The following is a 72,089-nucleotide window of genomic DNA, read 5'->3' as shown; positions in this document are numbered from 1 at the left end:
TGCTTTAAAGGAACCCTAAGTGTTACAAACCATGTGTAAGTGCATTTTTAACCTCATGAAGTACCATGTGAATACAGGAGTTTACATAATCATATTAACGCAAACAAATCACTAGTCAACCCATATAAAGTGGCGTATCAGTACATAGGCTATGATATGTGAAACACACAAATAACTCACTACTTCGTTAGTGAGCATAACAAGGTCATATGATTGATACGCCTATGTATGTAACATGTGGGTAATATAAATGTACGTAAATAGTATAAGCAGTGTTAGCATGGCATGAAACAGGTAATTTATATTGAAAAATTGTTAAAAATTGTCATTTTTGTGCTTAAAATGTGTCATGTAGTGTTTCCCTACCCTCTACCCCAAACTTAAAACTTTAGTGTCCTCACTAAAGTGTGGAAAGAAAGAACTTGGAATGCAAGGGAGAGAAAATAGTGCATTGTTCAATAAAAGCAACCAGTGTACCTGCATATGTGAGAACATAAAATCCAGAAGAACAAGCATACAATAGTACATTGAAACACAAAAGACATGTGGCTACCAAAAACACCATGTATTTTCATTGATCATGAAGGCAGTACAACGTATAGAACATCAGACCTTAGGTACAGTTGTTCCAAAAACATGGTGTGTCTACAGAAGGAAAATAAAAGCAAAGAAAATAAAAATAACAAAAGTGTGCAGAGGCACAATACAGTAGTTGGCTGAGCAAAAAGGATCCTAGGTGGTTTGCCTAAACCTAATCGAAATCAGAGGAGGATGAGATTTTATTTGCTCGAGTAGCACAGTAGTCTTGTGCCAGGTCTTCCATAAGACGGCGCAGGTAAAGAGTAGGAAGGGAAGGTGGAATGCGTGGTCTAAGGATTCGGAATGACACTGGCTAGTTAGCTATGTTTGGAGGTCTCGTGGGAGGATCATATGCCTAAGTTGGGTCAAATGTATGAAATTTCAGTGGGTGGGGAAACCATACCTCTGGAAGCCTTAGGCTAGCCTCCAGAGGTTGCTCAGGTGTAGGTTACACAATAGAGTGTGCCAGAGGTAACTGTTCAGCCGCAAAGGTCATCCTTGGTGCCCTTATATCTTCCAACACTCCCCATGGGTTCTTTCGACCCCTCGAAGAAGATCCCCCACTTGACAGGACCCAAAGTCACCTGTAAGGAGTCCTTATCACATCTGCAATGTCTTTTGGAGTTGGTTATCCCAGCAAAGAAGATCTCCTTCTTAATAGGACCCGAAGTCGCTGCCATTTGGCAATGGGTTGGGACAAGTCTTGTCTCGATACAAGTCGATGAGACATCTTTGAGGAAGCTCAGGGGGTATCTGGACTAAATCAGGTGACCATAGGGTCTCTAGAGGCTCAAGAATGATGGAGGAGGGTCAGGCAATGAGGTCTAAGGTAGGTGCGACGGGAATTGATCAAGAAGTGGAAAGGGCGGGAGTTGAAGAGTCAAGGGTGAAACAGGGATTTAAACGACTTTTGATCTTCCCGACAAAGTTGCACCAGTGCTCTAGCTAGTCGCACATAGTCGCACCCCATAGATTGAACAGAAATATCAACTCCCAACTAGGTCACACAAAGCTCAGAGCTAATCGTATACATGATCAATCGTCTCGACATTTTACAAGTCCAAATAAATTTTGAGACTCGACCGGGTCGCAGCCAATAAGTGATGGTCGCATACAATGGTTGAATGTCTCAATACTTTTGAATCTCATAAGACTTGCAAGGCTCGACCAGGTCACATCTAAGTGTGCTGGTCATGCCTTAATTGCACCCCCAACTACCTAAAACCCTAACCTAATGACTCGAAACCCAATTTACATTACTATGTACAACCTAAGGACTCGAAAAGAAAGAAAAATATTAGGGTTGCCTCTTGGAAGCGCTAAGTTTACCATCTTCAACAAGATGCAATGAATGCTCAAGGTGGGTATTCTAGATCACAAAGAAAAACCTTTTCAAAAAGTCCCTCGGCAATTCCCTCAACATATGGCTTCAGGCACTGACCATTGACCTTAAAAAGTGTGTTGGTCATGGGGGCCTTAATTTTCATTGCACCATGAGGAAACACATGGTTCACAATGTATGGGCCATGCCAATGGGAGCGCAGCTTGCCCAAAAATAATTTCAACCTCGAATTAAAGAGCCATACTTTTTGATGAGGTTCAAAAGATTTCACAACTATATGCTTGTCATGAAAGGATTTCATCCTATCTTCATAGACCTTGGCATTCTCATAAGTGGCATTGCGGATCTCCTCTAACTCATTAAGTTGGAGGCGATAGTGCGCACTTACAGCAGCCATATCGAAATTGAACGTCTTGATAGCCCAATATGCTATGTGCTCTAACTCAATTGGAACATGGCAGGCCTTACCATAAACTAATCGATATGGAGACATACCAATAGGGTTTTTTAGGCTGTCATGTATGCCCCTAGAGCATCATCCAACCGAGATTACCAATCCTTTCTATCTGGTCACATAGTTTTCTCAAGGATGGTTTTAATCTCATAGTTTGAAACCTCGACTTGCCCACTAGTTTAGGGGTGGTATGGTGTGGCGACTTTGTGGGTAATGGAATACTTTCGAAGGAGTGTAGAAAAATAATGAGTAAGGAAATAAGTTGCCCCATTACTGATGATAGCTCGGGGACAACCGAAATGACTAAAAAGACCCTTAAAAAAGTGAATGACTACTCAATGGTCATTAGTCTTAGTAACGGTTGCCTCGACCCACTTCGAAACATAATCCAAAGCCAGCAATATGTACATATTTCCCATGAGAAGGGATGAAAGGGCCTATAAAATCAATCCCCCAACATCAAAGAGCTCAACAACTAAAATTGGGCTCAAGGGCATTATGTCACGTCGAGAGATGTTCCCGGTTTGTTGACACCATGAATATGACTAACAAAACTCGTGAGCATCTCAAAAAAGAGTTGGCCAAAAGAAGCCACTTTGAAGTACTTTAGCTATAGTTTTCTTTCCACTGAAGTGACCACCACATTCTAAGGTATAAGAAAATTCCAAAATGCCGTGATATTCACTTTCAGGGACACAACGCTGAATGATCGAGTCCGGGCCTATTTTAAATAGATCCAAGTCTTCCTATATGTACTAGCACACTTGGGAGAAAAACCTATTTTTATCCCATTGTGTCCAGTCATGAGGGATAACCCCTGTGGCTAAGAAATTAGCAATTGTGGCAAACCATGGGAGCTGGGAAGACATGGCAATTACTTGCTCATCAGGAAAGGAATCCTAAACTGGATAGTGGTCAGTAGACCCCTCAATAAGAATACGAGACAAATGATCAGCTACATAGTTTTTTGTCCCCTTCCTATCCCGGATTTCATAATTGAACTCCTGTAACAGCAAAATCCACCTAATCAGCCTAGGTTTGGTCTCTGTTTTAGTGAGAAGGTATCACAAAGCAGCATGATCAGAGTACACTATGACCTTTGACCCTAGGAGATAAGAGCAAAATTTATTGAGGGCAAAAACTACTACTAAGAGCTCTTTCTCTGTGGTAGTATAATTCAATTGTGCCCCTTGAAGAGTCTTTCTAGCATAGTAGATCACGTGAGGCAACTTGTCTGTCCGTTTTCCCAACACAGCCCTGATAGCATAATCCAATGCATCATACATGATCTCAGAAGGAAGGGACCAATTGGGTGGCTACATTATCGGGGCAGAAGAGAACAACTTCATAAGAGTTTTGAATGTTGTGAGGCAATCACTATCAAACTCAAAAGGTGCATCTTTCACTCACAAGTTAGTCAAAGGCCTAGAAATTTTGCTGAAGTCTTTGATGAATTGCCAATAGACCGGCCTGCCCTAGAAATGACCTTACTTGTTTGATATAAGTAAGGGGAGGAAGTTTGGAAATCAGTTCTACCTTAGCCCTATCTACTTCAATCCCCTTAGAGGAGATCGTTGGCCTTACAAGGCTTAAAATCTTGTTATCTTGTTTTGATGCAAATAAACAAGTGAAATTTAATGTATTTGTGTGAGTAATGATATTTCAGGGCTCATATATGAGAAAGCAAGGTCAAAGTATTCACAAGGATCAAAGGAAACTTAAAAGAGTCAAAGCATGGATTTAAAGACCAAAGCATGGATTTAAAGATGATATATTAAACCTTGAAGAATATGAGGACATGAATGAGTTGTTGAAAGCCAAGGAATATTAAAGTCAAAAGAGCCAAAGAAAGGCAAAGTGAGAAATCTCAAAGAATATGGAAGCTTGAAGAAAATATGGACTCAATCCAAGGACAAAGTATGAAGACTCAAAAACCTAGAATGTTAATGTCTTACAAGTCTCATGTAAGTGCTTTAATGTTTAAAATATCATTTGAAATACTTTGAAGCTCTTAGGTTAACTTATTTGACCTAGATACCTTTTAAAATACTTGGACATACTTGGAAAATATTTTTATAAAGTCAAAAGTTATTTTAAAAAGGTTAGAATCATTTTTGGAATGAAAAGCACCAAAAAGAGTTTTTCCAAATGCTGTCAGTTTGTATACATCCACATTGAGGTGAATTTTTCTCAATCAAAATCGCCTTATTTTAAAATGTGTTCAACATGAAAGTTGTAGTATTTTATCTTAGCTTTCTTTTGAAACCAAAAAAACTTAATTTAGAGTTATAAAGAAAAAGTTATGGTAAAAACACTGAAGTGGGGTCACAACTATCAAACATCTGAACACTGTTCATGGGAGGAACTTCAGCTGTTTGAACAGCACACAGAACCACTTCAGACGTCTAAACTTGACACTTTAGACGTCTAAAGATTTTTTGGGCCAAATAAGAACAGGCAGTAGCTATTCAGACGTCTGAACCCAGCACTTCAGACATCTGAACCCAACACCTTAGACGGCTGAACCCTCTCTTCAGAAATCTAACCCTGTGTCCAGTTCATTTTTTAAAGGGTTTCAGGAACTTCAGATGACTGAACTCAAATCTTCAGACATCTGAACACTGTTCAACGGGCAAATTTTTAAATTCTAATATTTTAAAATATAGCCGTTTTGAGCTTCAAATTTTCTAACAACTTAGGAAACTCTCTAAGGAAACTTTAGCAACATGGAAACAAGTTTGAACGCCTATAAATACATGATTTTGTAAATCAGAATACATCCAAGAATTGAAATTTTGTTTTGAGAAGCTAAAAGCACTCTTGTTCTTACAAGTTTTCTTGCTCACTCATTACAAAACTCTTTTGCTAAGATATTCTGAAGTGCTAATCCTTCCTCCTCTGAATTCCTACTGTTAATCCTCATCTAAGAAGGATATTGGTGAATTCTACATTTGAGCTTCATTCTATTTCATATTGATATTTTACATTCAAGTGTATAGTGCTGAAATTGTACTAGCTTGCTCTTTGATAGAGTGTACTTGTATGCAGATTATATCTTGTTTTCTTGTAGTTCTTTGACGTTCCAAAGATTGTTTGGATTGTTGGCTAAGTAAGGGGATATTGCTTAGAGAGGCAGGCTCTAGCCTAAAGGAGTGACCGAACGAGGGGACATCGTTTGGAGAGGCGGGCTCTAGCCTAGTAAAGGAGTATTTGAGCGTGGGGTATTGCTTGTAAAGGTTTTCTTCCACCCGTCAATGGAACAGGTTTAGTGAATCCTTTGGTGGTTTGCCAAAGGCGAGGACGTAGGTTGGGTATAAGCCGAACCTCATAAAAATCTCCATCTCACTCTCTCTTTCCCTATTCTTTATTTTCAGTTCATATACAACTGCATGGATGTTTTAAATATCTAAATTATACATACTACACATATTTGGAAATCAAGTAAACTTAGAATCCAATTTTTATTTGGGTTGCGGAAACCAAAAGGGAGTACATTTGTTACACCATATCTTGCGGAAACCTTACGGGAGTACGTTACTTGGTTAACATCCCAAAGATAAATTTGACAAGAGTTTATTTGAGTTCTAAATATTTGGAAAGAGTGATTTGATTCATTTATACAGGGTTTTACATCAGCAAGCATAAATTCTTATTCACTACAAGGCTTTGTTCAAATTTGGGTAATATCAACAAACAACCATTTTGAGTTTTTATATTACATAAGTGCTGTGTATTGGCTTGTTTGTTTGCTTTCTAATTATAGTTGATTGGTTTGGTTGAATGATTGGATGTTTGTATGGTTAAGGATTAAATAAAGAAACTAAGTTCTTGAGTGCTTAACAAATTAAACAAATAAGTTACAAATTGGTTAAAAGAAATAAAATAAGTTTAAGAATTCTAGAAAGGAATTAAAAGAAATTTTTAAAAGCCAATTCACCCCTCCCCCCCCCCCCCCCTCATGGAAGCTATTCCTAATTTCAGAGATAATATGGCCTAGTACTCTGCCCTCTAAAACCATGAAATGGCTCTTCTCCCAGCTTAGCACTAAGTTTGTGTCCACGCACCTTTCAAAGACTTTGGACATGTTGTCCAAACATGCATCAAAGGAGGATCCAAACACGGAGAAATCATCCATAAATTCTTCCAAAAAATTTTCAACCATGTTAGAAAAGATGGCTAGCATGCACCTTTTAAAGGCCGCCAGCGCATTACATAGCCCAAAAGGCATCCTCCTATAGGCAAATGTGTTGAATGGATAGGTAAAAGTAGTTTTCTCCTAATCATCCAGGTGGACTGCAACCTAATTATATCAAGAATATCCATCTAAGAAGCAATAGAAATCCTATCTTGCTAGCCTCTCTAAGATTTGATCAATGAATGGTAACAGGAAGTGGTCTTTTCGGGTGAGGTTATTAAGTTTCTTATAGTCAATGCACACCTGCAACCCACTAGTAACACGAGTGGGGATACCCTCACCCTTATCATTTTTGACAATTATAACCCCGGATTTCTTAGGGACCACCTGCGTAGGACTCACAAACTCGCTGTCTAAGATAGGGAATATGATCCCAGCATCTAAAAGTTTGACCACGTCCTTTAGAACCACCTCCTTCATATTGAGGTTAAGTCTCCTTTGCATCTCACGAATGGGCTTAGCATTCAGTTCCAAATGAATCCAATGCATGTAGACAGATGGATCTATTCCCTTGAGGTCTACCACTGACCACCTTGTGGCTCTCAAGTTTTTTCTCAGGACTTCAACGAGCCTAGACTCTTGCAAAATCTCTAGAGTGGATGATATGATAATAGGCAGGCTCTTCTGGGGGCCTGAAGACATACTTAAGTGAGGCCGAAAGAGGCTTCAACTCAAGCGATGGTGGGACCTCAATGGAAGGACGTGCTGGAATGCTGGAGAGAGTATGAAAATTTACAAACCTAGCTCTCCAGGGACTTCTTTTCCGGGATAAAGGCTAAGTCACTAATAGCAAGAGTGTACTTCTCTAGTTCTACTAATCTTGAAGTGGATGGCTGATCACATGGAGGCCTGTTCTCACAAGGGTCACCAAAAAGAGTCAAAGACGCATTTTGCTCAACACCCTCATTAATCATGTCCACATCCTCAAGAGGGATGTCCTCAAGTGGGTGCTAAGGGGTGCGGAATACATTCAGTCGAAGCTGCATAATACCGAAGGATATGTCTATGACACTAGTCCTACACTGGATGCAAGCATTAGTCATAGCTAAAAATGGTCGTCCTAGTAGGACCGAGCCCGATTGCTACGATGGTTTAATGGGTTCTATGTTTAAGAAAAGGAAACAGGGTAAAAGAACCTACCAACCTTTACTACGACACCTTCTATAACACCTTCGGGCCTCTTAACAGATTGATCAGTGAAATGTAAGGTGACCAAAGTGGGCTGCAGTTCTCCTCAACTGAATTTCTTGTAGACCATGTAAGGGAGTAAGTTCACGCTCGACCCCAAATCAAAAAGGGCCCTATCAATAGTGTAATCGCTGATTGCACATGAGATGGTGGCAGCACCGGGGTCCTTAAGTTTTGGGGGGATGGAACATAGAAAAATAGAGTTCACATTCACAATCGAGTTGACTTTTTTGTTTAAGTGCACCTTAGATTTATGCTTTTGAGTGCAAAAATCCTTGAGAAACTTGGTGTAGGTAGGTACTCGCTTGATAGCATCCAAGAGAAGAAGATTGATCTTTGTTTGCCTAAGAGAGTCTATTGAAGACTCCACAATTTCTTCCTTCTTGGGCTTAGGACGTGCCCCCAAGGCTGTTGGGTATGGCATTGGAGGGGCATAACGTGGTCTCGCTCCCCCCCCCCCCTCCACAGAGGGAGCGGAAACTTCAGGATTACTCACTATCTTTGAGGAGGAGGGGGTACAAGTTTCAACAAAGGGTACTGCACCCCTTTCCTCCTTACCCTTTCTTGTGCTCAACTTCTCCTCGACTCGCTTGAGTACCATCCTACCACTCTGAAGTGTGGTCACCACCTGAGCCTGCTGATGATATGATGAAGGACTAGCATCCGGTGCACATTCTACCCTGTATTGATCCTTAGGATTCACCGAGGGCTACTTTGGCAACTTTCTCTCGTTTCTCCAACAAAATGAGGTAACTAGTTGGCCTATAGTAGCCTCTAGCTTGGAAATTGACTGTGAGTGGGAGTAGAGTAATTGCTGGTCTAGTTGATTGTCACCCTCAATGCCCGTAAGGGCTTTCAATACCATCTCCAAAAAAGCTTTATCATATCAGGGTTGAGGCAAAGATGGTTGCTAAAAATTTGATGGTCTAAGGGCATATGCAGGAAGACTTTGCGTAGTTTGGCATGAGTGAGGAGGTGGAGCGATGAGTGAAATCTAAGGTCTTTATGCTTGGAAATCTGGAGCTTGTGGCCTCTAAGAGAAGTTAGGGTGATATTTCCACTCTAGATTGTACGTGTTTGAGTAGGGGTCATTAGACGGCTTATCATACCAATTATAGGTAGAATTAACTTCTTCATACACAAGCTCACGTTGGGAAAGTGCATGGGGGCAATTGTAATAATTATGCAAAGGGTTAGAGTAGATAGCACACACATCTACACACGCCACAGGCTATGGTTGCTACCCTAAAGACAAGAACCGATCAAGTTTTTGCACTATGGTGTGCAGTGGGGGTGTTAGGTCATGGTCTGCAGCTAACCTGTAGACTCCTTTCGGTTTGGAAGTGGAAGGTTCAAGGGGGTCTATGAGTAGCAATAGTATGCTGCTGAGAATTCTTGATGAGGTTCTTGAAAAGAACCTTGGCCTCATTATCGTGTTTGGAGAGGAAAGTACCTCCACACGATGCGTTTACCATTGACCTATCTCTCTCAACCAACCCTTCATAGAAAGTTTGAACTAATTGCCATTTAAAAACCCTAATGATGGGGACATTTACATAATAGGTCCATGAAGAGCTCCCAAGTCTCGAAAAATAGTTCCCCATCCAACTGGGAGAAACTAGTAATTGCCCTTCGCAGCTGGTTAGTCTTCCCAATTAGGAAGTACTTCTTTAAGAACTTGTCCTGCATGGTGGCTCAGGTGGTCATTGAGTTTGGCTATAAGTACGTCAGCCAATATTTGGCCTTATCCTTCAAAGAGAACAGGAAAAGCCTTAGGTGAAGGGCATCATCATCAAAATTACAGACACGAATGGTGGAACAGATCTCGAGAAATTCATCTAGATGCTGATACGGATTTTTAGAAGAATTCCCATAGAAGGTAGGCAGCATTGAGATGATGGAAGTCTTGATCTTGAATTGCACCACCTGGACATCCGAGAACCGAATGCATGACGGCGAGGTGTATGTGTCAGGCACAAAGTAGTCCCTAAGAGGCCGAAGTGGTTGCTCTCCCACCACAGGTAGGCAGGGAGTTTGGGGTTTCGGGATTTGGTTAGTGGGAACTGATGGACGTTCGGCCATAACATTAAGATCGGATGACTCAGCAGACTCAGGATTCAAGGTGTGTTTCCAAAGGGACCCACGAGATCTCTCAATCTTGGGGTCTATAGGCACTAACTTAGGATCTAAAGAGCGCAAACCCAGCATACAACAATAAAGCACACAAGATCAAGACTTCAATATATAAAACAAAAACAAAAATAAAAGAGAAACAAAGAAAAACAAAGCAATAATTCGATAAACTAGAAATTGGCTAATAACCGTAACCTAGTCCCCGGCAACGACGCCAAAATTTGGTAGGCTCACTAAGGCTTGGGTCCTTAACTACCAAAAATAGTACTAGAACCTAACTAATCCCAAGTTCTATAGAAAGTAAGGGAAGTTGGGTATCGATCCACAGGGACTCAAGTGCAGTTGTCAACCATTTCCCATCTAGTTTATTTATAGCCTTGTGTAAAAAAAGAGTGTAAAGATGGGGTTTTTCTAACATCCTAATGAAAGCATGTAAAATCTACATTATCTCTAATCCTACAAAGTAGTGCTCAATTGATAAATCAAACATAGGATGTCGTATGCGTAAACTTTGTTCGATCAGCTATCCGTACTAGGATAAATAGTGAGAGGAACCATTCGAAGGCATAAGGTAACAAGGGTGCACCAATCGTCCAGAGCACGATCGGGAACTTGAGTATACCCTATCTCAGAGACCATGATAAACCTCTTTAGTATCCATAGCCTACTATATATATCTGACTGAATCGGTTGTAGTGTTATCATATCTCTAAGACTTCTTCACAATCAAAGCAGTAAAGGAAAGCAATTAAATCAAAGCATGTAAATATGAAAGTAGTGAAGATGGTTTCGTATTGCAAAAAAATCATCTGTCACCAACGATCATTCATACAATAAAGAACCAGAACAAGAATGTAAATTGAAAGCAGCAAATCTAATCTATATTGGCTCTCAATGGCGTTTTAGGTCTGTCACTAACCCAAAATCGGTGAAAGAGGAACCTAGAGAACATGTTCATAGCAATTATTTATGCCCATTAAGGTTTACTAGGTTTGAATTTTAAAATAGGAAAGTTCTCCCAAAATCTCGCATAGAAGATCATTGTTGTCGACCAAGTCGCACCCATACTTTCCCTTGGTTGAACTTGGTCGAGACTCATGGGAAATTATGGATTTGAATCTTCAGAATCTTGGACTTCGTTGCACCATAAGGTCTTTCTGGTCAAGTTGATGGTCGAGACTTGCAGTATCTCGAACTTTAAGAAATCTCAGGAACTCAACAAAGTCGCCCTTCAAGTTCTCTTAGTCGACCACTTCGTCAATACTTTCGGTATTTCTAGGCTCAGTAATCTTCAATATCTCAACTTGGTCACCCTTTAGGGTCACATGGTCGAACACTTGATCGAACCTTGCAGCAATTCTTCTTCAGTCTGAACCTTGGAGTTTTCAATTGGTGACTTGGTCGCCCCTTGTGTCGCTGGTCGCACCACATGGTCGAACAGAGTCTTCTTCTCTTTTTATGTGTGTCGAGGCTTAAGGAGTTTGGTTGAACAACTAGTTTGAGCTTTAAGTACCCCAAATACTCCCTTGGCTTCTCGTAAAGCCTAACTCCTCATTTTTAACTTGTATTTCCTGAAACATGAACAAACCTTACATAACTCCGAACTATGTTAACAAAGGGCTACATATAAGATAAATGAGGATAAACAAAGGTAATTGAGGACCTAAAATAATGCATTATAGGGACTCATCACACTCCCCAACTTACACTTTGCTAGTCCTCGAGTAAAGCAAAGACTAAAAACTCTAAGAAAACTAAGAAAACTACAAATCCTATCTACCTCCTCTTTCGTGGGAAACACAATTGGATTTATTGGATGCAACAAGGCTTTAAACCCCTAGGTTGATCCTAGTGGACGAGTTCTAATCTCAAGAGGGTTTTTAGGACGACGCCCACAAACACTGAAATCGGTAAACATAAAGTGAGATAACAAGCAACACAGTTATGCCATTTTACATACAAGAATATAACCTAATTACACACAAGCTCTTTCATCCATAACTTTATTATACAAACAACTCCAAAGCAAATCACTCATATGAGTTTCAACATGGTTTAGCCATTCAGAAAAACACACTTATAGAGAATTAGTCCAACATAAGGCATGTGTAAAGTGCATGATCTGTCACACTCAGAATACCCTCAGACACCTACAGAACGGTTGTCTTGACTCAGCTTCACTAGTATACCCTCAAAAATCACTCAAGAAAATGGGTTCACTCTCATATGTGAGGAAGAATGTCATGATCAAACATCCCACTTATATCAAAGAACTAACGCTAAACATGGAGTGAACTAGTCTCATACGAATGAAATCCAGCCTATTAATGAGGTTTCAGATCCTTCACCCTAGCGTCTTCTCACCTACTCGTCACATCCAATCAAGACCACCCTAGATTGACCTATTTATGGACCAAGTGTGAGTACATTAGATACATCAGACAGCTGAAGAGTCTTCAAACATGTAAAATCATATGTGTTGTGTCCCTAGCTTGACCTTTTTATATTTAGAGCAGGTATTCTACATATTTTTCATTTCTTTTTCTCTTCTGCTCATTCTTTTTTGCATTTTTCTTTTCATGGTCAACTAGGACAGTTTTCATAACTTTTTATGTCTTTATACCACCAATGGAAAATTAAGCTCGAAAAGGAGTCCATAAAATAAATCTATCTCTAGAGGTAGCTTAATTTTCACATCTTGAGTAAGCTACAAGACTTAGGTTTCTATCTCCCCACTAAACATCACCTCTAGTCTAGCAAGTGCAAGAATCGAGACTAGCAGGTAAAGAAAAATCTAGAAAATGAAAGGATCGTCGAGTTCCGTAAACACAGAGTTTGACGTCAACAACTCAAGAAATAAATGATAGGTTCAACAATACCTCACAAGGTGTCATAGTCACCACGGTAGCTCTCTCAGTGCTCTCAAGGAACCCTAAGTGTTACAAACCACGTGTAAGTGCGTTTTTAGCCTCATGAAGTAGAATGTGAATACAAGAGTTTACATAATCATATTAACACAAATGAATCACTAGTCAACCCACATAGAGTGGCATTTTAGTACATAGGCTACTTTACGTGAAACTACACACAAATAAATCACTACTTCGTTAATGAGCATAACGAGGTCATATGATTAATACGCCTATGTATGTAACATATGGGTAATATAAATGTTTGTAAATAGTATAAACAGGGTTAGCATGGCTTGAAATAGATAATGTTTACTAAAAAAATTGTTAAAATTGTCATTTTTGTGCTTAAAATGTGCCATGTAGTGTTTTCCTACCCCCTACCCCCAACTTAAAACTTCAGTGCCCTCACTAAAGTGTGGAAAGAAAGAACCTAGAATGCAAGAAAGAGTAAACAGTGCTTAGTTTAATAAAAGCAACCAGTGTACCTACATATGTGAGTGTTGGCCTTACAAGGCTTAAAATCTTGTTTTGATGATAACAAATTAGAGGAACTTAACATATTTGATTAAGTAATAATGTGACAAGACTCAAGAATGAGAATACAAGGTCAAGTGCTCACAAAAATCATTAAAAGCTAATACTCCAAAGAAAGACAATCAAATGAAGCTTTAAAAGGCATGGATTCAAAGATTATCTAATAAATCTTGAAGATCATGAGAGCATGAATGTTAAAGATAAATTGCTAAAAGCTTAAAGTATATTGAAGCTTGAAGACAAAATTGAAGACAAGCATGAAGACTTAAGTGCTTAGAATGTCAAAGTTTTAAGAAGTCATGATGTAAGTACTTCATGTTTAAATATCTTATGGAAATATGTTGAAAGCTCTTCTAGGGTTATCCATTGACTTAGAGACCTTATTTAAAACTCTGGAAAATGTTTTATGAGAAATCAAAGCAAGAGAGCAAAAATATTTTTGAAAACTAAAACTGAAAAAAACATAAAATGATCTGCCTAGACGACTGAGGTTGACTGACAGAAAACTGAAGAGTTACCTCAGAAGATTGAAGTTTTACTTCAGTGTATTGAAGAATTTCTTCAGAAGACTAAAGAATTAGTTCAGTCTGCTGAAAATTTTTCTTGCTGAAATAGAGAAGAGGCAGTACACCCTCAGAAGACTAAACCCTCAATTCAGTCATCTGACCTTGTGTCCAGACTAAATTTTTTTGAGTTTTAAGGTACTTCAGAAGATTGAACCCAACACTTTAGTCTACTGAACATTGTTAATTGCTAATTTTTTTAAAATATTTTAAAATCCAAATAAAGGTTTGTGCCCCAAATTTTCTTAAAACTTGGAAGATACTCAAGTAATCTTAGGCAACATGAAATTACTTTTAGAAGTCTATAAATACATGGTTTTGCAAATTAAATTACACCAAGAATTGAAAAATCGGTTTCAAAGTTGAAAGCACACTTGCTCTTTCAAAGCTCTCTCTTGTTCACTCACTGCAAAATCTAATTAGCTGAGAATACTGAAGTGTTGATCCATCCTACTCTGATTTCTACTGCTGATCCTCATCTAGAGAAGGATATTGGTGAAATCTTACTAGAGCTTCAATCTTATTTCAATTTGATATTTTAATATTGAAGTATCTTGTGTTTGAAATTGTACTAATCTGCTCTATATGAGAGTGTTATTGTACATAAAGATTATCTATTGTCTCTTGTAGTGATTGACAATTCCAAGTTGGATCGTTGGACCAAGCGTGGGGTATCGCTTGGAGAGGTATTGCTCTACCCTATTGAAGGAGTGACCGAGTGAGAGGTATCGCTTAGAGAGGTATTGCTCTAACCTATTGAAGGAGTGATTGAGCGTGGGGTATCGCTTGTAACGGTTTGTTCTGCCCGGAAAGGAACGGTATAGTGGAATCCTTAGGTGGTATTAGCCTAAGGCGAGGATGTAGGCTGGGGATAAGCCGAACCTCGTAAAAAATGTGGTGCCGCTCTCCTTCCTTACTCTATTTAAATTCCAACATATATTAACTACGTGGTTGAATTTAATTTTTGATCATATACACTACGTGGATTGGATATTAAATAAACTAAAGATTAATTTGATTTTGGGATTTGCAGAAATTGAAAGGAAGTACGTTGATTAATCAATACAAATTTCAGAAACTATAAGGGAGTACGTTGATTGGTTAACAACCAAGACTCATGAACTGAAAGTTTATTTAAAGTCCAAGTTGTGGGAAGGAGTGTTGGATTTCATATTGTGCATCATAGTGAGAAATCAAATCCATTGATATAGGGCTTACATATATTTACAGGGCTTGAAACAAACTCATATATTCACAGGGCTATAAAAGCTAAAACTTGTCAAAAAGCTGCTTACCATATCTTAATTAGGTATTTTATGGTTGATTACTTTAATTGAAAATTGGTTGGTTGAATGTTTAAGTTGTGTTTACTTGTGGTGTGTTAATTATTGGTTTGTGGATTGATTAAGTGATTAAAAATCTTTTTTGTGTGTTTGTTAAAGTAACAAGTGGTTAAGAATTCTTGAAAAGAATTAAAAGATAATTTTAAATAACCCAATTCAACCCACCCCCCCCCCTCTGTGGACTACACCTCAACTTTCAATGAGAACATAAAATCCAGAAGGACAAGCATGCAATAGTACATTGAAACACAAAAGAAATGTGGCTACCAAAAACACCATGTATTTTCATTAATCATGAAGGCAGTACAACGTATAGAACATCAGAGCATAGGTACAGCTATTCCAAAAACATGGTGTGTCTACAAAAGGAAAAAAAAAAATAACAAAAGTGTTTAGAGGCACAATACAGCAGTAGGCTGAGCAAAAAAAGATCCTAGGTGGTATGCCCGAACCTAATCGGAATCAGAGGATGAGATTTCATATGCTCGAGCAGCACATTAGTCTTATGCCAAGTCTTCCATAAAATGACGCAAGCGAGGAGTAAGAAGGGAAGGTGGACTACATGGTCTGAGGATTCGGAACGACACTGGATGGTCAGCTATGTCTAGAGGCATCGTGGCGGGATCATATGGCAAAGTTGGATCAAAAGAGTGAAATGTCAATGGCTGGGGAAACCGTACCTCTAGAAGCCCTGGGCTAGCCTCTGGAGGCTACTCAGGTGTAGGTGACACAGTAGAATGTTCTAGAGGTAACTATTCAACCGCAAGGGTCACCCTTGGTGCCCTTATATCTTCCGATGCTCCCCCTGGGTTTTGTCGACCCCTCAAAGAAGATACCCTTCTTTTTTTTGGATTATGCACCGGGTATCCACGTGTCCGTTTTACGGCCCAAGTGACTAATCCGCGCCCCTTAAAGTTGACCCCACAACTCCAAAGGGAGAGTAAATTCAAGAGTTCAGGGGCGAAAATGAGCCCGGGAGGATTTGAACACCTGACCTCATGAGAGGCACTCCCGCAGCCCACACTACCACCTGAACCACACCCTGGGGGTAAGAAGATACCCTTATTGACAAGACCCGAAGTCGCCTGTGAGGAGTCCTTATCACATCCACAGTGCCCCTTGGAGTTGGTTGTCCCTACAAAGAAGATCCCTTTATTGATAGGAACATGGTGTGTCTACAAAAGGAAAAGAAAAGAAAAGAAAATAAAAATAACAAAAGTGTGCAGAGGCACAATACAGCAATAGGCTGAGCAAAAAGGATCCTAGGTGGTATCAGAGGGTGAGATTTCATCTGCTCAAGCAGCACGGTAGTCTTATGCCAAGTCTTCCATAAGACGACCCAGGCAAGGAGTAGGAAAGGAAGGTGGACTACGTGGTCTGATGATTCGGAACAACACTGGATGGTCAGCTATGTACAAAGGCGTCGTGGCGGGATCATATGGCAAAGTTGGGTCAAATGAGTGAAATGTTAGTGGCTGGGGAAACCGTACCTCTGGAAGCCCTAGGCTAGCCTCTGGAGGCTGCTCAAGTGTAGGTGACACCGTAGAATGTGCTAGAGGTAACTGTTCGGCCGCAAGGGTCACCCTTGGTGCCCTTATATCTTCCGATGCTCACCCTGGGTTCTGTCGACCCCTTGAAGACGATAACCTTCTTGACAGGACCCGAAGTCACCTGTGAGGAGTCCTTATCGCATCTGCAGTGTCCCTTGGAGTTGGTTGTCCCCGCAAAGAATATCCCCTTCTTGACAGGACCCGAAGCCGATGCCATTTGGCGGTGGGATTGGGACGACTCTTGTCTTAAGACAGGTCAAGGAGACATCTTCAAGGAAGCTCAAGGAGTTTATGGACTGAATCAGGTGACCATAGGGTCTCTAGAGGCTCAGGAATGATGGAGAGGTGTTAGGCGACGAGGTCGTAGGGAGATGCGATAGGGAGCGATCGAGAAGTGGAAAGGGCGGGAGTTGAAGAGTTGAGGGCTATATAGGGTTTTAAAGGACTTTTATTCTTCCCAACCAAGTCGCAACAATGCTCAAGCTGGTCGCACATGGTTGCACCCCGCAAATTGAACAGAAACATCAACTCCCGAGTAGGTGCGCAAAGCTCAGAGCTGGTCGTGTACATGGTCGATTCTCTCGATATTTTACAAGTCCATATAAATTCAGAGACTCAACCGGGTCGCGACAAGGAAGTGGTGGTCGCGTACTATGGTGGAATGTCTCAATACTTTTGAATCTCAAGACTTGCAAGGCTTGACAGGTCACATCTAAGTGTGCTGGTCGTGCCTTAATTGCACCCCAACTACCAAAAAACCTAACCTAACCCAAAATACAACGAAACTAAAATATTGTTCGTGTAAGCAAAACTATACAGATGCCAAAGGGTAAATGGATGTGAGCATGCCCCCACCTATTATCTGATATCGAATGTTTTTTCAAGGAGGGAAGGCACACGTATTGTGTTTGATTTTTAGGGTACAATGCATTAGAGTTACTTTGTGTTTAACTAAAATTAGTAGATTTTTTCTAAATTTTTTTAAAAAAAATAATAACTAAAGAACCTTCAGATTTGACAAAAGACTTGAAACTTTCTTTATATTTTAAAAATCTGCTTTAATATTTGACAAAGAAGCTTGAGAAAGATGATATAAATGTCCCAAAAATATCAAAAAGCCAAGAAATTCACAAACCTCACATCAGTCTCATCGGTCCATACTTTTTTCATCAGACCATCAGACCTCAGAAGTCTGCCTAGTCTTCATTTTTATTTTTAATATTGCTTTTTTATTTTATCTTTTAGTTTGTATGCATGCGTTCCATTTAATTAAAATTTTAAATTACAAAAACAAGAACAAGATTTTAGAAAATTCCTAAAGAATCCCCCTTTACAATAATAACTATATTTGAACACGACGATGAGTGTGGCACCGTGCAAGAGAAGGGTTGAAAATAATAAAACGTACTCCGGGACACCGGCCTTTGCCTACCTGTGCGCACACAAAATAGTGAAAGCCGTCCAAGCAGAACGGCCATGTAGCTTTAATCAACCACAACCGGGCAAGTGTTGTGATTGCATATTATCCTATATATCCAACAGAATTGGATCATCGAACAGCGCCACACCTTTATCTCCATGGACCATGCCCCCCCTCCATAATTGGCATTGACGACTCTAACCAGCAGGCTCCACGTAAACCGGTAACATCCCCAAATCAAATGAGATGATCTCCATACCATGTCCACCATAACCATAATATCAGAAGCAACTAAAATGCATAACATTCTGCAAATATTATAACTGTTCACACCAAGGAATAGTTATAAAAAAAAAAAAAAAAAAATGTCCAGTGAATTGTCTCGCAGACATTGAAAAAATTGATCCACTTCAGTGCTCGTTATCACATTATCCCACACAAATCAAAGAACTGTGTGAGATGTCAGAACAATCCTTAAAAGACCCAGAGACCCGGCAGAAAAGAAAAGTCCTAAAAGATGTACAAAGTACTAAAATTTTTGTATTCCTTTTTAATGTCCACCCATTTCCATTTTCCCCTCCTGCACCAAGCCATCGCCCAATGTAACGCATGATAGACAATTTTGCAAATGAATCTGCCTCCTGAAAAAAAAACTGGCAAGAATTCACCGTCAAAGCACCAAATCCAAAATGCAGCAAGAGCACCTGCAGAATACCATGTTTTTTTGCAATTAGTGCTACTCATTCTCAGATTATAGGGAAGAAAATAACAAGAACAGATTTGACTGTCCCTGAAACAAGAAAATCTTTTCCATTAAAAGTGAAAATCAAGCAAAATTTGAACTCTTAAAGCTAAAATCATTCCATTGCTTGAATGCCTATGAGATAAAGGTACTCTTAAAGACTCCACATAAGCATTATAATTGCATAAATTTGCATTGTTATTTAAGGCTGCAAGGCGGTAGTTTTGTTTTTCTAGCAAGGGTTAACTACAGAGTATGAAGATTATGTTAATTGCCAAAATGTTTTAAATACTTAATCAAGAGGACACTTTTCAATAAATTTCTACAATTGTAGCAATGAAATTGAGGTAAGACTAGGCATTAGATGATTGAATGGCAGCATGACTTGATCTTTTACTCGTGACCTTTAATCTCAGGGCATCCAGCTCTACCACTTTGCCCTCAGTGGCGCTGCACAAAGTTGAGGTTGCATTTGCCATGGCCCTAAGGGAGGGCCTGTAATCCGCTTATGGGCTTGTCCATCTGTCACCTTTGGCATTGGTTCCCATGAACTAGCCACCCCTCTTAACCTTTTGGCCCAGCCAAAAAGAAAAACTATCCACCCAAACAACACTAACATGTACCAGTCAACCCAGAGAAAATGGTTGCACAAAACGGTCAAAGTCTGAATCCATGCCTGCAGCACTTCCAGGGGGTTGCACGAACTAAGGACGATCAATGCTTTAGAAAAGCCTATATGATGGCATTCTTCCATTTTGAATCACCAATCAAGTTGAAGGTTGCTTGTGTTATAAATAGACTGCATCCTGTCCATTCTCATGGTAGTATTCTCCACTGCCGCCTCTCCTTTTTTTTTTTTTTTCCAGATGTACCTTCACTACAATTGGAAATCATTATTATTATTATTATTATTATTATTATTTTGACAATAAAAGAAGATATATTAAGAGAATGTACAATCAGAGCAAGGATACTAAATCCTCAAAAAGAAAAAAAAAATCTAAGAATAAAAAGGAAAATAATAATAAATAAATAAAATAATAGGCCGAAAATATTGAAGAAAGCCCCCTCTTCAATCCTTCCCATCATAGTTCACCGAACACTTCAAATTTGCTAATTCCTACTGACCCTTCTTCGTCTTAGATTTACCCCCATCAAGCCTAACTTCATTTCCTCCATGATCAGCCAACATGAGCTGGGGCTATCCAGCAAATTCTGAGTTTGAATGTCTTTATCAGTAGACACTTGAACTGGAGTGGGCAGAATTTCATCTTTTACCTTCTGTTCTTCTATAGATACATCATCCTCAAAAATATTAATTCCATCTAAACCTTCTATAGGGGGAGGGGCCAAACATAAGTAGAATCCCCAAGACAATCAAAAGATGAATCAGAAGAAAATCCTTGTTGCTCCCGAATTTGATCCAAAAGTAAATCCTTGTTACATTCAAAATCACTACTACCCATTGTCATCCGATACATTCCTCCATCTCTTACTACCCTTGCTTGTATTAACCCTCTCAAGGATTAGCTCCTCCACTATACTTAAAACACCTTTACAATCTCTCTTAAGAAATTTTTTTTGTTCAGTCACCAAGAGAAATACTGATTATCTTCAAAATACTTCCTCCTTCCAAAACCCAATTGCAGACTCTTATGACAAGCATAAACCTTTTGACTCTTCAAAATTTCCGAATGGACTGCCTTATCATCTGAATTCCTTTTGAACCAACAATAAATTCCCAATTTTCAACTATACAAAAATTAAAATTCTTAGAAGAAGATTCCCCAAACTCAATCCTAAAACTCTGCCCACTACCATTCTTCTCCAAAAAAGGAGATGCATCTCTAGAAAATTAGTGGAGTTTCTAGCAATGTATCTATCTGATTTCTCCTCATCTTTTTAGTTTTCAGAGCACCTGCTTCTCTCCTCTTGATCAACATAGATCACATTTGAAGATGATCGAAGCGTTAAACCTCCTGCAACTTTCTTCTGTTCAGAGAAGATATTCGTAGCCTCACAGGTTTTCAGAAGGCGGCCTTCTTTTTGACTGGAGACCAGACTAAGCATTTGGGCCTGCCTGTTTGATTGGCCTAACTGCGATTTACCCCGCTAAATATTCCCCTCTCAAAACTGGCCCAATATAGAATCAAAATTCTGCTCTTGGGCCTCCTTAACCAACAAGCCCATCAGAAAATTTAGAAGGCCTTTATTACCGTCAAACATCCAGCCAGGCCCAGTCCACCCAACCTTCACCATCTCTTTGTCCATGCAAGAAACCCTAGCCGCCTCTGGTCTAGTCTTCTCTGTTGAAACCTTCTCCCTCAACAATGTCGATTGATCATGCAGAGATTTCGACTTCCCCCCCCCCCCCCACAACAAACACACACCACCTCTTGCATTTGATCGAACTCTATCATTGAGAATTGAACGACTCCATCATTGGGAATCGAGCAAACACCAACCTTAGGAATCAATCAAACTCCATTAGCTTCAGATTTTCCTGATACTATATGAATCCAGAATCATTTCTCATTACTTTTGTTACTATCAACTCCATCACTGCCTGAAAGACAAGAACTCAAAGCATTGAACTCTTCCCCAAACTGAGAGCACCCAACACCTTTGGATTCTTCAAGGACAAAGATAAAATATCTTTTACCTCTCTATCCGTGCCCTAATTCCATGAATTTTCCTGCCCTCATCACCTGAATCACCATCCAATAATCGACAAAACCCACCCAAAAGCTACGAAAATCCCTACTTGAACTTCCAGCAAGAGAAGAGAACCCCTGTGGGGACCATTTTGCTGCAGCTGAAGAAAATCAAATCCATCAATTTGTTTGCCGATTCTTCTCTAGAATGAACGAAGCTCCAACTTTCCCTACTTTATCCAATCTCAGATCGAAGGATTTCTCTTCAACCTGGACTGAATGAATCCCCATCATCAATACCTAAAAACACCAATGTCACAATGGAGAGAGCAAGAGGAGCGTGAGGGAGGGTCCTTCGCACAAGGGAGCAAGCCATACTTTTTACCATCCATGTGTGACTCATACAGGGTCCTCTATGGCTTCAGAAGCATGCAGCGGAGCAAGGTAGATGATGGTGGTACTCACGGCAGGTGGCACAGAAAGACAATGGAGGCACTGTGGTGGCAGCGAGGATCCAATGGTTGGTGCAACGGAGCAGATCTTGACGGCGCCGGCAGCCCTTGTGCCAGCAGGATGGTGCAGCGAGAGGGGATTGATGGTAGTCGTTCCTTGTGTTAAGAGAGAAAGTGAGAGCGGCACCGGCAAGGCTTCAAGGCAGCAAAAAACCTGACGGTTAGCACTGGGGACAGCAATGCACAGTAGTATGTGTAGGTGCCCTTAGGGCTGTGACTCTTTCATCTCTTGCAAATCATTATCAAAGAATGCATCTTTTGTATTAGAGAATTTAGAGGTTTAATCTTAACTGATTGCTACATTAGTTTGAGGACATCAATGCCCTAATGGCATAAAGAGCACCAACTGCAGTAGCTCACCATAGCATGTCTACAAGGTACACACATAAATCACATGAGCTAAAGTATGCTAGCGTGCAGAATAAAAAAAAGTTATGTTCTAACCCCAATGAGAGTGGAACAACCTCCGGCCTAATATTCTTGGCCCATGCTTGGCCCTAAAACACTATATTAAGGGCATGTCCAGCCCTAATAGTCATGTCTACATGACTTCATGTGTGCATGTGTGCCTAAATATATAAACTGTAATTAATTCCCAAGTGGGAATCCCAATTGTATGAATTTTGGAATTCCATCTTGGAGGTCCCAAGCTCAACTTCTGTTACATGGGTGCGATTGCTTGTGCAACGTGCAGGGCTATCTCTCATGGTGTGTAGCCCAAGGCTGTGAGAGTCCCAATGAACCAAAAACAATATGACACTAATTCAACACAAATAGAGATTGTTTTTATGTAAACACAGGGATTACACAAACTCTAATCATGTTCAGTTGGGCTTGAATCTAGGGCTGATCCAATAGGAAAGCCTAAAAACACTTTGGCGTAGTTCATCTCAATAAGCCCAAAATGCCAGACCACGCCCACTTATTAACCAAGCCTAAACCATTGTACCAAGCAGCAAACAGCCACTTTTAGAAATCCCACAATTACCTGCCACAATACCACTATCAAAATAAAATGCTTGCTAAATGAGCAACTTATTTATGAATTAACCTAGCATATCACTTAACATGATTAACATGATTTCTAATCATATATACATATACATACATATATATACACACAAATACATAACATATACATATATGTTCATATATACAAATACACATACATACATACAAACATATATATATATATATATATATATATATATATATATTCATGTCAACACGCTTTTGAGTTGCACAAATTCCCAAATTCTGAATCATGATTGCTAGCAAACCAACGAGGAGTGCACAGTTGATTAGATCAACCGAAGAACCAAACCATCTCATTCTAGTCTAGCAAACCAAATGAATTTGTTTAGGTAAAGAAAAATTTCAACAAGAAAAAAAAATTCAACGAGGCCCATGCATCCTCCATAAGGACCAAAGAAAAAAGAAAAAAAAAATTGGGCCAAGTCAGCAAAGCTCTCCAATCATGCAGAATATCAAAAGATTTTCTAGGAAAAACCAAAAGCACATGACAAGGAAGCCATAAAAACTGTTCTCTATGAAGGCACCTACAAGGACAAAAAGCTCCCTTTGAAAATACACTAAACCACAGGAAAAACAGCAATGCACCATAAATTCTTAGCCTTCTTCATCTCAACACCCATACACACAATGTGCATGAAAGTCTCAAATCTGTCCATACAAACCCACTGCTAATTAAAATGCATATTGCATATATCCCAAGCCACAGAACAATGCCAAAAGTTATTACAGTGAGTCTTCCCACTACAAAACACAAAGTACACACCTCCAAAGAAAGAGCTCTATTGGTCTCCTAATCTGCATCAGATTGTGGGGTCCCCAAATAGAAGTTGAGTTGGAGCCACTGTCACTTTCATAGCATTCTTTAGCAAAAAAGAGGACCCAAGAATTCTCTCCCTATTTAAACCTACAAGATCACCAAATCAATGTCTATTCATCATTTCCGCTCTCTTCACTTCTATGCCATCATTCATATCTAGGAAGACTGCTACAGAAACAATGGCCGAATTTTTCATTTTCTTAGCCCTATTCAAGTATTTCTTCCAACAATTTTGTATCTTTGCTGTAATTTAACTTCTTGTTTTTGTTTAATTTCCATTGAAAATAACAAATGTCAGAATATTTTATAGATGTTTTAACGTCATTAATCAGCTTTAGGTTTCAGAGACCTAGTGATAACTACCTTCTAAAATTGTGAATTCATAACACACAATGCATATTTGATGTCTCAAGAATTACACTTATTTCTTCGTTTAATAATATATTTCCTTCTTGTGCTCGTTGTTGTATACTTCTGGTTGCCATGTTCAAGTATGTTGCTCGGCAACCCCATCATCTAACCAAACCCACCTGACGTTAGTTTGGTTCCAGTACTTTTTCTTTCAGATCTGATTTTTATTTTTTTTTTGGGTCAGCCACCAACCAGAACTAGACCAAACCATGTACAATTTGAGGACCAATAATGCAGGTATTGGTGGCAAATGTTGCAATCTATTGTTGTGGTTTGGAAGTACCTGTACAAGAGATGCATGACCAGCTAATCCATTAGCTTCCTTGAAGAACCCTTTGGGGATCAAGCTGGCCACTACAATAACTAGAAGGAACAGCAGACAACTCCTGTCTTCCTCGCCACTCTTCCCCAGGTTTCAAAGTAATGGGTTTTTCTACACAAGCAGCTTCAATGCAGAGCATATGCTTGTACTCATCATCCCCAAAATCAGCCATCGCCTTTGCCTTCTTATCCCAGGGGTTCCAAACCACTGCAAAGGAAAAGAAATATGTCAATGAAAACTGGGTACAATTGTATTTTGTATGATATACCAATGATGCTAAATTTTGCCAAGCTCAAGTCAAGTTTGGCTACAGATGACATTATTGCTGAACTTGAATGAGGATCATGGGCCAAGTCACCCCACTCCCACATCAGATTTGAAAAGGACCATGATGATTTTTTTCCTAGGAAATGACCAAAGAATTATTGCTAGGTTAAAGCATCCTTCAGCAGCAGCACCGAAAAACAGCATTCAAATACAAATTCAATAACATGAGCTCTTCAAAATGACTACCAAATTGAAGAATTCTACAATATTTTTTATAATAACTGCATAATCATGTACAAATTTAAGAACTCTGATTTGCTAAGTCAGGCGACAACTCAAGGTTCTTACTAGAGCACCCTCTTTGTAGGTCTCCCAAGAATTATCAAAGAAATATTGCTCACATGTCACATAGACTAGATTTCCACCTGGGGCAATTCGACTTCTAAGCAAACAGACTTAACACCTTGTGATAGAGTGAAAATACACCACTATTAAGAGTGCCTTGTTGTGAGAAGACTGATTATGCAACTTATAGAATCAGTCTGGACCAATATTGCTACAAGGCACTCGGCCCCTTATTCAATCAATTGTTGAATTTTTTTCCCTTGTGACCAAAAGTTGCAATTTTTAAATGAAACTACCAACAACTATTTCCACATAAGATACATGCAGAAGAGTTTGGGTGAACCAATCAATTCAACACTAGAATCAAGGTTGTACCAGACCCTACATAGTATGTCTTATGAGTACTAGAATTGGATCGTGTGATAGGATCGAGGATCTTGTGATTCTACAACGATATAATATAAATGCCAAAAACAAATTTATATGTCGTATTTTAATAATTTCAATAACATAAACCTGAAAGTTAGCTATTCATATAGTAGAGATTGAGGTTCACCATTCCTAATTCAATTAAACAAACTTATAATGAAATATTGTAAACCACCGACACTTCAAAAAGGGGTTAGTGTCCGCGTCTGACATGTACCAGAAATTGACACTCCTCCAATATGCCCCCAACACACATCAGACGCTTCCCAAGTGTTGGACTTATTCATCATTTTTCAACATGAAGCAAACACAGCAGATATGAAGTGTCCAACACTTGCAATACACATTGGATATTATTAAAAGAAAACTAATAAAATTTCAAATCCACTTCATAATATTATCAAATTTTGAGAGTTTTTTTTTTTTTAGATTTAAAAAAAATGGTCTAAATTGTAACTTGCAGCAATCAAAAATATTGGAGTTCAAAAATCAAATTAATTATGCTTAACTACTATTAAGGCTTGATATTCATTATTGGCTCGCAACCTAGCAGCTTGATCTTTTTAGGTAAAGTGGTAATCTAACAACTACTATTTTTTAAAGGACCATATTTGAATTTAAAGAAGTGTTATAACACAGTGAGATATAAAATATATATACATATAATTTGTCGTGTCCTTGCCATGTCATGTCTTGAATTTTTAAGATTTGAGGTGATAACATATCCAACACGTATCATGCTGGACACCTGTGTCCATCTCCATGCTTCATAGATGAAATATAAATTCACCTAAAGAAAAATAATTACCATAATTTCAACACAAGTGAGTAAACAAACAATTGCATAACACGTACAACTAAATTCAAAAGATATTTTAGCAAACAAATAACAAAACACCAAACTATTGAACTACTAAAGATTGATGTCATTGTCCAAGCCACAGTTGCTCCACCAATATAACTGATCTAATTATAACTGTCTTTATCAAGCCCATCATACATCATTCAAATGACCATTTCCATCATCAAACAAGTGTATTAATTTTCTATCTTCATCCTCAAACCTAATATCAATATTTGAACCATATATTAAACAACGATTAACTATATCAGATTTATAAGCTCATAAATTTTTTAATATTAAAAAAACAAAATGACTTCTTAAGTCATCACTTTCTTGTATGAGTTGTTTAGAACAGAAACTTGGAGCCAAAAAATACAAATTCTTGTATCACCTATTATGATATTACATATCTCCGATTTTTATATAGGATCAGGATTTCTTCAGAAAAGTAGGATCGTGGGTCATATGATCTTACAATCAAGATTGTGATTTTAAAAACCATGAGCAGATTTTAAAGAAATTTCCTGAGACTTGAGAAGAGAAGAGAATTACAAAGAGGCAGGCATCCTCCAAGGACAAAACGAAAGGAAAAAAGAAGATAAAAGGAAAGATGAGAGAAGGTCAGAATATGACTCATTGCTACTAAAACACATCATACACATGTCAAGAGAAAGCCTTATAGTGCCTCCTAAGTAATTCGCAACTCAACTCTCAGGTATTCTCTCATTTTTTCTCTCATAAAAACTGTCTATTGGGGGCTGTGCCTGGCACAAAGATGTGCAGAACATACCACTACGAGATCCCATCATTCACACAAGACAAATACACCAGTAGCTTGCTCACTGTTCGCCAATATTAAAGATGTTGACCTTACTCTTCAATGCCTTCATCAAAAAAATACAAGGCTCCAAGAAAGCACCTTAAAGACTCATTTAACTTCCATCACACACCTTGAAGCTTCCCTTATTTGCAAATTGTCCTTCAAATGGTAACCACAAAATGTATGACAACTTGACAACAATTTACAACTAATAGTATTAAATTTCTTAAAACTAACATCATTAATATATTTTTGAAATTGTCAATATATGGCCAAAGAAACACAATACAAAAATAGGTTGTTTTTAAATATCACAATAATTAAAGTACAAAGATTAAAGCATTTGTGCTTTCACCCCCATCCACAAACACACTCACAAAATTACTTATCTCAGATTTTATCATCCTATGCTTTACAGATAGACATTTGGATAACTTCAAAATAATATAATAGATTTAGTTTTGCTTTATGGCTAACATTTACTTCACAGAAGAATACACCGTGCCTTCTTCTCTTGCTTTCTAAGATAATGATTGTTTCCACCAGCCCAATACTCACTAAACACCTTAAACCCCCTATTCATATTAGTTTTTTTTTTTTTTTTGGAGAGAATTGGTGTTGAGAAGACAATGAGAAGTTATAAATTTTCTTTAAAAAAAATGTTAAAGTACAAACATTCTGTTAGATCACTTGTATATCATGATTTGTGAGGCTGTTTTACGAAAAACTAGGGGCAAATATGAAGATCGAAAACTGCTCCCTCTTCTCTTAATTAATATAGTATACATGTAAGTGGAAAAATCAGCTCTAGAGAAGCAAATGTGCATGACTATACTCACCAGCATCTGGAAGTCCATCCTTCCGTAATACAAATGTTCTCTTCTTTTCATGGTCCAGAATTGCAATTTTTGTAGGTGTACCAAGGTATATTTTGTCCACCTTTTCCATAGAATAAACATGATTGAAAAGTTAGAATCACACAAAAGCACAGAAAGCTGTAAGTATCCTCATCAAAACAGATACTAACTTCTGATTCAAATGTTATTGCATCCCCCTGTTCAGTAAACCGCTCTCTATTTTGTAGGTTATCCAGATAATCCAGTGTCTCCAATCCTTCTACCCGCACTTCACTAAACATAAACACAAATGTTTCTAGCAGTAAATTATCATAAGGAAAACAAAGTGTACCAACAGCTTAGCTCATCAATATGCCAATGGAGATTGCATCTCATCTTCTATTACACAAAGTAACAAGACAGAAAGTAGCTATTTAAAAGGTTTTAATATCAAATACAACTACAATTTCAAAGCTTCACATATATGGAAATTTATACAAAATTTTTGGTTTTCAATTTTTGGTTTTAATTGTAAACGGTTGATGGAAGCCGCTAGTAAAACATAGAAATTTTCTGTAAAACATTGGAAACAGGTATAGACATAGTAATGCATGATTTATAACTAATATATTGTAAATAAAATGCACAAATTACAAGTATATGATGTACAATGAGTAATAATTGTTCAACAATAAGAGCATTGAATTTTTTAGTTAACATAAATGAAATTCATAAACCAACCACATATTACCATATATGCCAAGCATTGTTCAAACTACAAACACTTAATAATCCATCAAAGACTTGTTTAAAGAAATCCTTTGAATGTGTTAAAATCATGCGAGAGAATTACTAAACCCTCAAAATTTCCATCAAAGTTTTACAGACATGGTGCTATATTTATTTAATATTGGAAGGTTTCCAAAAATCAAATTTCAAGTTCATGAAAACTCCATTCAATTAGCAAGTTTTTGGACAAATTGCATGGAAACAGCAAGATTTCCACAAATTTCGAATGTCATTTCCAGAGAATCTGAAGGAAAATTTGCAAGACAAAAATTGACCTCCCTTTTCAATTTTGAAGGTGGTGGAAAGTATAAAATTTATTGGAATTTTGTGGAATATAAGAACATGGCTACTAATATATCTTTTTGTTGCTGATGCACAATAATATATGAAGAACTTGCCTTTTCTAAATTGGGGAAGAGGGTCCAAATCCTCAAAACTTCAAAAACAATGCTAGGCAAGTAGTTAGCAACAAATAAGAACATTTGACAACAGTCTTGGCATCCTCCGTTGTAATGGTATCGGCCCAACTCTAGTGAAGTATTATCCACTTTAGCCACTGGCCTCATGGTTTTGAGTGCTTTAGATAGTTGGAACCTAAACCAATCTTATAAGCCCAAGATCCTCCCTAGTACACATCTAATGTGGAACCATGACATGTGCTCCCAATCCAATCTCTAATGCCCTCGTCAGAGTAGCCCACACTTTTATGTAGGATGCGCCCACATGATAGTACCCCCTTGATGGCTCTGATACCAAATGTAACTGTCTCAAACTTCAGTGAAGCCCCCTTATGGGACAAAACCATGAAGCTAGTGGACCAAAGCAAACAATACCTCACCAAAGTTAGACCGAGACTGTTACATTCATTCATAAGATTTATCAGTGGGTGTTCCTCAAATAACCAGTATGATATCCTTAAAGTAATTAACTATGCATATTTAGTCATGGTTAAATATTTTTATAAAGGGAGGGCAACGAATCAACGGTATGATTGCTCCTTTGGGACTGTTTGGTCACAGGTTCGAGTCCAAAGAAACATCCTCTCTGCATAAAAATAGCAGTACGGCTGCGTACACTATGATGACCCTCCTCTACCCTCATGAAGCAGGGAGCTTTGTGGCTCAGGGACACCCTTTAATATTTTTCTAATAGGTACCATTCATATGAATGTTTCTTACATTTTAGTTTTGTCAATAAAACTGTATATATAAAGAAAAATGAACAAAAAAACATGTCTAAAATTCGGCGGTCTAAAATTTAAACCATCAATGGATATGTACAGCTGATCATGTAAATAGTCTTAAATGATATATCAGAATTTTTTTTTTTTTTTTTTTAGATTTCTTTATGGTAAACATGGTACAAAGAACACCTTTGCTCCAGACTTAGTTGTTTGACTGCTTAAGGACTGGCCTGCATAGATGCAAGACCTTAACTACTCTTTTTATTGCTTCCTGCTCTACAACTTGATCTCCATATGGTCAAAGGATTTAGAACACAAGAACTTAGGCAGGAAACAGTGAATGATGCCAGTAGACAGAAGCAAATGTCAACCAAAAGTACCAGCGTACATGCAATAACTTTAGAACAGAGGCAATAATTTGATTCCAAAAAAAGGAGACAAAAGGGATAACTAAAGTAAAATATGCAACAACCAAATAATTGATAAGAAGAATCAATAGCTCAACATGAAACCTGATATCAGAAACGGAGAAGTAGGTATGGTAGGCAAATGTGAATGTAAATGATTTTCCATCAGTGTTGGTGTTTCTGATGCGAGATGTCAACATCAGATCCCCTCCAGGTCCCAGGGTTACCCTTAAGCGAAACTCATATCTGCAAATGGAAGTAGGGTATTATATTGCTTGGACCCATAGAAAAGAGCAGGAGCACCAAAGGCTTCAATGAAGCATGTATCTTAACAATACTAAAGGTCATGCAAGAATTGATATTGGGATATCACAACACCCCAATAACACTGATATACTGTTCTACTTAACAGAATTTTGATTCAAAATAAAGAATGCATGGAACTAAACTAACTTATACAAAATGCTTTATAGAGGACCATAGCTGGGATCATCAAGACACTATCAAATCAAATTGAATTCTGCACCTGTGAGGCCAGATCTTCACATCATCTTCTGAGTGTTTAAGGATTAAATCAACAAAAGCTTTACTGCCGCTGTTCGTTGGAAACAGGGGAGGATCATGATCGATGCTCCACTCCCTGTTCCTAGCAAAGCCATGCTGCTCAAGAGTACCATGACTTCCAAACTGTATATGCATAAAAATTTTCTTGAATTAATGCAACCCCACAAGAATATTCAAAAAGAAACAACAAAAAAAAACTAAAGCAGCACATACCTGAGGAAAACAAATAGGGATTCCTCCACGTACAGCCTTAGGAGGCTTAAAAATAGCCTGCATAAAGCATAAATTATTTAGACAAAGGGAACATGTATAACCATGATACATGAAATTAAGACTGCAAAAGAGCTGCACCTATCAGCACTAAAAGATATCAAAATAAAAAATTGGTATAAGAGCTTCTTTAACGACGGGGTGCACATGTGTCATTATACAAAAGACATTCAAGAAGCAGTCAAAACATAAACTACCATAGCTCCACAAACATTGGTTCTATGCATAGGAAAAAAATTGCTCGCTGAGACGCACTATTATTGATATAAAGATTTTGAAGAAGCCTAGAACCTAAGGATCATAGAAAGGAAGGTGGTGAGGTAGGTTAGGAATTGTTGACTCTATGGTTGATTCTGATGATAACAAAACTTGCATTGTGTGGATTAATGCAGATTATTCAGTGTGCAGGTTTCAAATGTTGTGCTTACATGAAATATGAAGTAAATTTCTTTTGAAGAACTTTGTTTAAAATTTTCAGCATTGAAGAACTCTATTCAAAGCATTCAACAAGTTTAAAGCTCAGGAGATCAAAAGTTCAAAAATTCTGACATGAGACGCCTCACTCTGAAAATAGGACATCTCATTGGTTCACAAGAAACTGCAAAATTTCCAGAATGCATTCCTGTCATGGACTAAAGGATTATAAGCGAGTCATTGTTCCAGGAATAATTATGATAAGTTCTGAAGATTTTTTTAATAATAAAAAGAGATGCATTAAAAGAGGAAAGGGAGATACAACACAAAAGAGGACGAGCAATCCTCAATAAATAAATAAACTAAACCAAAATAAAGTAAAACAAAATAAAAATAAATTTAAGAAAAAAAACTAATAAGTCATAGAAGTTCTGATGATTTTTCATACATCAATGAAGATAAAAAAAGATTTTATTTTCAACGTTGGAATGAAGGCTTTTAAAGAAACTTTGCTCATAAAAAAAAATTTCAAGATATGGTTTTTACTTAAGACATGGCTGCATACCTGATCTTGGTTGACTTTCCATCTTCATTTAAAATTGAATTATTAGAGATTTTCATTAAGGAAGCATGAGATCTACATTTGTCCAGGATTTATAGGAAAGAAGATCTTTCCAAATTAAAGATTCTACAAGCTGTTGGAAATGTCTACAAGCTTGGAGAATATTTTCTACAATATAAAAGAAAACGAATCTGCTATAATATTTTTCAAAGCATGGAGTTTTAAAGAGAAAATCAATGGAACGGTAAACGAATTGAAGCATCTCCAGAGGGCTAGTTATTTCAAACCTTATAGAAGCCATTTAAAGATTAGAGTACAAGAGTAGACAAAAGAAAACAAAAACATAAACAAAGAATTATATTAATGGTGCCTTACAGTCGCTAACCAAGTCAGGCATTGGCATTCCCCGAAAAAAATCCAAAGGAATGGACCCAAAACACGGCCAAGTACGCAGCTCTATCCCACAACAAACAAAGAATGGCAGATTCTAGAAAATTCTCGCATTCCCTCTCTAGCCATAAACTTTACATTAGAAAAAACCGTTTTGCGCCAAAGAACTTGTCCCTTCCTACTCTTACCTAAATCCCAAAATCACCCCAAAAGGAAATTGCCCACCACCCATGGAGACACCCAAAATTCACCAAAACTGAAAAACAAAGCATTCCAAAGATGAGATGCCACCTTGCAACGAAGGAAGATGTGAGCATTCATTTCATTGAACTCAACACATCACACATGTCAGGTTGAAGGCCTTATGGCTTGTACAAGTTGAGTGTGTCTATCCTGTTCAGCATCATTGCCCACATGAATGTCTGAACTTTAAAAGGAACCTTAGCTTGCCAAATGATGTGGCTCCAACGGAACACTCTTGGGAGAGAAGATTTAAGGAGATGAAGGAAGAAAGATTCAGTGAAAAAGAGGTCTGGAGAATCACCCTCAAAAGAAAGCCATGCATCATCATCTCAAAGGTCCTAGCAGTGCACATGGGCACTCTAAAGAGGGATAGATGGTAACTAGGAGCATTAGAAAGGGCTGCACTAACGACAGTGGTATGTCTTCCCAAAGATCTGTCTTTTTCCACACCTGCACCCTCTTACTCATCCTCTCAATCACAGGATCCCAGAGCAGTACCAAATTAGGGTTGCCAGTGCTAGACAACCACTTTACCTAAAAGATTAAGCTATTAGGTTGTGGGCCAACAATGTATATCAAGCTTTAACACTCCCCTGCACGTGCAGCCCGATAGCACGTGGAGAGATAAACATACAATAAATAATACCCGTGATAGGGAACATAATCATTTTTTAACACAATAAAAGCGGGCAACAAAACTAGAACCCAGGGCCTCCAGGTAAATAGCTCTGATACCATGTTAGATCACCACTTTACCTAAAAGCTTAAGCGACTAGGTTGGAGCCAACAATGTATATCAAGCTTTAACAGCCACCAAGAAGGAAAAATTGCCTTTGAAATTTCTGCATAATAATTGCCTATGAAATCTTTTTTTTTAAATTCCAGCATAATAATTGCATTTGAAATTTCACAATGTGGTCCTCAAGGAACAGCATAGTATCATTTAAAAGCTGGAGATAAGAGACCTCCACCTCATCCCTGTTAACAGAAAGACCCCTGAGCAGTCACTGAGCACGCAAGAACATGTTGCTCAGACAATCAGCCACCCAGGTACACAAATGGGGACAGCAGATCCCCATGCCTAAGATCTCTAGAGGCCCTAAAACACTCCCTAGGCTGACCATTGACAATAAACGAAATATTGGTCACGCTCAAGCATCCTCTAATCCACTTTCTCCACACAACCCGGACAAGTTTCTGTTCATCATTGTATCCCAAAAACACCCCAACTCACCTACCTCTCCTCAAATCCCCTTATCACCTCGTTGGCCACTAGCACAACATCTAAAATTTTCTTGTCTTTAATGATAGCAGATTGAGCCACAGTCACCATTTCCCCCAAAACATCTCTCAGCCTCTTAGACAGACCTTAGAAAGGATCTTGTACAGGCTAGTACCAAGGGTAATTTGCATGAAATCCCTTACCCTCATAGATCTCTCTTTCTTGGGATAAAGGTCAAGAAGGTAGAGTTCACACTATTATCCACTACCCCATTTCTATAAATTCTTCAAAAAAACCTTATAATGTCCTCAAGCAAGATCTCCAAATCTCCAATTGGGGCCCTCCAACATCAACCTCTCGAGCAATATTCTTTGACCAAGTGCTTATAGAATTTCTTAACCTCCTCTCCAATCTGAGTATGATCCCTAATCACAATCCCAAAATTTAATTCCAACTCCATAATGGAATTCTTCCTCCTACCATAAGCTATTCTATGAAAGAAGCCCGAACTGCAATCCTCTTCTCTAACCCACTTCACCCTCGATTCCCGATGCCAAGTCATATCCTCTCCCTAAGTAACAACATCTCCAAGCCATTGCAAAGGCTAGACCTTCTAGCCTAATCCTCCTCATGTAGCAAACCACACTCCCCCAACCCATCCAACCCAACAATTTTAGCAAGGGTGTTATTTTTAGCCTCTTTGGCATTCCAAACACCTCTTTATTCCATTCTTTGAAATTTATCTTCACAAACATAAGTTTTTTTTATCAATTTGAACCCCTCCTAGCCTTAAACCTAACACTCCCCGCACCAACCCTTTGTAAAGTCCCTAAATAAGGGGCACGTCAACCACATGTTTTCAAACTTAAAGAGGTGAAGGCCCTATTGCATCAGGTTGGAATCTAAGAGCATAGGACAGTGGTCTAACACAAGCCTTGCAAACTCCGTTTGACACCCTGCACTCAAAGTGGTAGAACACCAAACCAAGCAAAGGACCTCCCTAAAGGAAGTGACCTTCATGTCTCAAACCACCATTTGACGCCCTGCACTCAAAGAGAGTAGAACGTTGAACGCCCAATCTCTCCCCCTAGAGTCTCAAATGCCTCTAAACAAAAAGGCACCAAGTGTTCCAAGTTTAGTCTCCCATAAGAATAAAATACCAAGATTAGTATTATCAACAACCTCCTTGACCATTCTCCTTTTTCAACCCCCGTCTAAACCTCCCAACTCCAAGATTGAATCTTCTTTTAACATTCTTTGGAACCCCTATCATAATTAACCAACAAAGCTAACCTCTCTAGCTCTTTTAATTTCTCAATTTTTTTCCTAACCCAAGGCTCCTTTACCTTATGTCTGACTTTCTCATCACTAGAGTTCATCAAAGACCAGTCCAATTCATCTAGGAGATCTTGAGCATCTCTGTCACCCCTCTCATCCTCTAAAAGGTCCACATTCTTTCCCCCAAAGGGGGGAGAGGGGGGGGGGGCGGCTATCGGTTAACTCCTTATGGCATAGTGGCGACATGATGTTTATGGGATACCAATATACCATCAATTTGAGGATAACACTATCATAAGAAACAATGTTTACCTAATGGGCCTCAGTTTGTTCACTTCCAAGGTGTGTTTTGTCAATGGAGATGGATTGGTGTTAGGGACAATGAGTAAGGGACAATAGAGGTACTAGACAATGGTTGGACTTCAAGCTATGTCCCCAACAGGGAATGATTAAGATCCTCTCACTTTGGGACAAAAAATCTGCAGTTGTGTCTTTTAATAGATTACCACCTCCATTGTCACATTCAACACCCTGCAAACTCCCTTTCCCTAATGCATGGCTTTTCCTCTAAATCATCCTCCGACACATCTCTATCCCTTCGCATGTGTTCATGCAAGCCCTTCATTCTCATGTTCCTACAAAGAGTGAGGAAACCTCACTTTGAAACATAGGGAATATGCATCTCTTCAGACTCCATTATCCTTTTCCCTTTGTTCAACACGTCCTGATTTTCTGCAACCAATTTTGATTGCGCACTCCTATAAAACCTCAACATAGTTGATTCAATGCTCTATCCGGCATCCGAGCATCTCTAATTTGTGTTAGCCACAACCTTTTGAAGACTTGATTGAAATTGCTGTCATCTGATGCTTCAACACCTGACCATCCAGATGGCTTCGTTTTTTCTTTTTGTGAGTGATCCGAACCCCACTGGCTTATGCCTCTAAAACACTTGGCTTTTGGGCTTGGAATGCTCCACACGGGCAGTTCTTAGCAAGTAAGATGGCCCAGCTTTTGGGCTTCTAATACTTGCTTGCTAGGCCTCTATGATAATTCCTTAAAGCCCGTCATTCCTATTTTCTAGGCACTCCTCACAATGGGCCCGAAGCTTTGTGGTCTAGGTCTTCCTAGTGCACAATTTAAATTTGAAACCATACCCAAAGTCAGCAAAGATATTCCATATTGACTCCCCTCACCGATTAACATACCATTCCCACCAATTCTCCCTCCGCCAGACTCATCCAAGTTCCGCCATTGCTGGTGCAATGGAGCTTACAGTCTAATACCGACCATGCTCCACCCATATTCATGGAACTACGCTTGAGATATTGTAACTTTAGGTGGAGATTGGTTGGATTAACTTCCTCTTCCGTCTTACGTGTTGCTTACCAAAAATTGTTCCATCCCAAAGCCTCCTTACCATCTGGTATATAGATCCTTTGATGGCTCCCTTAGCTAGAATCCTCTCCATCAAAATAAAGAAACCAAAGGCACTAGCCCTCAACCCAGCCAAAGAAAATGATTGGAAACCCTAAAAGTCTTCACTCATGGGTCCAATGTTTTTGCAAATAGAAACAATTGCATATCCTTGGACAGCCATCGACACTCCTTGTCTGAAAATGATATGGAGAACCGATATGTTTGGTTTTCTCAACAACATACCATGCGTTATTTCTTTCCTCAAAGAAGAACTGATTTGGTTGATCGAGAGAAGGTTCAATCATTTACCATAGGCTTCTGGGAAGTTTGGGTCGAATCCGAGAGAATGATGAAAGGCAAGGTGAGAGAAGAAGTTGGAATGAAAGAAGGGAAATGGGCTTGTTCTAAGATCGGTTCAAACAACGGTTAAGAAACGAGCTTGGTTTAGGATGAAAAAGGAGAACTAGGACACTCCTTGTCTGAAAATGATATGGAGAACCGATGATGTTTGGCTTTCTCAATAACACACCATGAGTTATTTCTTTCCTCAAAGAAGAACTGATTTGGTTGATCGAGAGAAGGTTCAATCATTTACCATAGGCTTCTAGGAAGTTTGGGTTGAATCCGCAAGAATGATGAAAGGTGAGGTGAGAAAAGAAGTTGGAATGAAAGAAAAGAAATGGGTTTGTTCTAAGATCGGTTCAAACAATGGTTAAGAAATGAGCTTGGTTTAGGATGAAAAAGGAGAACTAGGTTTCAAGGGTTGGTTCACAATGAAACGAGAGAGAGAGAGAGAGAGAGAGAGAGAGAGAGAGAGAGGGAGAGAAACATTGGTGTCTACTTGGGCTTTCTCTTCTTCTTAAAGCCAATTTAAAAACATAAACTAGAGAGACATTGGAAGGAGACGGTAGTTAAAATTTCCCAATACACAAAGTATTTAAACATGAAAAATTCAAGGGAAGCAACAAGAGAGAGCGTGAACATGAAATATCAAAAGGTGCCACTATAGCGAGAAATATTGCGAGACATCTCATTTTGAACCGTATGGTGAAATAGCTTCTCTTTCTCCCTCTTTACTTTCTTTTAATACCTTTTGTGTGAGACTTAGAGCTAAGCATAGCTTCAATTGAGTTTTTTCATTAAGAGTTGTTGGAGAGGAGTTACGTTTTCAATTTACTAGGGTCTAGAAATGAAAACCAAAAACAAAGACTAAAAAAATCAAACACCAAAACTTAAAACTTAAAACTTAAACTAAAAAATAAATTAAAAACCTAATTGAACTCATGTTCATTTTTGTCCTTGAATCAAATAGCAATAAAAATAAAAATAAAAAACATGATTAAAATAATAAAAAATGCAAAAGAATATAAACTAGAAATATTATAATAATAATTAATATTGTATTTAGGTTATGTTTATCTCACAAAATGTCTACTCCTAAGAATAAAGTGGTTCCAATACAAGAATTTGATAGTTTTAACATTTTTTTTTTTTTTTCAACTAAAAAAAAATGTATTAGAATGAGGGAGAAGTCACAACAATAAGGGACAAGAAGTCCACCCAAAGAAAATAAATGAAAAAAAAGGAAAGAATAGAAAAGAAATAATAATAAATAGATAAATAACCAAGGAATCCCCTCTGAAGTTCACTAACTCCCTTTTGTTTTTGCACCCATCAAAGTGCACTTCATTTCCTATTAGATCACACAACTTTAAATCCAATTTAACCATGAGATATTAAGTTTCTAAATCCTCCCATAAGATCTCCTCTACTGGAGTAGAAAGAATAACATCTTTGCATTGCAGTTCAATAACTAGACCATCGTCTTTAAAAATATAAACCCCCCCCCCCCCCCAAAAAAAAAAAAAATCCTTCCAACGAAAATGGACGTACGTATGATAAATACCCTAGAACATCACACAAATTAGAAACATATCCATATTGTTCCCTAATCTCATCCAACAATAAACCCCCATCACAATCAAACTCACTAAGATCAACACTATCAGTATTGAGAGGCCCCTCCATTTCATTACAGCCTTTCCTTCGCTAGCCCTGTCACAAAAATTACCCATCTTTTTAGCATATATATCTCTCTCGATGCTTAAATCTCCTTGTAAATTTCCCTTTAAAATCTTTGGCACAATCTCACCAAAGTGCTCTCTCTTATCTTCATATTACTTCCTCATTTCCACACCACCTAAGCAATCTTTCGATGAGCATACACCTTAAGACCCTTATATTTATCAAACCTAAGACCTAAATCATCAGATTTCCTCCCTAAAACACCATCTTACCTATTAGCCTTGGTAACATCAGCCTCTTGTCCCTATACAGAACTAGAATCATCAACCACTTTGACACCTAATTTTATCATCTTTGTGGCCAAGAGACATTTTCGAAGACAAGCTATTAGCGCCCTATGTTAACTCCACAACTAGATCTGTTGCATTTGTGCCTATAAGAGCTGGAGAGAGGGCTTTGGATTTTGTTAACAAATGAGTGAGAATCCATCTTCCATGTATTCTTCAAGGAATTGGGCCTGCCCATAAATAGGAATAGTTAAGGGGTCAGTCCATTAGCTCTTCTCCAGGAATAACAAAGAATAGATAAGGAATAACTATTACCATGAATGTCTATTCTCAAATTTCTTATTGCATTTCATTTTAATCCTAGGAATAGCTACTCCAGGAACCAAATGTAATCTTAATTAGTTAATTATTTTTTGAATGAAAAAAAAAAAAGATATATCATTAGAAAGAACGTAGATAAAAAGGAGAATAAGAAACTCTCCTACGAGAGAAAAATAATAAAAAACAAGAACTTACAACCGAAATAATTTAGCCTTGCTTTCCAACACACTATAAATCTGAAAACACACCCCCTTAAACTACCCCTTAGCATAAGCCCAAAACAAAGCAAATACTAGATCCTATCTCAAAGTAAAGATGAAAACATCTTTTCCCCGTAAAAGGAAATAGCCAACAAATCTTCCACCGAATAAGGACGGACCCAACTCCCCAAACATACCAAAGTGCTAATACCAAACCCTTTCTAAGAAAAAGAAATGTGCAAAAAGAGATGAAAAACTAATTCTGAGCTATCAAAACAAAATGAGCACACATCCAGAAGTAAAGCTTTGGAAAGCCACATACTTTGCAACATATTGTTGGTGTTAACTCTATCAATAACAATCAACCAATGAAAGCATTTCCCTTTGAGGAAACTTTAGCCTTCCAAAAAACCATAAAGCTCAAACGGCATGTTCACTTGAATCAAATGATCAGAAAAAAAGATTTACAAGAAAACTCCTACAGAGAATGCAGAGTCCACAGCTGGATGTCTTTCCTATTAGAATGAAAAAACCTTCAAGCAAACCCAACAAGGTTGAGATTTTATCCACCCCACTATCATTAAGAGACCTATGAAAATGAAATTTCTAAGAAAAATTTTCCCCATTAATGATCAAGAACGAGGAGGCAACCCCATGTGCAACGAGGATAGGTGATAAAGACTAGGAAAAAAATGAACAAAGCAAAATCACACACCCAATTATCTTCCCAAAATGGATATGAGACCCATTACCAAGAACAAATTTAGTGAATGGGATAAAAATAGAGTGAAGTTGTTAAATACACCTCCAAGGACAAGGACTCTCAAAGGAACACCTTATCCCCATATTTGCATCCCACTCATTCTCATACATGCCAAACTGGCTTTTAATTAACTTTCTGCCAAGGGATTTCTCCTCTTAAGACAAAACCACCACAACCATTTACCCGAAGGGCAATGTTTTTAGGCACCAAATTATCAAGACCCAACCCCCACCACCCCACCCCTCTTTCTCCTCCTTAGACCAATACACCACCTACCAACTAACAAAATGATCTTTCTTTTCCCCAACCTCAGACCGAAGGAAATCTCTTGTGGCTCTCTCAATTCTCCTAGCTACCCCCACAAGGACAATAAGTCCAAGGCTACTCTAAAATACCACAACTAACTAAGAGGCAAAATCTAAAGATCTAGAATCACACAAGTTTATACCATTGGTTCCATTCTTCCCCAAAATTATATTGGAACCTGAAACCCTATCAAAAATTTATAAGATAGCACATTTGAAAAGAACTACTCATGATCATCTAGGAAAAAAATTGTGCCATCAATACCACTGCCCCCTCGCTTCCCATTCCTAACCCTCGCATAGAATGTCTAACAACTGCCCTATCTATCAACCGTAAGAACAAACAAGAAAGGAGAAAGCAAATCCTCTCATCAAACATTCTTTGACCCCTTATACCATGAATTAGATTAACCATTAATAATAACTAAAAAAAGAAATTAGACAAGCATCTCATCATCCACTTCCTCCATCTCTCCCCAACCCTTTCTGGCCATAACCTTATCAAGGAATTCCAACAAACTTGATCATAGGCCTTTTCAAAATCTAGTCTAAACACAATCCCCTTTTTTCCTCCTAGTCGCATCCTCCACAACCTCATTTGCTACTAAATTCTCATCTACTATCTACTGCCCACAAAATCCCTTTGAGCCTAAGACATAGTGTCTCCAATCACAAAACTTCGCCTACCCATAAGAATTTTAGCAATAATCTTACACACTACTCACTAGACTGAATTAACCAACACTCTTCTTAGGGACCAAAGTAAAGGTAAAATTAATGCTTGCCTACAATCCCATTACAAGAGAACTCATTAATTTCTTCATTAAGTCCTCCCCAATCACATTCCAACAATCCTGAAAGAAAACCATATCAAATTGATCTAGGCCCAAAGCCTTATCTCTCTCCGTCCCAAACACCACTGCCCTCATTGCACTCTCCTCAGAAGGCCGTTCCAATCAAGTCTCCTGAATAAAAGATATTGGCTCCATCAATCTACAACAAACCCTCAATCATGAGATACTCAAGGTGAGATCATGACCAATGGATGTAGTCTAAGTTGGTAGGGGAATGACATTAATACACAATTGAAGTAGGGGGAAAATTAAGCAGTTTGATTTAGGGTAAGGTTTGTGAAAATAATTGGGCTAGAAGATTGAAGATTCAAATCTGGTTGGAAGCTATTAATCAAGGTAGCAGAGATAAGATAGCATTCAAACTAATAGTCCGGAGAAGTCTCTAACTTTCAGGTTTTGCAACAAACGTAGGCTCTTCATTAATAGTCCAAAGAAAATCAGTACAAAAATTATATATGCCTCTTGGTAGCATAATCCTAAAAATAATTGAACTGTCAAAACTAAACACACTGACATTAATGGTGTCCATAGTGAAATAAAAATAACCAAAAATATCCTGAACATGGACTGCTTGCACTAAAATGCTTGAGACTGCTACACTGCTTGTGAATAACGATCAACTCTGGTGCTGTGAATAGTAATTTAATGCAATATTCTATTCAACTCCCAATTAAATCCTCTGCCATTATCCCATCAAACCATATCTTTTGGCCAATAAATTTGCCCTTTTCACTTGTTCTCTCTAATTGTGTCACGTTGTCACTACATAATTAAGAATATAAGACTCACCAAAAATTTTTAGCAAATATGAACTGAAACTCTCCATTAAGTGTAAAGCATGTGGTGATACGACAACCCTATATTGTTCATTATTAGAAGTTATTTATGTCTTTTAGTAATACTATTATTAAGTTTGTTAATATGTTAATAAGTGAGAGTTAGTAAGGGTATTATTGTCATTAGAATGTATTTGATTTGTATTATAAATAGAGGGAGAGATCTTCAAGTCATTCATTTAATCAAAATGTCAACATGGTGTCAAAGCGAGATCTAACCTAAACCCTATCATACTCAATCGTCGCTAGGAAACACCTTCTCGTCGCTACCCTTCTCAAATCCACCTCCACCCTTCATTATTTCACAAAACCAACCATATAGCCAAAAATAGAACCCTCTGAAGCCTACCTCCACAAAACCCCATTGTCAACAAGTGCCCCACGCACCTGCACGTGCCGGTCAACTGCTAGCAATGTCGACCCCACGCATCAGTGTGTGAGAGAGTTTTCAGCCACCTTTTTCTTTTTTTTTTTTCCCCTCTGCCATGTTCTGATCCCCTCTCTAGACCATATTATCAAGCTATTGGGCATGTTTTTTGCTCAAAGATCCAACTGTTTTCGACCATGCACTTGTGGTAATCCGTTAGTTGTTGTTCAGAGTGCATAAAGGCTTCTTTGTAAGTTTCTTAAAGCAGTGGCATGTTCATAAGTTAAGTTGTGCGGCTGTGGCAGTGCTATATCAGTTGGTAAGTTGTTCACCTCAACCGTGGTTATGTCGGTGCTTAACATAATCCGTGATTGTCCCAGTTAGTTTTGATTGTTCTTCTTGTTTGACATTTGTGTGGCTGCAAGTTTGTGAGAGTCTATGAATACCAAAGACATGTTTCCTTCATTGCTGCCACAGATAACAACTCAAAAGTTGGATGGAAAGAATTATGTTCAATGGTCTAAAGTTGTTCGGGTTTATTTAGCAGGATTAGGAAATTCGACCACTCTAGTAACATTGCACATGTGTATGATTTATCCCAGGATTACTTTCAGTTACAACAGGGAGATAGGAGCATTGCAACTTATCGTGGAGAGATGAAACATATTCATGAGGAGCTATAATTGTTGACATTCGTGAGATGCAAAAGCAGAGGGAGTGGATGATGGTTCTTCGGGTTCAAGCGGCCTTAAGACCTGAATTTGAGGCAGTCTGGTCCCAAATACTTAGTAGTGCACAATTGCCATCATTTGCCAATGTTTACTCTCCCATCCTTTGTGCTTCCTTTAGAACACATTCTCCTACTCTTGCATCAAGCTTTGAGAGGGCAACCTTTGCTACACAAGGTGATTTGAGTTCTCTACCAAACAATTGCAAAAGTTATTAAGGTGGTTTGAGTGGTCGTGGTAGTAGAGATGGACGAGGTAGAGGCACTCCTCGTAAGTGCACTCATTATGGAGGAGGTAGAGACACTCCTCGTTAGTGCATTGAGCAGTGTTGGGACCTCCACAATAGACCTTCATGTGTTGCCAATGCAGCCACCACAGACTTCACACCTTTGGGGCCAGCCAAAGAAGCCACCACTGACTCCGCACCTTTGGGGCCGAGTTGGGGGCAACATACTGTATCCATGTCAAAGGAAGAGTATTCCAAGTTTCAGCAGTATCAAGCGTCACAAAAAGCTTCTCTTCCCATGGCATCTCTTGCCAAAACAGTTAATCCTACAGTATGCCTGTCATCCAGTACTTCTTATCCAACCCACTACCACTGATCATATCACAACTATACCTAATTTCTTCTCTACTCTTCAGTATCTTGCAAATTTACCTTGTGTTACTCTTGCTGATGGATCCACCACTGTGGTCAAGGGAATTGGGATTGTAAATCCCACTTCATTTAATTCTCCTCCTTCGATTTTGTATATTCCCAAGTTTCCTTCCAATCTTATGTCTAATAGCAAGATTACAAAATCCATGAATTGTTTAGTAACACTCTTTCCTGATTCTGTGGTTATTCAAGATTTGAAGATGAGGAAAATGATTTACGCAAGGCGTGAAGCTGAGGAACTTCATCACTTTGAGCCGCTATCTCCTACTACCGCCTACACTATAGCTACCACACCTCTCCAAATTCATTATCACCTTGGTCATCCTTCACTGGAAAAATTAAAACATATTGTTCCTAATATGAATTTTGTGTCTAGTCTTGCTTATGAATCTTGTCAGTTGGGAAAGCACTGTGTCCCTTTCGCTTCCCAAGTCAATAAACAAACCACAAGCCCTTTCATGTTAGATCATTATGACGTTTGAGGTCCTAGTAAAGTTGTACACAAGTTGGGTTTTTAGTACTTTGTAACTGTTAGAGTACCACTTTACCTAAAAGCTTAAGTTGTTAGGTTGTAGGCCAACAATGTATATCAAGCTTTGACACTCCCCCACATGTGCAGCCTGATAGCACATGGAGAGATAAACACACGATAAATAACACCCGTGATAGAGAACACAATAAATTTTTTAACGCACACAATAAACACGAACAACAAGACTAGAACCCAAGACCTCCTAGCAACCAGCTCTGATACCATGTTAGTACCACTTTACCAAAAAGCTTAAGTTGTTAGGTTGTGAGCCAACAATGTATATCAAGCTTTAACGATAACCTTTATGGATGATTATTCAAGAATGACTTGGCTATATTTAATAAAAGATCACTACATGTTATTTCATGTATATTGTACATTTTGTTCTAAAATAAAGACTCAATTGGTTTGCCAATTCGAATACTTCAAAGTGATAGTGCTAGTATTTCAATTCACAATTCACTACTTATATGACTCAGTTTGGCATTGTCCATCAATCATCCTCTATCCACACTCCTCAACAAAATGGGGTTACAAAGAGGAAAAATAGACATATCCTTGAAATCACTCACACCTTATTTTATTAAATGCATGTATCTAAAGTGTTTTGGAGTGTTGTAGTACTTAATGCTTGCTATCTGATCAACAAGATACCATCCTTTGTTCTTAATGGTGAAATTCCCTGCTCCATTCTCTTCCCTAATTCACCTTTATTATCTTTCCCTCCTCATAAATTCAAGTGTGTGTCCTTTGTTCATTAACTAACTCCTACGATGGATAAGTTGGATCCTTATGCTATAAAATGTGTCTTTATGGACTACTCATATACTCAAAAGGGATATCATTGTTATAAACCTGTTTTGCATCGCTTCTTTGTTTTTGCAGATGTTACCTGCTTTGAGTCTACACCTTACTACACCCAATCCCTGAGTGCTTCTAAGCTCAATGTGTCTCTTCCTCTGCCTAATCTTCCAGATTCTAGTTTGTTGTCCTTGCCCAATCAACCATTTGAGTCCCCATGTAGTTCAAGCCCTTCTCATCGCCTTGATCACCCTAATTTGCAGGTGTATTCACAACAGCAGCTCCAAAGAAAAGAGTCCCCTCTAGCTTCTACTACCATGCCATTGGTTTCCTTGTCAGATGATCATATTTTCCATGATGTTGATCCTTTCATTGTCGTTCGAAAAGGTAAACACACATGTACCCAACATCCCATTTCCAACTGTGTATGTTATAACTTCTTATCACCCTTCAATTATTGTTTTGTTACTGCTTTATCATCTACAGACCACCTTAAATCTATTTCGTAAGCCTTAGCCCACTCTAAGCGGAGCAATGCTATGGCTAAAGAGATAAATGTTTTACAAGACAATAGCACTTGGGACTTGGTATCTATATACACTGTGAAAGTCAACCCTAATGGTTATATGGCTCGTCTGAAGGCCCGTTTTGCTGCTAAGGGAGGTATATGGTTTGGATTATTCTGACATTTTTTTCTCCGGTTTCCAAACTTACATCAGTTGGTCTATTCATCTCCTTGGCTACTACTTGTCACTGGCCTTTGCATCAATTAGATGTGAAGAATGCCTTCTTGCATTTTGATCTTGAGAAGGAGATCTATATGGAGCAACCACCTGGGTTTGTTGCTCAGTGGGAGTTAGGCTTATAGTGTCAACTCAAGAAGGCACTATATGGTTTAAAACAGCCCCTTAGATCATGGTTTGGTCGCTTCAATACTATAGGACTTGAGTTTGGTCTTCGACAATGTGCAGTGGACCATTCTGTCTTTCATCGTGATACTTCACCAAGTAGGATCTTCTTGTTGTGTATATGGATGATTTTGCTATTATAGGTGATGATGATAAAGGTATTTAGAGTGTCAAACTTTTTTCTACAAACTAAGTTTCAAACCAAAGGTTTGGGACCGTTGAAATACTTCTTGGATATAGAAGTATCTTGATCTCGTATGGGAACTATTTTTTCTAAAAGGCAGTATGTTCTTGATCTGTTAGATGAAACTAAACTGTTGGGATCCAAACAAGTTAATACAATCCATGGATCCTAACAACAAGTTAGTGTGATATATGGGTGATTTTATAGTAGTCAGAGGCGCGAGGCGAGCTGAAGCGCAAAGGGTATTTGAAGTCGAGGCGCGCGCCTCACGAAGGTGAGGCACACAATTATTAAAATAGTGTAAAATAACTATTTGGGGTAATTGATATATGAACATATGAATATCTAGTAATATTAGAATTTAAAATATCAAAACATTCAATAAAAAAATTGAAAATTTAATAAAATTGCCAGGACAATTCAACATAGTTCAACATCAAAAGAAAAGAGTACAATAAAAGATTTCTAAGTATAAAAGAAAAGAGTACAAAAATATAGTTTGCATGGGAGAGACACTGGCTTAAAAGATTTCCCTAATTTAAGCATTGAAGTGATTCTCTGAAGTACAACTTGCATCCCTTAAGTCATTTCTCTTTTAATTGATACAAATTCTCTTAGATAAATTTTAGCAGCAATAATTATAATTGAAGATTTGACTAATCATGACTTGAATTTGTATTAAAGTGATTCTAATGATTTAAAATAATACTAATAAAATTTAATATCAAAATTAAGTTTAAATTGTCACATTTAATATATCAAAACTTTCTTGAAAATACTACGGGGAAAGTGAATATATATTATTTTAATGAGTGGTACAAAAATTTTGATCATATAAGAATTATTTAAACATTAACCTTTGAAATTTTTTTTGGGGGGGGGGGGGGGGGGGGGGTGTGGGGTTCATTCTTTAGAGCAAGCTGTATCCGAAATCCAATCCTAAGAAGACGGTAGACGCTTGAAATCCATTGTGATCCATTGATTTGGGGGGTTATGTGTCCAAAATCCACCAGCACCCTCACGTGACATAAGCAAAATGCAAACAAGCAACAGTACGCAGGCAGCAGAAAGAAGAAGAAGAAGAAGACGAGCTCGCTTCTAGTTTGAAACGTCAAAGACGACGTGACGATTCGAAGACTCGCAGACGAACTCGCGAAGGCTCTTGCTGGTTTGAAATGTGGAAGATGAAGTCGCGAGGGGTCGTGTGACTCGTTCGTGCTGGTTCGAAATGTCGAAGACGAACTCACGGTGCTGGTTCGAAGCCTCGAAGACGCTCGCGAAGGCTTCTGGCTGGTTTGAAGGCCCGTAGATGAACTCACACTGCTGGTTCGAAGGCTCACGAAGGCTCCTAGTGGTTCGAATGTGCAAGACGAAGTCGCGAAGGGTCGTGAGGCTTCAAAGGGTCGAAGAGGACTAGGGCTCCTGTTTGTTCGAGTAGAATGAGGGCTACGACTCTGGTTCTGGCTATTTCTTTCATTTAACAAACTCAAATTTTTCAAGGCGCGCCTGTCGCCCCTCTACGCCTCAGCTCGCTTCACTGCGCCTCTTGTAGGTCGCCTCGCATGGTATGAGGCGCTAGCCTCCTCGCCTCTCTGCGCCCCATGCATCAGACGCGCTTTTAACTACTATGGGTGATTTACTGCCTAATCCTGGACAATACCAAAAACTTGTTTGAAAGTTGAATTATCTCACAGTAATACCAGAAACTTGTTAGAAAGTTGAATTATCTCACAGTCACTTAGTCGGATATATCTTTTGCAACAAGTGTTGTGAGTCAATTTCTAGATTCTACGAGGACAAGTCATTGGAACGCAGCAATTTGCATCTTGAGATATCTCAAAGGTACACCTGAGAGAGGTCTTTTATATCATGATCTGGGTCACACTTATATCCATAGATATACAAATGCAAATTAGGTTGGGTCGCCTTCCGATCGAAGATCCATAACTGAGTATTGTATCTTGGTTGGTGGTAATTTGGTTTCTTAGAAGAGTAAGAAACAAATTGTGGTGGCTAGATCAAGTTTTGAATCAGAATATAGAGCTATGGCTCACACTATTTGTGAACTTGTATGGTTGAAGAACATATTGGAAGAATTGGGTCTTTGACATCCTCAACCTATGAAGTTGATGTGTGATAATCATGTTACTCCTCGTACTGCCTCCAACCCAGTGTTTCATGAGCAAACGAAACACATTGAAGTTGATTGTCATTTTGTTTGGGAGAAACTTGTGTAGAAGCTCATTACTACCGCTTATGTGAAGTTTGACATACAGCTTGCTGATTTGTTTACCAAAGCTTTGGGGGGTGCTCGTGTTTAATTTATTTGTAACAAGCTAGGAGCATATAATATTTATGCTCCAGCTTGAGGGGGAGTGTTAAGAGGTTATTATGTCTTTTAGTATTATGATTTTGTTACTATGTTAATTAGTGAGAGTTAGTAAGGGTACTATTATCATTAGAATATTTTTTGTTTGTATTATAAATAGAGGGAGAGACCTATCTTCAAGTTAGGTCATTCATTTAATCAAAACCTCAGCAATCACGATCACGCAGAGCAGGAGCAGGAGGAAGAACATGAATGTGTGGCCAACTTGATTTGTGGCATGCTCATAATGCAATACCATAGTTGGCATAACAAGAAACCAAGTATCTCCTTTTCCCTTAAATGATAATACAAACTTCATAAGAACTATAAACCTGTCAGCATGTTTCGACACCTAAATATCATGCAACAATTCTTAGGCCAAAAACCCTTTAGAGCAACTATATTGAGGAAAAACAATAAACAGTATTAGCATCCCTGAGTTGACTTTACATCATCTGTGGAACAAATACAAGCAATATATTTGCCTGAACCTTGCTGGTAGGCCAATATAATCACATCAAAAGATTTAATGAAAGTAAACAATGAAGATAAAATGTATGTTAATATAGGCTTAACAACTGCAATGAAATTCAATACCTTACTACTAACAAAAAGCAACTCTTCCTTGTGTTCATTCTTCCAAGACATAACCTGACCACCATTCAAATATACCTGTTGCACAAAAAATTTGATATCAGTGGGGGAAAATACTAACGGGCAAAAAGGAAGGGCAAATCCTGTTAAATGGAGGGAAAGATAGGTAACATGTAGTCAAGCACAGTTGTCAAGGAGACAGTGATTACCTCCACATGTAATTAGAATATGTCAAGGACTTATACCGAGTTACAGGCCACAAGTGTACTGATTGAGAACATTCCCATCTTTATCTAGCAAGATTCACATTACAACTCAAACAGAGTTTTTGAAGAAAAAAACTCTCTTAATTTTTAAGGACAAATGGGATCAAAAGTTTGAATTTTTGGTTTAACAGGCAACATCATTTGGATTTACAAAATGCTTGACTATTTTCATTTTATTTCCTGTAAACGAAGTTCCTGTATGAATTGGAAAATGATTTTAAATAGCAGTAATGAAAAGCATAATGTATCAACAAGCATATCAGAAAGCAACAGAAGCTAATGTTATGCAAAGGTGAGTGAGTTCCTTCACATGTTATTAGAATTAAGATCAAGGATTTACACATAGTTACCACAATTCTGGGACTGTTTATTCTTTTTTACATACTGTTTATTCTTTTTTGCATTCTAATGGGAAGATTTTTTCATGGGACTTCCATTTCTGCAGATCTCTGAATGATGGAGAGGTGGAGGAGCTTGCTTCTTTGTTGATTTTGTTGGGAGGTGGTTGTACTCCCAAATTTCCAGTCAGGAAGGTGTGAGGAAGTAAGTGCTGGATTCTGCGGGAGACTTTCTCTTGCAATTCTTTCTTTAAGTTTTTTGATCCAAGAGAACATATCTTTTTCATTCTATCACGGTAATTGGAAGGCCAAGGTTCTCTCTAAAATTAAAGCTTTTATTTGGTTGTTTGTTCTAAATAGAGTTGACACAACAATCTATTGCAACGTAGGAGGCTTTCTAAGGTTTTATCTCTGGTGTGTGTGTTCTTTGCATTGATAGTTATGAATCTGCCTCTCATTTGATTATCATTGTTCTTTCTCTTAGAGGTAATGGAACAAGTTGGTTTTATTGGCAAAACTTGGGTTTGTTCCAGACTCTGGAGTTGGTGGAGCATATGCTGGCCATTTCCTTTTCAGGGTTCAGAAGGAGTAAAAACAGCCCCATGGAGATGTGGGCTGTGTGCTGTTTTATAGGGTATTTGGATGGAAAGAAAAATGCGTTAAGGGGAAGACTTCTTGGATTAATGTTTGGGATAAGATTCAATATTTGGCTTCTTTGTAGGCTGTTGCTGCTGGTTGTTTCAAAGGAAAGTGTGTTGAAGATGTTCAGCACGACTGCTATGCTGTTATTTTGTTATCCTATTTTAGTTTTTCTGTTAGTTTCAGGAGGATTGCTTATTGTCCTGCTTTGTACATTCTTTCTCTATTAACATACTCCTATTTTAATTTAAAAAAGATCTCCAATGCTGGAGATAGGAAATTTTTGTCTTTTGTAACCACCTTGCTTTACGATATTTAAGTTTACATAAAAAGTTTAGAGCTAAGCATGCTAGTTGGGTGGAGTTCCTTAATGAGTACACCTTTGTTTTCAAACACCGCTTTGACTATAGTCGAGTTGTAGTCATTCTTCATAATATGAATGCTTATGTCATCAAATTTTATGGCTTGAAGCCTTGAAGGATGGGTATTCTACTAATCCTAATTTTAGGATCCTTTTTCAGGAGGTAAGGGTAATCGTAGAGGATTTGTAGACTTTCCCGCCCATGATGGTTTACCTGTTTAGGGGACTAGGTTATGCATTCCCGGCACTTCTATTGATTTCAGAGGTCCAGAATTGAATGCTGGTGGATTAGCTAGCAGTTGGGTAGGGACAAACCGGTGTCCTAAACAGAATGGGTTTTTTAGCCACCTTTGAAGAGGGATGTAGCTAGGATAATCTCCTAGTGCATATCTGTTAGTTGGCTAGTTATAAGAAACAAAAACTAGTATTTATACACCTATTCCTGTACTACACATGCCTTGGGAAGACTTGACTGTAGATTTTGCTCTTGGACTCACTAAACCAGACAAGGGACATGATTCCATCTTTGTAGTAGCTCATCAGTTCTCAAAATGGCACACTTCATTTCAAATAGTAAGACATCAACTACTTCTCGCGTAGCTAAGTTGTTTTTTAGGGAGAAAGTCAAATTACATAGTTTTCCAAGCTCCATAGTGTCTAATAGGGGCTTCAAGTTTGTTAGTTACTTTTAGAAGACACTTTGGAAGATGTATACTACAAATTAGATGTTTTCTTCTGCTTGTCATTCCCAAACTGATGGTAGTAGTTCAGCGGATCTTCTTAGCTGTCTAGTGGACAAAAACAGGGCAATTGGGACTGCATGCAACCTTCTATTGAGTTTTTTTATAACAATTCCATGAATAGATCCACAGGTAAGAATCATTTTTTACGCCTCTATTTTGTTACAAACCCAGTAACCCATTGATCTTGTCCCTTTGCCAACAAATGCCCAAATTTCATATCCTACTAAGCTTTTGGTTTGTTAAACCATGAGTTGCACTATGAGTTTAGGCGTAAACTTGCCATGTGGATTGTGGACAGAGGGCTAGAAAATTTAACGTGGGCAATAGTGCCATGGATCGTGTTAGACTTGAACACAAACCTAGAAATTCCTTTGAGAAGCTCCATGCTCAAACCATTAGTCCTATCTGCATCCTCTAGAATTAACCTACTACATATTGACTTGATTTCCCTGATCATATGATCATTAATCAAGTTCTCAAGGTAGAGTATTTGAGACAGCTTACCGACACAGCTTTGAACCTCTTATTTTGTCATTTAAAGCACCGGTTCTGCAGTTCCTCAAGCTCCTCCCATTTCTCAACCACAAGGCAAAGTTGAGGCTATTCTAGATGATGACTCCATGATGATTCCTTCTCATGGTGATTTTCAATGATGGTTCAATGAAAGGGTCATCCAACTTTGAATACTACATGACTTACAGAAGGTGATGTTCATGAGAATGCTCCTACATTGTTAAGAGTCATATCTACAGTCACGCTATACAAAATTGAGTTCCTTTCAGCCGGGAAAGTCTGACAAAAAACTGCCTTCATCATTTAGGCTGCCTATCTAGCATACTTATTTTTGGATTAGATTTAGGAAATGCATGAATTAGACGATGTAATTGTATAATCCTTGTTATGTTCAGGTTACTTCGTAATTACGTGTTTTAGTTAATTGTAGGGTATAAATACCCCACTATGTTTGAGAATAATCAATTTGAATTCAGAAACAATGTTTCTCTTCCCTCTCCCTGTACACTGTTTTTCAAAAGAGGAAATCTCATTAATAGGAAAATGATTTACAAAGAGGAGAATAAGGCATTTCCCTCTACCTTATTGCTCTCTTTCCCTGTAATGCCCCATTGTTATGCACCATGGGACCTCAAAAATCAATTTCATAACAGTGTGATGTAATGGTACATGCTACTTATAACACATTATCATGGCCCCTGTTTAGGACATTGTGGACCACATCTTAGTTCCTTTCAATGATTTTCACTCTTCACCTAACAACAGAGAAGGATTTGAAAAAGAAGGGGGGAAAAAAGATAAAAATAAATGAAGAGTGGGAAGGTAAAAAAAAAAAAAAAAGTAGTAGAAGGAGAAAGACATCCCCAACTACTATTAACTTGAGGCATGCATCTTTATAAAGATATGCTAACAGATATTTCAGATGGCCCCACTGACAAGTAATAAATTTGCCCCCCTCTCCATAATCAGAGCATGTTTCTTCCCAAAAGAGCAGCCTTGCCAAAAATTTCAATTCCAATGGAAATTCTCATTTCTGAGAGTTTGGGTTTATGGAAGTTTCGATTTCAACAGAAATTTTTATGTGAAAAAACCACTGGTAACATATAATAAATTATGGAAGTTGTGAATTAAGCCTTGGAAAATATTAAAATAGATGATAGTGAATAATTCAAAATTTCAGACGGTATACCCAATGCCCAAAATTTGGCTGAACCTTGATTTTGTTTCAAACCCTTCTGTAATCTGAAATTTCAGCAAAATTACCAAAATTTAAGACCATATTACCACATCAGCTATCTTTGATCATCAAGAACACCTCAACATAAGAAAACAAGAAATCTTGATCCATTACTATCTCTGTCTATCCTTAATTTTTTTTTTTTTTTTAAAAAAAGAAGTCCTTATATTTAGAAAAGAATTGACCCAGTCAATATGACAGCCATCGTAAGAGGCTAAAAGGAGAGATTGTGCTCACAATAAACCTAGAACTTAAACGACATAGCTGGTATAGCAATGCTTCTCAATTCTCAATGTAGCACAAGACCATGTCAGATTCCATTAATCACATAAATGATTCTTTAAAGAATTCCGATGACCTATAGTGAATTACCTAGAAACAAGAGCAGCAATAAGCATCACAGAGCTACAAAACAAGAGAAGGACATCTAACACACCAATGAGATATGGTGAAGCTTGTATAGGAAAGTGTAGGTTTCAAACATACCAGCTAAAAATGCAAAAAAAAAAAAAAAAGGAGGGGGGGGGGGGGGGGGGGGGGGGGGGTGAAGTAAACTGGTGCTTCATCAACAAACAAAAACAACATAAAAAAAATTTCCCAAATCAAACCAGGGAAAACAGTGCAAAAAAATTACGATAAAAATTATTCGATGATGAAACATGATAAAAACCTAATCCAATAGTTTTTAGATAAACCCCTTAGAAGGGCTCGGGGCCTCAAATGTTATTCAAATAAAAAGATATTTTAGAAGAGCATATGAATGCTCAATTCTAGAGTCAAACAGGATGTTGTAAGAAAAGGTGATACTTGGTTGGTACAGGAATACATCCCAAAGTACACAAAAAAAAATCAGAAAGCTGCCCAACCCACCCTACCTCATGTCCATGTGGCATTATGAGATACGAAAAGAATACCCTTCTCTAATGTCAGTTAAGTATTGGCAGAGAAGAAAAGGGATAACCCAAGAGAAATGTACACACACATATGCACACAAATTCATCACAAACTCAACTTTACAAAAACCTGCCCATGCAACTCGAAAAACTAATTGAATTTATCTTTCTAACCAATTAACTTATGTGATGGACCAAATTTGATGGTTGGTTGATTTGGTTTAACCTTTCCATTTTAAGCAACAAAGAATTGAGATGGACTAGATCAACCCATGAACACAAGAGCCGTGCAGCACAAAAGACTACAAGCAAAACAATCCATAGTGATTTTAAGAATCCATACAAGAGGACCTTACCAGGATCACCCAGATGGCCAGATCCTGAGCCCAAAATAAAGGGACAATAAATCCTTTGCTAGCTCCAAAACAATCCCATCATTGCACTCTTTAAAAATGGAGTCAAATGCACATGGGAGCCACCATCCAAGCACTTTCCATACTAAAAGTTTGTATTACTGCAGTAGATTTTTTTTTTTTTTTTTTGCGGATTTTAGTTATTTTGAGTTGATTTTTTTAAAGTTATACTGCATGATCAAGATTGAACTTACTTTGAGGATTAAGATTAATTTTAGCTAGGGTTTAATGCTATACAATGTATTCTAATTGACATAATCCATTTTAGTTGCAATAATACTCCAGAATAAGGCAGTCATCAAAAAAATACACTCCAGAATAAAGGCATTCCTTTTTTTTCATTGGTTTTAGTATCCAGAGCAGTATTGTACCTATATTCCTCTCTCTATTGACTCTCTTAATTTCCTTTACAACCATATTCTGGTTACGGATTGTTTCCTACATCAGTTCCACCCTTATTCACCCTATCAATCTGCTTACAGTTTCGATTCTAACAGCTTAAGCGATACTGACCATATTCTCCTGAGTCCTAACTAGTCTCAACTGTTTACAAGTAGGTCATTCATGATTCTAAAAAAATAAATAGGGGTGTCCATAATTCTAGAAGGTAGCCATTTTTAGACAGAAGAACATAAAAAATATTCATGCAATAACTTTCACCAAAAATATAAGGAATATCTGAAAAAAAATTTATTGTGGCCCAGAAAACTGAACACCACTGGTCCATTGCCCATTTGGACAATAGATATTAGGATGCAAGGGTATTGGCACATTCATTCATCTCAATTTCTCAGAGGCACAGGTCTGAGTGTATTTTATACCAAAAACTGATGGAGCAATATGAACGGAGAACGGCAGCAAAATTAACTACTTTATCGCCAAGCTAGATCAACAAGGTTGTAGAAGATAAATGACGTGCAGTACAGGAAGATTGTAATCTAAAGTACTCCTAATGCATGATATACTAGGATTGCTACATGAAATGACATTTTTTAAGACATATTGAGGCTAATATGATGATTTTAGCATTTACTAGCATTTCTGTGCACTTAGATTTACTTATTGCTGCACACATGAACATGAAAAAAAAAGGAAGCTGCCAATATAATCACAGCAAGGTGGTGAAGAAATGCTTTTTCTTTTTTTTTTCCTGGTTGGGACAAGGAGTGAGGGAGGGTTAGTTGAATATTATGTACACAACAAAACCAAGCTTTAATCCCACTAAGTGGGGTCGGCTATATGAATCCTTTTCCGCCAATTTATGTGATCATGAACCATTTCTTTTGATAGATCCAAGGATATTAAATCCTTACTCACTATCTCCTCCCACGTTATTTTAGGTCTACCCCTACCCCTTCTACTGCCCCCCACAGTAACTAAGTCACTCTTCCTCACAGGTGCACTATGTGGCCTACGTTGCAAGTGTCTATACCATCTGAGTCGTCCCTCCCTTATCTTATCTTTTATAGGAGCTACACCTAACTTACCACGAATATGTTCATTCCTTAATTTATCTATCAATGTAATACCACTCATCCATCTAAGCATTCTCATCTCGACAACTTTTACTTTTTGGATATTATGTTTCTTCGTCACCCAACATTCCGATCCATATAGCATAGCTGGTCTTATAGCTGTCCTATAAAACTTCCCTTTCCATTTTAAGGGTATTCTATGGTCACATAGCACACTTGAAGCACTTCTCCATTTTACCCAACCTGCTTTAACTCTATGCATTACATCATCTTCAATTTCTCCTTCAGCTTGCATAATAGATCCAAGGTATCGAAATCTACAAGTGCTATTTATTTCTTCATCATCAAGTTTAATTTTCTCTCCAATATTCCTCATATCATTACTAAAACTACATTTCATATATTCTGTTTTATTTCTACTTATCCTAAAGCCTCTAGATTCCAAAGCTTCTCTCCATAATTCTAACTCGGCCTCTATTCCGACCCTAGTTTCGTCAATTAATACAATATCATCTGCAAACAACATACACCATGGAACCTCCTTTTGAATACTCTTAGTCAATTGGTCCCTCACTAGAGCAAAAAGATAAGGACTCAAAGCAAATCCTTGATGTACACCTATTGTAATTGGAAATTCTCCAGTTTCTCCATCTATAGTCCTTACACTAGTCATTACTCCATCGTACATATCCTTAATGACATTGGTATACCTACAACATACACCCTTTTTTTTTTAAAACCCACTATAGAACTTCCCTAGGCATCCTATCATATGCTTTCTCAAGGTCAATAAATATCATATGCAAGTCTCTCTTCTTTTCCTTAAACTTTTCCATTAATCTTCTTAAAAGATAAATAGCTTTTGTGGTAGATCTCCCAAACATAAAACCAAATTGATTTTCTGAGATCTTCGTTTCTAACCTTAATCTTTGTTCAACTACCCTTTCACATAGTTTCATCATATGACTCATAAGTTTAATTCTACGATAGTTATTACAATTTTGAATATCTCCTTTATTTTTGTATATAGGTATTAAAGTGTTTTTCCTCCATTCATCTGGCATTTTCTTAGTTTTTACAATGGTATTAAATAAATTAGTTAACCATATAATTCCGTTATCACCCAAGCATTTCCAAACTTCAATTGGGATGTTATCTGGTCCCATAACTTTCCCATTATCATTTTTTTTAGTGCAAACTTAACTTCGTTAACTATAATTTTGCGAATAAATCTTATATTTTTAGTTTTTTCGTCATTTGACAATTCTAAGTTTAAGCCTTTTATTTGGTTTTCGTTAAACAACTTACTAAAGTAACTTCGCCAGCTTTCTTTAATATCTTCGTCGTTAACCAAGACAATATCATCCTCACTTTTTTATACATTTTACATTTCCTAAGTCCTTACTCTTCCTTTCTCTAACTTTAACAAGTTTAAATATATCTCTTTCCCCTTCTTTTGTACCTAATCTATCATACAAACTATTAAATGATCTATATTTAGCTTCACTAACGGCCCTTTTTGCATCTTTTTTTGCATCCTCATATTTTTCAAAGTTATCTCTGTTTCTACATTTTTGCCACGTTTTATACCAAATTCTTTTTGTCTTTATGATTTTTTGTACATCTTTATCCCACCACCAACTCTCTTTGCTATTCGAGAATCTTCCCCTTGATTCACCTAAAATCTCTTTTGTTATCTTTTTAATAGAGCTAGCTAATTTATTCCAAAGAGTATTTGTATCTATGTCATCCTCTGTGATCCAATCCCCATCTTTGATCATTTTATCTTTAAATTTTATTATATTTTCTCCTTTTAGGCTTCATCATCTAGTTCTCCTACACTGGTTTATTTTATCCTTTTTCTTCCATTTTTTAATACATAATATCTAACACTAAGACTTTATGTTGTGTGATTAGGCTTTCACCTGTAATAACTTTACAATCCTTGCATGATAAACGATCTATCCTCTTAGTTAAAAAAAAATCTATTTGACTTCTATTTTGTCCACTTTTAAAGGTTAATTAAGTGTTCTTCTCTCTTCTTAAAGCAAGTATTCATTATACTAAAATCATATGACATTGCAAAGTCTAAGATCATCTCCCTAGACTCATTTTTGTCTCCATATCCATATCCTCTATGTATCCTCTCATAATTTTTATTATTTCTTCCAACGTGTCCATTCAGATCACCTCCTATAAATATTTTCTCAATCCTTAGTATGCCTAGTATAATACTATCCATATTTTCCCAAAATTGTCTCTTAAGATTTTCAGCTAAGCCAACTTCAGGAGCATAAACACTAATGATATTTATTATCTCTTGTCCTAATACCATCATGATTTTTATAATTCTATCTCTTATTCTAGTTACATCCACAACGCTATCTTTTAAGTTTTAGTCTATAATAATGTCTACTCCATCCTTATGTTTTTCTTTTCCAGTGTACCAAAGTTTAAATCCTGATTTATCGATTTCTCTAGCTTTCTCCCTCACCCACTTAGTTTCTTGAAGACAAATTATATTAATTCTTCTTCTAATCATTGTATCCATAATTTCCATGTTTTTATCCGTAAGTGTCCCTATATTCCATATTGCTAATCTAATCCTAATTTCCTAAACTAACGTCTCCCACGTCTAGAATGATGCAGGAACCCTCGCATATTTGACACCGTACCCGGGCGCTGACACGACGCATCGCTTCGAGGCGATGACCTAGCCCACCCTCACCCACTTTTCGCTACACCCAAGTAGTTCAAGTGCAATGCGTCGCTCGTAGGGGACGCCCCAGCATATATTCGGTAAGAATTCATATCATAGTGATCTAACAAATTTTATGCTAGCTGTCAGCTACCTAACACAACCCTCCTCCTTACCCGGACTTGGGACCGGCTGTGTGTGAAAAATTTTGGACATTAAGTGCATCACAGGCGGAGTTAGTTTGAATATTATATACCCATGAAAATTTTTTTGAAAAAAAAAAAAAATATACGCCATTTCAAATTTATACTATGATATTGAATGGTGAGCCAACAAGAAAGAACATGCACATAAAATTAAAATGTTTAAGCTCAAATGAGAATGTTGAGGATGAAAAAGTGGTATTAATAGCAAATATGGACTGCAAATTGAATTCATGAGTGAAAAGTTAAACATAGCAGCAATAAAGGACAAGAAAAAGGTTGTCATGTTTGTACATATACAGCGATGCAACAAAGACCCATGAATGTGTAACTAGGGAGAGATTTATTGAATTTGAAGGTACTACAAGGAAAATAATGGAAATATCAATTAGATTGGACCGAGCTTGTGTTACCTAGAATGCAAAACTTTCTTGTTTGTGAAATGGGTATGGGATCCTAGTACGCACATGCTCTAAAATGTGATAGAGTTCCAGTTTGCTTATGTAGGCGTGTAGGTAAAAATGCATAGTTTAAAAGAGATTGCAGTGTTTCTAAATTTATTTTAAAAATTTTTAAAACATATTGGCAAAGAGACTAGTAAGGGCTAGAAAGAAAACTCTAATGTATAACACTCCATTTTTGCTCATAAAAGAAGTCGTGGGAAATAATGAATACTGTGAATAGCCAGATTGAGTGTTCTGAAACAACATGCACCATGTTTCATATCCAACTCGTAACAGGGTCAGTTAAATTTACAAATTCGGTTCATCCTCTTGACAAGGCCCAACTTTGGGTCATAGCCAGTCCTACACTAGGGTAAGGGTCTGATACAAGAGGTGATATGTCTACCAAAAAAAAAAAAATTAATCTTTTAGATATATTTTAATCATTAAACTAAAATTTCAAAATTATCTGGCGCATGCCAACAGTGAATTATGTGCTACTTATTGAAGAAGATTGAGATGATCTATGTCGGTTTCCTGTCCTCCTAAAGCTGGGTAGACCCTTCATATTTGCTTCTTCAGGACTACAATGACAATTGAAGATGATCAATTCCAAATATCAAATCACATAAAAACCTGAAGTTCCATATGAGGACGGCCCCTCTGTTTGGGAAGCAATCTGAGTTAAAATCCTAATCGCCAACCTTCCAACTTCAACAAAAACAAATTTCATTTTTTTATTGGCATAAAACAAATTTTACTTATAGATTGCTGATGCAACAAAACAAAATTCATGCCCTTTTTCTTAACCCATTAGATCCTACTTCATTCATACATTTGAAACTGAAATGATCCATGTCTTCCAATCACATTCTTTCCCAGGACACCAAAATTATGAGGCTAAAAGAGTTTTAAACATATTTCCTAAATCAGTAGTTGGAGAGCCTAATTGTTTCTATGATATCTTCCACCATTTGTGTATCCCAACTTTCTCAATTTATTCAACAGCAGATCTTTATAATGTCATGTTAAGCCGTTGTAAACACTAAAGATTTGGGTGCCTTTTACCTCGGACTAGGTATCCTTACCCATTTCCCATGCCCCCATTGTTCCTAAAACAGTAAAATCATTGACCTTATCTCTCACAAAAACAAAGCGCATACTAGAGAGAAACACAAAGGAATCATACAACATTGACAGAATGACAGCAGCTACACTCTGCCGAACCAAATAGATCAAAATTTCGTAAAACAAAGTCATTTCAGTTATTCTAAAAAATTATAGAACAAAAGAATACAACATTAGTACATTCCACATAAAGATTCGAATAATTAAGTAACCCTAAATATCAAAAACAAAATATCTCAATAGCAATCAAATAAAAAACACTCTACCAAAAAAAGGAAAAAAAAAAAAAAAAAAGGAAGCAACGCATCAAGCTTCAGATCCATTAACGTATCAGTTCAAACAAAAATTATCCAAAAATGAAGATCAATTAATGACGCGAAAGAAACGAGAGCCAACGAGAAGAAAAGAGTAAATGATACCTCAGCAGAATGGCCTCGGATCTCTCTGAGAACCACCTTGTCGAGGCCATTAATCCCCTTGCAGTGCTCCACATACACCAGCTCGCCAGACATCTCTCCGCCCTCACTCCCTCCAGAACGCCCAAGGTCTGGTCCTGTATGTCTACTACGAGATCAGAAGACGAGAGAGAGAGAGAGAGACAGAGAGAGAGAGAGTTTGTGCGTGTTCGCACGTGTATGCGCGTGTGCGCGCGTTTGTTTTATGTGGTGCTTGGCTATGAAAATGGGCAAACAACGAGTGTTGTTGCTCTTCTAATCTTTTTGGGCGAGGCAGAATAACGAAAAAATGAAAAAGAAAGCGAAAAAGAATTTGACCGTACTTTCTGGTAGATCTTATTGCCTCCATTAAGAAACGACGAGTCCGTTGCGTTACGGTGAGCTTGACCAAAAATATCCATATCTTTTTTTTTATGTGAAAAAATTTATTTTTGTTATACGAAGATGCAAGAAAATAAATAAAAAGACAGAATTTTTCATGATTTGACTATGTCTACTCCACGGATTGGTGGAATCAAAAATTCCACTATTTTGAAAAAAATTATAAGATGATTTGGAATCGTACTTATACAAAATATCTCTTTTCATATTCTCTCATCTTCTCTCATACTTTCTTCTGTATGTCTATTTTTTTTTATATATTACAAAATGAGAGGGAGATGACCCTTTTATGGGATAATACATGGTGGTGGAGATGAAGGGGTGGAAATAAAGGAGTGGAAGATAAAGGGGAGACGACCATTTATATTTTCATAACACCCCATTTGGATGTCATCCATATATTAACTTCTTCTGTTAAATCTTTAAGAAGTCTCATTCCAATGAGATGAACCAATTTCTTGAATATTATAGTAGGTAAAGTTTTGATAAACAAATCTGTTAGATTATCACTTGATCAAATTTGTTGAACATCTATATCACCATTCTTTTGGAATTCATGTGTATAGAAGAATTTTGGAGAGATATATTTTGTTTTGTCACCCTTTATGTATCATCCTCTTAGTTGAACTGTACATGCAGGATTGTCTTCATATGAAATTATTGGAATACTCTTAATTGATTGAAAACCACAATTTACTTGGATGTGAGAAATCATTTATCTGAGTCACACGCATTCTCTACTAGGTTCATGGATAGTTAGTATTTCAGAATAATTAAAGGATGTTACTGTAACTGTCTGTTATATTGATTTCCAAGATATAGAAATTTTTTCATAAAGAAATACATATTTAGTTTGAGATTTAGCATTATAGGGATCAAATAGATATTCAGCATGTGCATATCCTACTAGTTGAGATTTGGAGTCAAATAAATATAATACACCTAAATTAGATGTACCTCTCAAATAGCGTAAAAAGTGTTTAATTCCATTATAGTGTTGCAAAGTAGGAGCAGAGCTATATCTTGTTAGTAGATTTACGGCAAATACAATGTCGGGTCTTGTACAATTGGTCAGATACATCAAAGAGCCGATAGCACTTAAATATGGTATTTCAGGACCAAGTAATTCCTCCACTTCATCATGAGGTTGAAATGGATCCTTCTAAACTTCAAGTGATCACACCATTATTGGAGTTTCAAAGGATAAACTTTATCCATATATAATTGTCTTAATATTTTTTCGATATATTTAGATTGATGAATAAGAATTTCACCATTTATCTGTTCAATCTGTAGGCTAAGATAATATTTTTGTCTTTCCTAAATCTTTCATCTGAAATTTCACCATTAAATAATTAACAGTTTTAGTGAGCTCTTCAGGAGTCTCAACTAAATTCAAATCATTATCATAAACAGCAATTATAGAAAATATGAATTCTAATCTTTTAATAAAATTGTATAAACAAATTGGATCATTCATGAATCCTTTTTTTATAAGGTACTCATTTAATCGATTGTACCACATGCGTCCAGATTGCTTTAATCCATATAAAGAAAGTTCAAGTTTAATTGAATATAAATCTATGGGTTTTGCTTCAGGCAATTTAAATCCTTCAGGTATTTTCATATAAATTTCACTATCCAACGATCTATATAGGTATGTTGTTACTATGTCCATAAAACGCATGCTCAGTTGTTTAGTAACTGCTAGCCCAATTAAAAATTCAAAAGTGATTCCATCCATTACGGGAGAATATGTCTCCTCATAATCAATTATAAATTTCTATGAGAAACCTTGTGCCACAAACCTTACTTTATATCGAGTAATTTCATTTTTTTTCATTTCGTTCACGTACAAATACTCATTTGTATCTAACGGATTGGACATCTTCTGGTGTCTGGACTACAGGTCCAAAAACTTCTCTTTTTAATAGAGAGTTTAATTCTGATATGATAGCCTCTTTCCATTTTAGCTAATCACTTCTACATCGACATTCATTAATAGATTTAAGTTCAAAATCCTAATTACTTATGGTAATGTTAGTAGCTACTGCATATGCAAATATGTTGTTCACAACAACTTTATTTCTATCTCGTATTTCTCATATGTAATGAATTGAGATCTCATTATTATTTCCAAGTATCTATCCTTTTTCAAAAGATGTCTCTTTAGGAGTTTTCTCTTTAAAAGATTCCTCTTCAAGAGGTTCCATAATAGGGATTTCATTTTCAAGAGAAACGGGTTTGTAAATGTCGAATGGATTATCCACCTCTATAACATCTTCTAGAGTGTTTACAGATTTCAATTTTCACTTTTTGGGAGTTTTATCTTTTGCATCAATTGACCTTCCACACTTAACTTGCAATTTAGGTTCATTAGCCGGTTGTTGTCCTTTAGGGACATCAATATGTGATGGAATATTTGCAGCCAGCATATAAGATTTTAATATGACCTTGGTATCTGCAAAAGAATCTAGTAACTGATTTGCAATCCCCTGCAAATGTATAATCTTTTGAACTTCAAGTTCACTTTGATTTGTTTGAGAATCTAAATGAGATAAACTTATGGAATTTCTTGTGATTTCATGTTGTACTTCAGACACTGATTTTGCTCTCCCTAATGTAGGGAATAATGTTTCATCAAAATGACAATCTTGAAATCGTGCTTTAAACAAATCACCTGTTAAAGGTTCAAAATATCTAATAATAGAAACGGAATCAAAACCAACATAGATACCAAACTTATGTTAAGGACCCATTTTAGTTCTTGGAGGAGAGACAATAGGAATATATACTGCACAACACAAAGTTCTTAAATAAGAAATATTAGGTTGTTGTCCAGAAACTAATTGCATGGGTGAAAATTTATTGTAAGTTATTGGCCTTATACAAACTAAACATGCAGCATGAAGAATAGCATGTCCCCAAATAAACAAAGGCAATTTGGTTCTCATAATCATAGGCCTAGCAATGAGTTGAAGTATCTTAATAAAAGATTCAACTAAACCATTTTGTGTATGGGTATGAGCAACGTGATGTTCAACATCTACTCCAAATGACATGCAATAGTTATCAAAAGTTTGAGATGTAAATTCACCAGCATTATCCAAACGAATTAATTTAATTGGATAATCAAGAAAATGAGCTCGTAATCTAATCAGTTGAGAAAGAAGTCTCGCAAATGCAATATTAGGAGTAGAAAGTAGAGAAACATGTGACCATCTAGTAGATGCATCGATAAAGACCACGAAGTATCTAAATGGTCCAGATAGTGGATGTATTGGTTAGCATATATTACCATGAATTCTCTGTAAGAAACTGGGAGATTCAAGACTTACTTTTGAAATAGATGGTTTGACAATTAATTTTCATTTAGAGCAAGCAGTACATATGAAATCACTTGATAAAAGAATCTTCTGGTTCTTTGGTGGATGACCATGTGAATTCTCAATGATTATTTGCATGATTACATCTCCAGGATCTCCAAGACGATCATGCCAAAGTGTAAATAATTTTGGATCATTGCACTTCTAGTGCAAGACAATATGATTCTACTGCTTCAATCTTTGTATAATAATGTCCAAAAGATAAAATTTGCAGTTTTTCTAAAATTTGTTTCTTCATAAAAACAGTAGAAGTAATATAAAGGAATTATTTACTGCCTTCATTTGTAGTTTCAATGTGATAACCATTATGTCTTAAATTTTTAAAGCTTAACATATTTCTTCTGAATCTGCTAGAATATAAAGTTTCATCAATTTGTAATAAAGTACCATTGGGTAACTTTATATTAGCCCTTCTAAAGCCTTCAATCAAATTTGTTAAACCAAATATTATACTAACATTTATTGAAGATATATTTAAGTAATGGAAATGTAGAAACCTGAACCCAGAAAAATAAAGGAAATAAAGAAGAGAAGAAGTAAGGAAATTTTTAAAGGGCAAGTAGTAGGATTCGTCAACGAACTCCCTGTTTTCGTTGACAAGGTCCCTCTGCATTTCATCAACGAAGTTCAGGCGTTGTCGATGAGGAAATGCTAAGAGAAATTTCAAGCTTCGCGTTCATCGACGAACCTAATTTCTCATCGACGAACATCCTTCTATTATGAGCAGTTGGAGACTTTGATGTATGTTAGTATCATAGAACTCTGGTAATGGATTATGGAGACTATTTTATTTATTTTTGCTACAATGTTATAATAACTATGGTATCAGGTACACAAACGTCACTAAGTAGCACCCCGGGCCCAGGCGGTGTGTCGGGGCATTACAGGTGGTATCAAAGCCTAGGTTTGCTAGGTTTTGTAGACTTTGACAGTTGATAATTACCAGAGTATAGGTTCAGATAAGTTAAGGGTAAGAACGGGTAGGTTAGGTTGGGTTCTAATCTGGAAGTCTAGAGATGGTGATCTTTCTACGGTCTTCTGTGTTTTTCCTAGAATGACGATTTCAAGAAAACCATGATAAATCCATTGGTGGTTTCGTGTCTAGGTTGAGAGACTAGAGCTCAGAAATTTAGGTTGGGCACATTAGGTTGGAGGAGTATGTACGTAGTGTCAGCGTTATGATTAGGGGTCGGTACCTTGGCAGTTTTGTAGCAGAAGTGTATAAATGATTCCTTGAACTACAAATTCATATGTTTTAATTATTAGTCATTCCATACTTGCATCAACCATGATAAATGTGGAATTTTTAAGTCAGTTTCTATCCTATCTTCAGGATAGATCTCAGGTGAAAGGATGTCATGGCTAGAGGGGATAATCATGTGGATGCCTCCAGCAAAGATGACATCGATGCCTAGACAGTGCTACGCAGTATAGTACGCCAAGCTAGGAAGGAAATCCGGAGGGATTCTCGAGAGCAGAATTAACTATTGGCTGATAGAGGTTGCACATTCCAGCAGTTTACCCGGATGAATCCGCCAGCGTTATTAGGAGGAGTGAACCCGATTGCAGCTGAAGCTTGGGTTCTGGAGATAGAGGAGCTGTTAGATGTGCTAGAGTGCACAGAGGAATAGAAGGTGAGGTTTTCCACCTTTAAGTTGGTGGGGGGAGCAAAGAGGTGGTGGAGGAACAGCGCACAGGGTATGCATCTATTACCTGGAGTCGTTTTAGGGAGGTTTTCTTTGACAGATACTTTCCTATTACCACTAGAGAGGTGAAGGCAAAGGAGTTTCTACATCCAACCCAGTAGTCCATGACTGTGCAGCAGTATGTGGCCAGGTTTGTGGAGCTATTCTGTTTCGCTCCGCACATGGTCCTGGATGAGTCGAAGAAGGTTTAGATGTTTGAGAGAGGTTTGAGGCAGGGAATATGCTCATAGGTGGTGGCGTTATTGATGCGGAGTTTTACTGAGCTGGTGGATAGGGCCATGGTAGTCGAGGCCAGTATTTAGGATGGGGAAAGAGTAGCAAATTAGAAGAAGAGGTCCTTGCCTCAAGGTTTTCAGTTTAGCACCAGCCAGAGTTCAAGGAGGCGGCCTGGTAATTTTACTGGCTAGCGATAGGAGATGGGATCTCGAGCCCTCAAAGGAATTCTCAACAATCTACCTGTCCTACGTGCCATAAGAAGCATTAGGGTGAGTGTAGGGCTGGATCGACTGGCTGTTACCGGTGCGGTGGGGCAGGACATCAGGCGTGGGACTGCCACACAATATTGAATTATGCACCTCCACAACATCAGTATAGGAGAGGTAACTAGGCACCCCAAGGTGGTCACTAGAGGGGCAATCGCCCAGGCACGAGTGTATTCTATAACTCTGGGTGAGGCCGAGCACACAAGAGATGTAGTTACAAGTAACATTTACGTTCTTTCAAATAAAGTTGTTGTACTCTTTGATTTAGGTGCGACACACTCTTTTGTGTCTTAAGGATTTATTAAATTGTACAGGATAGAAACACAGTTGTTAGATGCCGAGTTAGCAGTGATCACACCGACAGGGTTAGTGGTAGTGTGTAATAAGGTAATTAGAGAATACCTTAATGGAGGTTCAGGGGAGAAGGTTGCCTTCTAGTCTAATCATCTTTGATATGCATGGATTCGACATTAGTTAGGGAATGTATTGGCTAGCATCCAGCTACACGAGTATAGACTGCCATAGAAAGGAGGTAGTGTTCAGATTGCTAGGGAAGCAGGAGTTTAAATTCATTGGGTGTGTGCTCTACACTACAGATCTTTTCAGTGATTTAGGCAAAGAAGTTGTTTCGAGGTAGCTGCCAGGGGTATTTTGCATTTGTGAAAGAAGCACTGAAGGAGGAACTTAAGCTAGGGGATATCCTGGTGATAAGGGATTTCTCAAATGCGTTTCCTGAGGACTTACTAGGATTGCCTCTGGATCGTGAAGTGGATTTGGCCATTGAGTTAACTCTAGGTATGGCGCCAATTTCCAAGACTCCATATCGAATCACTCTAGCTAAACTAAAGGAGCTAAAGGAGTAAGTACAGGAACTTCTTGACAAGGGGTTCATCAGATCAAGCGTATCACCCTAGGGAGCACCGGTGTTGTTCGTAAAAAAGAAGGATGGGTCGATGAGGATGTGCATCAACTACATGGAGATTAATAAGGTAACAGTGAAAAATAAGTACCCGTTACCTCATATTGATGATCTGTTTGACTAGCTGAAGGGCACTTAGGGTTTCTCTAAGATCGATCTACAATCCGGGTATCATAAGTTGAAGGTGAAATCAAAGGATGTATCAAAGACAACTTTTCGAACCCGATATGACCATTACGAATTTCTAGTTATGTCGTTCAGTTTGACGAATGCACCTGCAGCATTCATAGATCTTATGAACATGGTGTTCCACAAGTACTTGGATCAGTTTGCGATGGTGTTCATTGATGACATTATGGTTTATTCGAAAAGTCCTGTAGAGCATGAAGCTCATTTTAGGTTGGTTCTATAGGTACTAAGAGAGAAGAGGTTATTTGCTAAATTTAACAAATGTGAGTTATGGTTGAAACAAGTGGCATTTATGGGATATGTAGTGTCTAGGAAAGGAATCTCAATGGACCCGAGCAAAGTAGAGGTGGTAGTTGATTGGGCGAGACTGAAGAACGTGCATGAGATTAAAAGTTTCTTGGGTTTGGCAGGGTACTATCGCCGGTTCATCGAGGGTTTCTCTAAGCTATCAGGCCCTTTGGCTTACGAGAAAGAACACTGGGTTTGACTGGACTAGTGAGTGTGAGCAGAGTTTCTAGGAATTGAAGCAGCGACTAGTCACAACCCCAGTATTGACCATTCCATCATGGGATAGTGGTTTTGTAATTTACAGTGACGCATCTTTGAAAGGACTTGGGTGTGTCTTGATGTAGCAGGGAAAGGTTATTGTGTATGCTTCTCATCAACTCAAGGAGTACGAGAAGAACTACCTTGCACATGACTTGGAACTGGCAACAGTAGTGTATGTATTAAAGATTTGGAGGCACTACTTATATGATGAAAAGTGCGAAATCTTTACCGACCACAAGAGTCCTAAGTACTTTTTCACTAAAAAAGAATTGAATATGAGGTATAGGAGATGGCTTGATCTGATTAAGGACTACAACTGTACCATTAGTTACCACCCGGGAAAATCTAATGTGGTAGCTAATGCTTTGAGTCGGAAGTCTATGAGTTTCAGTAGTTGGGGTTCAGCATGAGATTGGGATGGACCTGGAAAGGTTGGGTGTGGAGTTAGTGGAAGGAAATCACCAGGCATTCATTGCTAACTTGGTAGTGCAACCGACCTTATGGGAAAGGATCAGAACAGTTTAGATGAAAGATGTAGAGCTGGCAGAGATTGTGAATGGAATACATAATGGGTTGAATGCAGATTTCAATGTCTTAGATGACGGGGTGGTGAGATTTCACACCAAGATATGAGTACGAAATGATGCTGAAATTAAGCGAACCATCCTGGAAGAGGCACATCGCTTTCTATATACAGTGCATTTAGGGAGCACAAAGATGTACAGGGATCTGCGAGAATCTTTCTAGTGGTCTAATGTGAAAAGAGAGATCGACCTTTTTTTTGAACGGTGCCTAACGTATTAGCAAGTGAAGGCCGAGCATCAAAGGCCAGCGGGACCGTTGCAATCACTTGATATTTTCTAAGTGGAAGTGGGAGCATATCTTAATGGACTTTGTATCAGGGTTGCCTTCGGCGGTGCATAGGCATAATGCTATCTGGGTTATTGTGGATTGACTGATGAAGACTACACACTTCGTCCTGATCAGAGTCAGTTACTCTATGAATAGGCTAGCAGAGCTTTATATGCAGGAAATTGTATGACTTCATGGTGTCCCAGTTTCCGTTGTTTCAGATTGATATCCACAGTTCACTTCTCGGTTCTAGAAGAGTTTGTAGGATGCTTTGAGATCTCAACTCACATTTAGTACCACATTTCACCCATAGATGGATGGACAATCCGAAAGGACCATTCAGATTTTAGAGGATATGTTGCAAGCGTGTGTGCTAGATTTTGGAGATAGTTGGATTCGGTATCTTCTGCTTGTAGAGTTTGCATATAATAACAGTTATCAGGTTAGTATTGAGATGACACCATATGAAGCTTTTTATGATCGTCGGTGCCGATCTCCGTTATACTGGGATAAGGTAGGCGAGCGGCAAATTTTGGGGCCAAAATTAGTTAAGCAGACCTCTACAAAGGTTGAGCTTATCAGGGGGAGGATTAAAGCAGCACAAAGTTGGCAAAAGAGCTATATGGATACTCGCTCACGGGAGCTAGAATTCGAGATTGGTGATATGATATTCTTATGAATTGCTCCGATGAAGGGGGTGATGAGGTTTAGGAAGAAAGGCAAGTTGAGCCCTTGGTACATTGGATCATTTGAGATCCTAGAAAGGATTGGTCTAGTGGCCTATCGAGTGGCATTACCCTTAGTGTTGTCTAGAGTTCATAATGTTTTCCATGTATCAGTGCTGGGGAAGTACGTATCAGATCCTTCACACATGCTAAGTTATGAGCCTTTGGAGATCAAGGATGCTTTGGCATATGAGGAGGTACCAGTTCAGATTCTAGATCAGAAAATACAGGAACTGCGTACCAAGGACATACCGTTAATGAAGGTGCTATGGCATAATCATGCAATTGAGGAGGTTTTATGGGAGTTAAATACAGAGATATGTCAGAATTACCCACAGCTTTTCAGTGAGGATCAGTGATAGTCATACTCGTATAGTTATTTAGGTAAGTTTTAGTTTATTTACAGGTCAAGTAAGGTGGGTGTGTGTAGTTGTTAGTTGTTTATGATTCCGTATATAAATGGTCTTTGGGAGAGTTTGTTATGACATTGTAATCTCCCAAGACAATTTATGTAACCACGATATTCCTCTGCCATAAGTGAAAGTATCAAATAAACTTAGGACGAGATCGCTATATGGGTGGCTATCGACTCTTCGGTAGAGATGGATTGTGAGTTCAGGAGGTGAACAGTAATAGTTAGCAAATTTTGAGGACAAAATTCTTATAAAGGGGGAGATTGTAGAAACCCGAACCAGAAAAATAAAGGAAATAAGTAAGAGAAGAAGTAAGGAAACTTTTAAAGGGCAAGTAGCAGGATTCATTGACGAACTCCTTGTTTTTGTCGATGAAGTCCCTCTACATTTCGTCGACGAAGTTTAGACGTTGTCGATAAGGAAATGCCGAGAGAAATTTCAAGCTTCGCATTCGTCGATGAATCTAATCTTTCATAGACGAACATCCTTCTATAGTTCGTTGATGAAGGCACCATTTCATTGACGTAGTTAGCTGAGTCAACGACCTATAAATACATTTTTTAGTTGCTTAAGGGTTAAGAAATCATAATTTTTTTTCTCTCTCTAACCGGTGCCCCTCACTCTCTCTCTATTGGAAGTTACCACGAGGATCTAGGGGAAGTTCTCTACAAGTCTAGTAGAGTAGATTTTTGAACGGGGTCTTTCCAAGCACCACTCCAAAACCAGGGTAAGTAGGTATTTTGGAGTTTTATTGTTGATTTGGAGTATAGGGAGGCCTAGGGAATGTTTAATGATAAGTATTCTGTGGGTTGGGATGATTAATTTGGGGAAAATGCATTTCATGGTTTTGAGCTTTAAACTCCGTAGGGTGTGGATTTAGGGTTCTAGAAAGCTTTCCAGTAAGCCAGGTAAGGGGATTAAGTTAAGTCAGAATTTTACTAAAATTGAACTGATTAAAATACT

The 72,089-nt window shown here is 37.8% G+C and overlaps 1 protein-coding gene across 3 annotated transcripts; it reads right to left on the bottom strand.

Moving 5' to 3' along the window:
• Positions 1-18,510: 18,510 nt before the first annotated feature.
• Positions 18,511-61,834, bottom strand: LOC131157060 (putative glucose-6-phosphate 1-epimerase). 3 transcript variants are annotated; one of them, XM_058110922.1, is made up of 9 exons: positions 61,489-61,834; positions 49,723-49,797; positions 31,404-31,460; positions 31,153-31,313; positions 30,732-30,872; positions 28,439-28,541; positions 28,251-28,350; positions 24,668-24,913; positions 18,511-18,917 (listed from the first exon to the last, which is right to left on the bottom strand). In XM_058110922.1, exons 1-8 carry the CDS (start codon positions 61,579-61,581, stop codon positions 24,699-24,701), a joined length of 945 nt encoding a protein of 314 aa, XP_057966905.1. In that variant the 5' UTR covers positions 61,582-61,834; the 3' UTR covers positions 18,511-18,917; positions 24,668-24,698. The 3 variants fall into 3 exon arrangements, with proteins under 3 accessions (XP_057966905.1, XP_057966906.1, XP_057966908.1); XM_058110923.1 differs by having other exon boundaries at positions 18,511-18,854; XM_058110925.1 differs by having other exon boundaries at positions 18,883-19,832; positions 61,489-61,828.
• Between the last annotated feature and the right edge of the window lie 10,255 nt (positions 61,835-72,089).

Source organism: Malania oleifera, chromosome 6, assembly GCF_029873635.1.
Source record: "Malania oleifera isolate guangnan ecotype guangnan chromosome 6, ASM2987363v1, whole genome shotgun sequence".
Lineage (NCBI taxonomy): Eukaryota > Viridiplantae > Streptophyta > Magnoliopsida > Santalales > Ximeniaceae > Malania > Malania oleifera.
Note: the sequence above shows the minus strand (reverse complement) of the source record. Positions and strands in the feature narration are given on the sequence as shown.

Bases quoted from the DNA above. Each gene is read 5' to 3' on its own strand.
- LOC131157060 (XM_058110922.1), bottom strand. From the start codon at position 61,581: ATGTCTGGCGAGCTGGTGTATGTGGAGCACTGCAAGGGGATTAATGGC. The intron at 49,798-61,488 runs GTATCATTTACT...TTTGTGCAACAG, and splicing joins TCCGAGGCCATTCTGCTGAG to GTATATTTGAATGGTGGTCA. The intron at 28,542-30,731 runs GTTTCATGTTGA...GTTTATGTTTAG, and splicing joins TTCTCCGTTTCTGATATCAG to TGAAGTGCGGGTAGAAGGAT.